Source organism: Nicotiana sylvestris, chromosome 7 (assembly GCF_000393655.2).
Source record: "Nicotiana sylvestris chromosome 7, ASM39365v2, whole genome shotgun sequence".
NCBI classification, from domain to species: Eukaryota; Viridiplantae; Streptophyta; class Magnoliopsida; order Solanales; family Solanaceae; genus Nicotiana; species Nicotiana sylvestris.
Window position 1 is genome coordinate 89,593,441 of NC_091063.1, and position 72,089 is coordinate 89,665,529.

General features: G+C 39.4%; 3 protein-coding genes across 3 annotated transcripts; 2 read left to right on the plus strand and 1 right to left on the minus strand.

Moving 5' to 3' along the window:
• Nucleotides 1-24,941: 24,941 nt before the first annotated feature.
• On the plus strand, nt 24,942-28,526 carry LOC104216659 (F-box protein At-B). Its single transcript, XM_009766772.2, is given in 4 exon segments — nt 24,942-25,315; nt 26,124-26,332; nt 26,911-27,002; nt 27,005-28,526. Coding segments are annotated over 4 exon segments (1,788 nt in total). The 5' UTR covers nt 24,942-25,099; the 3' UTR covers nt 28,276-28,526.
• A 4,664-nt stretch (nt 28,527-33,190) lies between these two features.
• Nucleotides 33,191-39,135, minus strand: LOC104216658 (COP9 signalosome complex subunit 6a-like). Its single transcript, XM_009766771.2, has 9 exons — nt 38,723-39,135; nt 38,025-38,113; nt 35,924-36,017; nt 35,630-35,691; nt 35,451-35,529; nt 35,208-35,300; nt 34,783-34,883; nt 34,458-34,513; nt 33,191-33,589 (listed from the first exon to the last, which is right to left on the minus strand). Exons 1-9 carry the CDS (start codon nt 39,024-39,026, stop codon nt 33,508-33,510), a joined length of 960 nt encoding a protein of 319 aa, XP_009765073.1. The 5' UTR covers nt 39,027-39,135; the 3' UTR covers nt 33,191-33,507.
• A 1,134-nt stretch (nt 39,136-40,269) lies between these two features.
• LOC138873415 (uncharacterized) lies at nt 40,270-48,345 on the plus strand. Its single transcript, XM_070151885.1, has 4 exons — nt 40,270-40,327; nt 40,412-40,773; nt 48,054-48,123; nt 48,305-48,345. The coding sequence occupies exons 1-4, from the start codon at nt 40,270-40,272 to the stop codon at nt 48,343-48,345; spliced, it is 531 nt and encodes a 176-aa protein (XP_070007986.1).
• Nucleotides 48,346-72,089: the final 23,744 nt, after the last annotated feature.

Below are 72,089 nucleotides of genomic sequence, written 5' to 3' on the forward strand. Positions count from 1 at the left end.
TTCCTTTTTTTTTACTTCACTTTTCATTTTATTTAGGAGAATGAATGAAGAGTTTAAAAAGGGACTTCCCTTTTCGGGTCAACTTTTGCTGCAGAACCATTTTGGTTTCTACGTGCCTTGCTTTTATTGCACCTGCTTCTTGCAAGGTTGTTTTGGACTGCACCTATTTTCCTGTTTTCAAATCAAAGAACAATTTGTCAGTTTTGAAATGGTGGTTGGTTTTGTAGCCTTGATTGTTTTGACCACCTCATCTCGACCCAACTCTTTCGATGAAAATCTCTATTGCTCGTTGGCTTTCTGGAAATTGGTTTCTTTTCTAAACCCAGAGATCTTGACTTTCCAAAATTTCACATGATAGTTAGCCCGTGTGGGGCTTTGGCCTTTTCATTTTATTTTTGCCTTTTTGGTAACTTGACTTTGGATTTCTTTCCTTTTCAATAATTTTGACTCTGGAGCATCGGCCAATCATGGCCAGTCGAGATCAACTTGATGTACATGTTGAGGCTGGGTGCTTTTTCTTGAATTTCAACTTTTGTCAAACAAAACCCTGTAAAACCAATCTTGACATCTTTTCTTTGTATTAGTTTCGGAGGAGAATTAGACCGAAAGGGATTCAAAGAAAAGTAAACAACGGACAGGATAATGAATTTAAATGAGAAGTGTCCCTTTCGAGGAAAGGAAAGAAGGACTTATCTGGACTGCATGCAGACTTTTATAGACATGACATGCTTCTTGGACTGGATACCCGATCTGTGCAACCATCCAATCTCTCATAAACCCATCATAACTCATACCTCAAAACCAAGAAACCTTGCCAGGACTATATCAGTGCCGATAGTTGTAAGGAATTCCTTTTCGATCAGTGGCACCCTTTGTGGGTTTTCACCAACTGACCTCTCTCATTTCTCTTCTCACTGTCGCCTTATAGTGCTCTTTGTGAGTTTCCACTAACAAGACTCTCTCATTTCAAAGGGTTTTCATCAATAAGACTCTCCCATTTTATTTCTCTCATTTGATTGTATCAGATCCAAGTAACCAACATCTTCTTATTTTGAACATCTTCATCGATTGATCGGAAGGACTTGAACAGGATTTAGGGTAAAAAGAGTTTGGATTGAATTACAACTTTGGAACCTTTCTGGTGAACCATCGCCAAACTATTATAACTTTTGCCCCAGTTTCAACTTTTGGGGAAATGTGGATTTTTGTTTTGGTGTGACTGAACCCCACAGAGAAGATGCCTACATATCCTTTCGGAATCAAGTCAAATATAGTTCAGGGAAACTTTGTCTTTGATTTATTTATTTTTTATTTTTTATTTTTTTACAAGCATTTTCGGGTTCCAAGAGGGTAATCAAAAAAAGGTAACCAGCTCAAAGGGTTAGCAAAGGGTTAAAGTGTTTGGGTAGAGAGAATGAAAGCCTTCGTCAACCAACCGGAGAATCTTGGTATCGCACAATGGTTAAACGTAATACCTTTTGACCGCGTCTGCATTGATAGCTATTTCAGGGTCATTTCCTTCAATGTCTCCCAAGTACAACGCCCTTTTCGGCAATAATTTTCTTATAATGTATGGACCTTTCCAATTTGGAGTGAACTTTCCTTTTTCTTCCTTGTGATGCAGGAGAATACGTCTCAAAACGAGTTGCCCCACCTCAAAATTCCTAGGCCGCACTTTCTTGTTGTAGGCACGGGTCATTCTTTGTTGATACAACTGCCCGTGGCAAACTGCGGTCATCCGCTTTTCATCAATTAGGGTCAACTATTCTAAACGGGTTTTGACCCACTCATTATCCTCAATCTCAACTTCAACGATGATTCAGAGAGATGGAATTTCAACTTCTGTAGGTATTACAGCTTCAGTGCCATAAACCAATAGATATGGTGTTGCTCCAACTGATGTGCGCACGGTTGTGCGATATCCCAACAATGCAAATGGTAACTTTTCATGTTATTGTCTAGAACATTGAATCATTTTCCTGAGGATCTTCTTGATGTTTTTGTTTGCTGCTTCAACAGCACCATTAGCTTTGGGCCAATAAGGGGTAGAGTTTCAAAATCTTAAATTGTTCGCATACCTCCCTCATCAAATGACTGTTCAAGTTTGCAGAATTGTATGTAATGATAGTTTTAGGAATACCAAAATAAAAAATAATGTTGGAATGCACAAAATCCACCACTTCTTTCTTAGTGACGGCTTTGAGAGTGACTGCTTCGACCCACTTTGTGAAGTAGTCAATGGCAACTAATATTAATCTGTGCCCATTTGAAGCTTTTTGCTCGATTGGCCCAATGACATCCACACCCCAAGCAACGAACGACCACGGTGCTGACATAGGATGTAATTCTGAAGGCGGTGCATGAATCAGGTCACCGTGTACCTGACACTGATGACACTTTCGGACAAAACTGAAGCAATCATTTTCTATAATCATCCAGTAATAACCTGCTCGAAGGATTTTCTTTGTAAGGACGTATCCATTCATATGGGGACCGCACACTCCTACATGTACTTCATTCATGATTCTTCCGGCCTCTTGGGTATCCACACATCTTAGAAGGTTCAGATCTGGAGCCCTTTTGTACAAGACCTCTTCGCTCAAGAAGAAGCCACTGGCAAGCCTTCTAATGGTTCTCTTTTGGTCTCCACTAGTTTGCTCAGGATATTCTTTTGTTTTCAAGAATCTTTTGATATCATGATACTATGGCTGAATATCAGGCTCTATTTCAACTGCGCTACAAGAACCATGTTTTTCATGAATTTGGATTTCCAGTGGGTCAATGTGGATATTGCCTGGATATGGCAGCATCGAGGCCAAATTAGCTAGTGCATCAGCTAACTCATTGTGAAACTGAGGAATGTACTTGAACTCAATAGACTTGAACCGCATGCTAAGATCTTCCACATGGTTCCTGTATGGAACAATCTTGACATCCAGAGTTTCCTATTCACCTTGAGCTTGTCGGATAATCAAGTCTGAATCTCCCATGATTAACAATTCTTCCACATCCTGATCGATCTCCATGTTCATACCCATAATGCAGGCTTCATACTCAACAGTGTTGTTCATGCAGAAAAACTAAAGTCGGGTTGTGGCTGGATAGTGCTAACCAGTGGGAGAAATCAAAATTTCCCCAATCCCGACACCTTTTGCATTCACAGCTCCATCGAAGAACATTTTCCAAGCATTGGTGTCTTCTGGAATTACCTCAACTAATTTACTTCCTTGTTTGGAAAGTAAGTACTCAAAGGATGATATTCATCATCAACAGGATGCTCAGCTAAGTGATCTGCCAAAGCTTGAGCTTTCATCGTTGTGCGGGTGACATAGACTATGTCGAACTTGGTGAGCAGGATTTGCCATTTTGCTAACCTTCCCGTGGGCATCGGCTTTTGTAATATGTACTTCAAAGGATCCAATCTGGTAATGAGGTAGGTGGTGTAGGCCAACAAGTAATGCCTAAGCTTCTGAGCAACCCAAGTTAGGGCACAACAAGTTCTTTCCAACAAAGTGTATTTGGCTTCATAACTAGTGAACGTCTTGCTCAAATAGTATATGGCTTGTTCTTTCTTCCGGTCAGATCGTGCTGCCCGAGAACACATCCAAAAGAATTCTCCAATACTGTAAAGTACAAAAGCAAAGGCCTTCCCGACTCAGGTGGAACCAACACTGGCGGATTCGACAAATATTCTTTGATTTTGTCGAAAGCTTCCTGACACTCATCTGTCCATCTAATTGCCGCATCTTTCTTCAACAACTTAAAGATGGGCTCACACGTGGAAGTCAACTGAGCAATGAATCTATTGATGTAATTCAACCTTCCCAACAGACTCATAACCTCTTTTTTGGTTCTCGGAGGAGGCAAATCCCGAATAGACATTATCTTTGTTGGATCTAGCTCAATTCCCCTCCGACTGACTACAAACCCCAAAAGTTTTCTAGATGGTACTCCAAATGCACACTTGGCTAGATTTAACTTCAAGTCATACTTACGTAGACGCTCAAAGAACTTTCTCAGATCCCGCACATGGTCATCTTGCATCCTTAAATTGATCACATCATCCACATACACCTCAATTTTCTGGTGCATCATATCATGGAAAATGGCAGTCATAGCTCTCATGTAAGTTGCCACGGTGTTCTTCAAACTGAATGGTATGACTTTGTAACAATAAGTACCCCAAGGTGTGGTGAAGGCCGTCTTTTCTGCATCCTCTTCATCCATCAGGACTTGATGATACCCAGCATAACAATCTATGAAAGACCGTATCTCATGTTTGGCACAGTTGTCAACAAGGATGTGGATGTTTGGTAATGGAAAGTTGTCCTTGGGGCTCGCTTTGTTCAAATCCCGATAGTCAACACACACTCGGGTTTTCCCATCTTTATTTGGCACTAGGACCACATTAGCCAACCATGTGGTGTATCAGATCACACCCGCTTTCAACTTCTTGGTGACTTCTTCTTTAATCTTGTCACTGATATCTGTTTTAAACTTTCTCTGCTTTTGTTGAACAGGGGGTAACCGGGGTAAGTTAGCAATTTATGTACCACTAAATCAACACTCAGTCCTAGCATATCATTATAGGACAGGCAAACACGTCTTTGAATTCGAACAAAAGTTATATCAATGCATCCCTAGTTCTTTCATCAGTGTGAATGCTTATCATGGTTTTCTGGACCTCTTCTGAACTACCCAAATTAACTGGCTCAGTTTCATTTAAGTTTGGCTTAGGCTTATTCTCAAATTGTTCCAATTCTCGGTTTATTTCCCTAAAAGCCTCATCTTCATCGTATTCTGGTTCTTGATCATTATTTCACAGTTAAGACAGCATGTTAGGATCTGGGCATGAAGTCCGCAAGCATGTCATGTTATTTAAGTTCACATTATTAGAACTGAAATAAGAAATAAGAAAAATAACAAAATTGGAAAGAATAAAGAAAGAGATTCATAGACGATGAAATATTGATTTCATTTCATTGAATTTGAATATAGAAGGATTTACATTGGAATTTTAAAGACAATAAACTAAAGACATTCGAGTTACACCCTAAAATAACTCGTGATGCATAAAAGATGGCAAGACTGAACTACTGGGATTCTCACCTGACTGGGAACGAAGTAGCCTTCCAATTTTGAAGCTTGGCATTGGGCCCTATATACTGCACCTCAGCAGTGCTCTAGCCTTCACCCGGTTGGACCATGTAAGCCTCATACAACATTTGCCTCATGGCTGCACGTATGTCCTCAATTTCTTCGGCCGTGAAGGCCTTATCTTCTTCTTCTTCTGTGTACTTTGGCTTAACAAATGTGCTGGCGAGATGCAGGACCGGCTGAGGTAGAACCCACCCATCATTATTACGTTCTTTAGCCCATTTCACATAGACTTTTGTAGCTTGGAAACCGACACCAAAGAAGTTCTCACTGGCAGTCAAGGTGATGGGCTCGGTAATGCCTTGCAAAGATGCCTTTTCCCAGGCTTATAGCCATGCATGATCATCTCACTAGAAACCATGATTGATGTGTTGGACAAAAAGGTTTGAGGACACGGGGTTCCTTCCTCACATTGGTTTGCGACCACAATCTCAAAAGCTTGGTAGACTATATGCTCGCTACCTTCTTTAGCCTCCAGACATGGGACTGACGGGTCCCTGTAAATTGATTGCTTATCTTCTTCATGAACCATGATTTCTTGGTCTTTATGCTCAAACTTAACCATCTGGTGGAGAGTAGAAGGTACGGCCCCTGCCGTATGGATCCAAGGCCTTCCTAGGAGAAAATTTTAGGAGGTGTCCATGTCCATGACCTGAAATGTCACTTCAAAATCCACAAGACCGATAGTTAAGATCAAATCAATCTCCCCTATTGTGTCTCTCTTGATGCCATCAAAAGCACATACACAAACATTATTAGTCCTGATTCTCTCAGTCCCAATTTCCATTCTTTGCAAAGTTGAGAGAGGGCAGATATCAACCCTAGATCCGCCATCCAGCATAACTCTTTTCACGTAGTATCCTTCACACTTAATAGTCAAATGAAGAGCTTTATTATAGGCAGCCCCTTCTAGAGGCAAATCATTTTAGCTGAATGAGATCTGGTTAACTTCAAAAAATCATTCCGCCATTCTTTCCAATTGTTCAACAGTGGTCTCGATCGGAACATATGCCTCATTAAGGGTTTTTATCAGCACTTTTTGAAGCTCACTCGAGCTTATGAGTAGAGACAAAAGTGATACCTGGGAAGGAGACTTCTGGAGTTAGTCAATTATATGGTAGTCCACACTTTTCATCTTTCGGAAGAATTCCTCTGCCTCTTTGGCACTGACTGGATTTTTAAGCGAAAAATGCTTCTGTTTGGCATTGTTCACTTCTTCCAGATTGAGGTACTTCCCAGACGGGTTTGTTTCATTCACTTCCCCCATGATTTCTTTTCCCTTGTACGTCACTACCTCTTTGTTGTAGTTCGGGGGGATGGCAGTGGGATCCTTCATGGGCTTTTGTGGTGCGCGGCTGATAACCACAGGCTCAGTCAGCTTGGGTAAAATTATCGGCCCTCGCGCCATATAAAACCCCTTGGGTACGTACATCTTTGGTACCATCAGCGTGACCTTGTTTTGCTCAAACCTTTTTGGGGGACTCAACACAAACTGTTCTTTCATGGGTGCCCTAGGAACATATAGAATGGCATTTTTAGGAGATATTGCCCCGGTCTTGGTTTCCACAACCTTTTATACTCTTTGAGGAATGGGATTGTATTTCTTATCATCCTTAGCTTGATTTGCTGCCGTTTGGGGCTTCTTTTCAACATCGGCGATAGCAATGATAGCTTTCAAAGCTGGGTCAAACTCTTTGTCTTCACAGATTATCCCAATAACCGGCCCATTGTTGTGAGCTAGTAATGGGTTGTTGGTTACATTGGAGACCTCTTCATCCCTTAGCACTACCCATTTTTGTTCTATCAGGTTTTCAACTACCCTTTTTAGTGTCCAACAATCCTCAGTGTCATGCCCTTCTTCCCCTGAATGATAAGCACATCGAGTACCGTGTCGGTAGGAGGGCGACTCTGGATTTTGCCTATTTGGAGGTACAGGCTGCAACAGACCCATTTGGACCAACTTTGGAAAGAGGCTAGAATACGACTCCCCAATGGGTGTGAAGTTGTCCTTTTTGGGTGGCTCACGGGCACGGGCATTATATAGAAAGTTATTCTGTGGGGGACGGGGATTGTCTGGAGCTTGGTGAGGAGGGTTATTTCTGGGAGGTGGAGCTCGATTCTGGTTATACTGTTGTTGTGGCTGAGCATATGGCTGGGTATTCATCACTGCATAGGGCTGAGGAGTCATGGCATATGCCGCATCCTGGTAAGGGTAATAATGTTGCGGGGTGTTTGAGGAGGAACCAAAATAACCTCGAAGTTGATGGGGGTTTCTCAGACCTGAGGCCATTATTGCCACTTCTTCTTTCTTTTTTTGGTTTGCTGCTCCCCCTGACCTGCTCTGGATTGCTTGAGAAGTAGCTCTTATAGCCGACTGGCTCAGGATGCGACCCGTTTTCAAACCATTCTCTACCATTTCCACAATCTTTATGGCTTCTGCAAATGGCTTACCCATAGTGGACATCATGTTTTGGAAGTAATCAGCCTCTTGGGCTTGCAGGAAGAAACTGACCATCTCAGTCTCATCCATTGGGGGTTTTACTCTAGCAGCTTGTTCACGCCACTTGACGGCGTACTCCCGGAAGCTCTCTGAAGACGTTTTCCTGAAATTAGATAAAGCGTTTCTATTCGGCGCTATGTCCACATTGTACTGGAACTACCTAACAAAGTCTCGGGCCAAATCATCCCATATGTGCCAGTGTTAGATGTCTTGGTCCATATACCATTCGGACTCAATTCCAACTAGACTCTCCCCGAAGTAAGCCATTAGGAGCTCTTCTTTTCTGCCCCCCTCCCCTCAACTGATTGCAATACCTCTTCAGGTGAGCTATGAGGTCCCCATGTCCGTCTTACTTTTCAAACTTGGGAGTCTTAAAACCAATGGGCAGATGAACATGCTGGAACATGCACAAGTCAGCATAAGAGACACTTTTCTGACCACTCGGGCCTTGTATGTTCTTGAGACTTTGTTCTATGCTTTTTATTTTTAGAGTGATCTCATCTTGCTCCGGATTATTTACAGTTCTCTCTTGGGCAGTAAACTCATACCGAGGTTGTTAAGGGTAGAAGTTTGTGGTAAAATGAGTCGTGTCTGATGGAAATGGTGGTAGTTGGAATATAAAGGATGGCGGCTCAAAGCTTGGCCTGGGCAATGCTGGTTGTGCCATAGCTGAGGTTGGTGGTATAGTGAATATGTTAGAAGCCACTCCCAAAATCAGTGCCTGGGGGTGAACCCCAGAAGGCATTCCGGCGAAGTGGGCAGACATGGTAGGGTATCCAAGTGGGGTATTTGGGTAATTTATCGGGATGTTGGAGGTTCTACTTGTTCTGGGAATCAGCTCGGGAAAACCAAGTATTGTGCTAGGTAGCTCTCTATCGTTAGACCAAGCGTCCCACATTTCCAACATATGAAGACGCAGTGCCCTGTTCTCTTCAGCAATGGCTGACTCTAACGTCGGAATAATCGACAATGGGCTATCCTCTAGGATGGGAATTGTTGGTAGATGACTCTCTGACGATATTTCAACACTTCCCTTGGATCTTGTAAAGTAAGGGTGCAAAGCCAAGTTACCACAAAACCAACCACCTTAAAAACAAACTTAATCTCAAAGCATACACAACAAACTGATTAGTTTGAGACAATTAACACATAGGGTATCGCACGTTGGGGAATGCAATGCACCTAAACAGTTAAATGTGTTGCAACGGTTACGTGTCTCATCCCGTCTTTTGTTTTATCTCCTAGGTCTTTGCATCTTTCTTTTTTTCGGCATTTTTCATTATTTGCTCTCTTTTCTTGCATTGTTTTCTCTCTTATTCCTGTTTTCTCTCTTTTTTTGGTTTTCTCTCTTTTTCTGATTTTCTCTTTTTCTGGTTTTCTCTTTTTGTCATTTCCTTTCTTATTTGAGTTATCTAAAACCATGACCGGATCTGATGGGGATTGCCTATGTATCACGATGCCGCGTGAATTAGATCATTATGTAGTTCAAGGGATATGCTTTTTTTGAGCCGGGGGTCTCCTGGAAACAGTCTCTCTACCCTCCGGGGTAGGGGTAAGGTCTGCATACATATTACCCTCCCCAGACCCCACTTGTGGGATTATACTGGGTCGTTGTTGTTGTTGTTATTGTTGTTGTAGTTCAAGGGATATATGCGAAATAAAAGAAATAAACAATTTTTGGGTTTTTCAAATTTTCATTAAAACAAAAACTTCTAACTTTTCTCTATTACAAAGACTTGATCATACATACTTAAGAACTTGGATAACTAAAACAGACTCAAAACAAACTCTAAAAGGGAACTGAAATACAGACTCAAAAAGAATAATCAAGAATACATAAGTGCTTCCAAAACTACTCCAGGGGCCTACGGGACATCAGTCGGTCTCGCCACAGGCCTGTGTGCAACATCTCCTTGGAGGCGATCCAGGTCATCCATTATCTGGCGAACAAAGGTCATCACTGTGGCGAAGAAAGTGGATCTAGTCATGTCCTCACACTCATGGCATTTCATGATGATGTAGTTAGCAATTCCTCTAATCCTCTCTCTAATGATGCCTTTTTCTTGGAGCAGGCGCCCAATTTGTTGAGATCTAGCTTCTAAAACTTGGGTGTCATTATGGCTTTGCTCCTGCAATTGTTGCATGTCCTCCTCCAATTGGGCCATTAATGCATAACAATGTTCCCTCTCTGCCTTAAAGTTCTTTGTTTGTTTAGCCATTTCATTCTCGAGGGTAGTTAGCTTTTTCTTCAGGTTTGCGACTTCTCTATCATATTTCCCTTTTAATTGCCAAACAAACTCCGCCCGTCCCTCTGCGGTTTTCGCCAATTGTGCCCGGGATCTTGCCAGACTATCTTTGGATTTTTCCAAATTATTCCCGTACTCATATATTTTCCTCCTAAAACCATTTATGAGTCTTTCATCTATTCGGCTCCTTTCCGGATTCTCAGCAGCTATCTTCATTCTTTGGATCATGGCTCGAAGGGCTTTATTTTCTTGGGCCAGCTTTTTCTTCTCCTTTTCATTAGCACCAGCATGTACACTACTATCAAATTTAAGATCTCTGATTTGCCCCTCCAATTTTTTTATTGTGGTCCATTGTTCTTGTGCCCCATCAGTGAACTGTTAGACGTAGAGCATTTTGGAAGGCCGTTCAGGCTCTTGATGGAGTTGAACCCTTTTACCATACCAAGCCATGTAACTAGGCTCTAACTCACCCTTAGACAAATCTGGTACCCGAGTCTGTGGCTCCAGGAACCTACACTGATGCCAAATTTGGCGAACCTTATCTTCCGGGAATGCAGCTTTTGGACCTAGTTCAATGACTTGTCGACTCAAATCTTCATCATGAGGGATAGTTTGGTACCTGCCTAGCTGGCGCAGAACCCTGTGTGGAGTATACGGTTGAATGCTCTGAAGACCATCAATAGAAGAAAATACACTTCGGTCGATATATAAATGACTTCAGCGATCGAGAGCCAACCGAATGTCCACTCAATTTTGTTGGCAGTCAAATAACTCATATGTGCGAACCATGCCTCCGTACCTTCTGGAAACTCATGACCCTCTACCCGATTTTCATGTTCTTCAATGCAGTTAAGACCAGCCATACAAAGTCATGTACCCCGGACGATGGAAAAGGTGTTCTTCCATCCAAAGTTGTAAAAGCATGTTGCAACCCTCAAAAAAATTTCCCCCCGCTCGACAAACAGTTAAAGCTCGATAAATCTCTGCTAGGATCATCGGTGCAATAGTCCCATTAGCCTTTTTAATCATGAAGTCGGTCATTCCTACGAGCCCCAACTCTATATGTCCATCCTTCCTTGGGCAAATTAAGGTTCCTAAAAATGCCACTACGAAGGACAGTCCCCGACGTGCTTCCCATTTGCCTTTATTCTCTATATGACTTAGACCGGTATTCGGAGCCTCAAAACTGTGGGGATCCCCGTAACGACGCTATAGGAAGTAGAATGTGCAAAATCCCTTAGCCAAATTTCCATCTTTGACTTCCCGATTGATACTTAGAAGGTCTAGAAACTTGTGAGGAGTCACCGCTCTTGGTGCCACTGGGTACCGATTCCTAAGATTCCCACTAAGGCCAGCATAGCCCGCTATTTCCTCAAGTGTAGGGGTTAGCTCAAAATCAGAAAAATGGAACACATTATGCGTCGGGTCCCAAAAAGGAATTAAAGCCTCAATTATATCCAACCTCGGTTTAATCTTTAAAAGACCAACGAGACCGCCCTAAGCTTTTATCGCAACACCTCTGCTGGCTTCCCCTAGGTCATTCCACCACATATAGAGTTCTAGTGGGATTTTCTCTAGAACTTTGAAAGGTTCATTTTCAATAGTGCTCATCTTGCACATTTATTTAAAGTGATCAGTTAAAAGACCATGATTTATTTTGACTCAAAAGAAAATTATCAACTTTTCAAAATTGCAATTCAAAACAAAAACACTTTTGCAAATACGGCCATTCAGCACCTCAGGAAAGAAGATTTTAGGGCTGTGTTTGCTAATTGGCCAAAAGATTTGAAAAAAGACCATAGGTGGCCATTCTTGCAAAAGCAGCCTTCCGATGTCCTTTTGGGACATTTTTGGCTATTTAGACAAAAACGGCATCACCTAACTTTATTTATGACAAAAAACGACAACATTTCAAATTTTTGGGTTATTTTTGCAAAAAATGGGGTTGGACCCGATGAGGGTTGCCTACATATCCCACATCCGGTGAGAATCAAACTTGCGTAGTTCGGGCAATTTTGACGCAACAGAAAAACATGAAATATTTTTTGAAACAATTTTCCTTTTTCTCTTTTTCTTTTTTTTTCAAAATTTCGGCAGAGTTTTGGTATATTTTGGACACCAAATTTTCAAAGATGGGTAGTTATCTCTCTCATACCTCAATTTGATTTTTCCAACTTTTCTCCCTTATTCTAGAAGCCAATCAACATGCAATCTGAAGCAAATAAATGTACAAGTAGCAAGTAAAATGCATTATGATGGTCTTTTTAATTTGGGTACACCTGTCGACGGACTCAACCCCTGTGTTGAGTCCTCAAAGTCAAATGCACGTGATGCAAACAAGCGTTTCTACTAGGGATCAGGCATGAGGTTATGTTATTCTAGGTTTAAAAATATGGGTGTATTGTTCTAGACCTGGCTTACCCGAGCAGACAGCTCGAGCCGAGGGGAGCAGTGTACTGGGAATACAAAAGCTTCACTAGCTTTGCAACTTGTCCGAACCTCGTTCTAAAGTTGGGATATGACTCTAACAGAAAAGAAGTCACACGAAGTACACATGAAATGCACCCCCGAATTTGGGAATTAGATATCATGACTATGCCACGGGAACCGTACCCATAGTCACGATGGTTTATTATAAAACGCGCCTAAAGCAAGCTACGAAAGTTCAAAGCATTAGTTTTGCATTAATGAGAGGGTCATAAGTTATGGATTTTGTTTGTGGATGGTACGCCTCAATTTATTTCAACTACGGATATTCATAATTTATTTAATGATCTAAAGTTTGAGATTGTTCGTGAAAGTCTAAATTTTATGGAATATACTCGTGGAAAAAGCATATGGCAGTGTTCCAGTAGACAATTACAAGTATTCCAATAAGTTCAAACTATGTCTTTCATTCTTTTCTTTATTAGAGATTCAAAACATGATAAAAATTAAAAATGGAAGTCACATATATGAAAGCAGACTGAAACCACTCGCTAAACATATCAAATAATGATATAGTTGTATAAAAATCAATTATCTCCTTAAATCGTTAGGGAATTTCGTGTTAAAACAATAGGCAAACAATTATCAAGGTATTTGAACGTTCTCTTCTTAATTAACTACTTTAATCAGGAGTTAAATCATAGTTAAAATGCCTAATGGACTGTATTTAGTTAAACACGCCTACCAAACCTCCTACAGGTATCTGTGGTCATAAATGGGCTAAACCTGAAGCCCAAAGTATCATGTTTCAATATAATCAATTTCTAGGGGTCCACAAATTGTCAGGGGTTTCAAACTGTTGGACCAGGATGTCCAACTCAAAATTCTAAGCAGAGGATCTGGGCCTCTAAAACGAGCCCAACACTATTAACCATTAAATAATTACAAACCAGAATCAATTAGTAGTTCAAATAGATACAAAAGCAAAGCAGTTTACATCATACATTTATCTAATCATAACATGAATTAAACTGTTCCATTAGCATAGATTTAGCTCTACGCTTCCCTTTTTTGTTCGAATTTACATGACAGGAGTTATCTCCAATGTTGTGATGCTTCATTCTCAAGGCCAATGTTTGATTTACAAGGAGATAGCCACTGGGGTATCCTTGCAAATTACCTTGGTTGTATCAACAAACAACAGTTAACAGCACATTAGTTAAATAACATATTCAAACGTGAATTTTTATTTTTTACAAGTATATCATTGTCCATAGTAAGCATATTTAATTAACATTCAGGCTATTGGCACCAGAAATCTATCATGGGAAGAAATTTTAGGTAAATTCAACAACTGACATGCTAGATTTATGGAATCACATGCAAAAAGAACATAAGCCAAACTCAGATTTCACTTTTCAACTCAAGATAAAGCAGGACAAATGTGAATTCACATACCTAATGGCAGAAAGAACTGAACAAAGTTGAATAAGGTACTGATAGTGAAAGACGAAGCTTAATAACACAGGACCAGCAGACCAAAAAGCTTGAAAAAAACTTTAGAAACTATGTAGCTTAACCAATAGCAGAAACAAAATAGCAGCAAGAACCAGCAGTATATCAGCCTTACACTCGGTCCATTTTCGACTTTAAAAAAAATCCCAGAGAAGTTCTATAAGTTTTTGCTAAAAATATCAGAGGAAAAGAGAGTCAGCTCCTCAGGATAACAGCAGCTAAACTTTTGGAGTGTATTTTAGGGTTTACAATCTGATTTTCTGTATATAAAAGGTACTATATATAAGCACCATAGATACCATCTGCTGAAAGAATTATTCCATCAGCCACAAAAAGCATATTCTAACAAAATTGGATAACTGGTTGTCCTTCATTGGTCTCAGTACTTTGTACTAACCAAATGAGGCCAGCTGCCCCCCTATTCTAGAACATTCCAGCTTGGATTTTATCCAATTTTAGAATTATCTACCCCTTTATGACCCCTTAAGTTTCCTTTTGTTCAATTAAGACCCTAGGAGTTCCTGCTAATTAACAAACTAGGACTAATACCACAAAACCAAAAATCAAAAGAAAATAAGGAATAAACCCTAATTCAATTAAACCTTTAACTAAACCTAAATTCTTTTATCATGAACTGAAATCAGAAATGAGATAGAAAAACAAAAACATTTGAACCTAACACTAACATGAGTCCAGAATTAATCAATAATGTACCATTTTCTAAGAATTAAACCCATCCAACCAACATTATTACACCAGGAAACATAATCAACAAAAGGAAACTAGCATACTGATTTGAAATCAAACAAGCTAAACTAATATTAACAAACCCTAAATGACAAACTGACTCAATTGATGATTTTGATTGAAAATGCCTAAATTTATGAGCCCTAAAACTACTGACTAAACACGTCCAAAGACTAAAACAAGGATGGCTCTTAAAAATATGAAGAACAAACAGATTAACAAACTGAAAATCAAACTAGAAAGAACACTGACTTCGAAAATTAAAAAAAAAAAGAAGGAAAGTGGATAGGTAAATGATACCTTACTATTTGAGGAGTAGAAAGCAAACAAAACAGCTTTTGAGGTCCGACTCCGCCCTGATTGACCAACAAAGGTCTTTTCCTTCAAGGGATCCGGTCTTGCATGGTTTTCGACCAGATCTCCTTGAAAGAAAAGACTCTTGAAAGCCTAATCCTCGAAGGAAAATTCGGGAAAAGGTCTCAAGACTCTAACGCAGACAGAAATCCTTCTTAGACTTGAAATTGCAGAGTTTTGTGGGGTGGTTTAGGGAAATCAATGAACTATCAAGGGCATGGGGAGTGAGGAGACAGTGATGAAGTTTTTGGGTTAACTTGGGTGAACTAGGGTTTTTGGGATTGAAACTCATATATGAAATTCGGGGAATTTGAGGATATTTTTGGGGACATGGTTGATGGATTTAGGAAAAGGAGGGAACATGGGTTATGGAGTGTTAATTTGGGGGTGTTTGGAGCACCGGAAGCGCCGTGAGGCGATTTCCGATGGTGGTTAGCAGCGGAGGCGGTGGGGGTTTTTTAGGAAGCTAAGATTCTCTAGGTTTGGGTGAGGAGAATGAAGGGGGATCGAAATGGGGGGGAAACCGGTTAGGACAGTTTTATATTAAGGGGAAGGTTAGTTCTGAACCGTTGGATCACTAGGATCCAACGGCTGTGATCAGGGACGGGCAAAATGGCGTCGTTTGGTTTAGTGAGAGATTGGACCGGGTAAGGGGTTTTGGGCCTGGGTTTGGGATGTGTTTGGGGCAGATTTGGGGCAAAATATTTGGGCCCAATTCGAGTTTTAAAGACATGTTTTTCCCTTTTTTCCAATTTCCTTTTCTTTTGTTTTCTTTTTTTTTTAAAATTAATAAAAATCCTAAATTGAATTCCTAAATTAATCTAAATTGTAAAAATTAAGCTAATTATCCAACTATAAAATTTATAACAATTAGCTGACCCTAAATTAAAAGAGAAAAACTACTAATCTAAAATTAAAAGCTAAAAATGCAAAAATGAACCATTTTTGTGATTTTCATTTTAGTAAAATAATTAATTAACTAATTAACCCTAAAAATATGGAAACAAAATCTAAATGCAATGCACGGTATTTTTTTGTATTTTTCATAATTTTAATAAAAGTAAACATGCACATAAATGCAAACAATTAACACAAATTCCTACAAAAATCCTATAAAATTGCAAACAATTGGAAAAAATCTATTTCTTTAATTTGTAGGAGTATTTCACATAGGGCAAAAATTACGTGCTCACAGAGAGGATGCTATTGCGATAAGCGCTCAAGCCGGGGGCACCCGAAGGGGCCGAGCCGAGATTGACTCGGGCAGTGGAGCGTACTCGATTAGGATCTCGGAGGAAGACTTTTGGGGACATACATGCGGGAGATATCACTTTGCCTGCCGAGTTCGAGAGGGTGAAGATCCTAGAGAAGAGAGATGCTACCTTGCTTGCTTTCGGAAGTGCGCCAGTAGTGGCTCAGGAGGTGATAAAGATGAAGGCGGAGTCCCCAGAGGGGAAGAGGCCATCGAAGAGGGGTCGCTGAAGGACCCGTAGTTGTCGGGGTACAACCTTTGGTGGAGACATCGAAGATGTAGGCTCGATGGTATATTAGGATTCTATTCGGTTCTCCCTTAGTAAGGGTTTTTTCAAGACTTGTAAACATCCCCCTGGAGGTTATAAGAAGGCTTTTTATTTCATATCCCTTCCTTCCCTTTTGTTTTTCGGAAATACTATGTGATGCACTTTGACTTTTCGACCCAAGGTCCCAGACTTCGGGTTAGACCCTCGGGCTTTGCTATCGTCGGGCGACTTGGATTTATGTATCCGGCCGGCACGACTTTTGATCTTAGCGCTAGTGACAGTGACTCATATGTACTGGGTTGGTTCACCTTTTTAGAGTAAGCAGGCATTTGAGCTCTTATGCTTTTGCTCTCAGGCATTTTTATTAGATTGGGATCAGTCTCCGAGTCAGATCTCGACTCGAGTTCATCTGACCCTCAAGTTGTTAGAATTTCGAGCTGGCCCTTTGGCTCTTACGCGTCGGGTCGGAGTGACCTTATGTGTGGGTTGGCGACTATGGCTCTTACGCCTTGGGCCGATGCAGCCTTTTAGGTAGGCTGGCGACAATGGCTCTTACGCCTTGGGTCGGTGCAGACTTTTAGTGTGGGCTGGCGATAATGGCTCTTACGCCTTGGGCCGATGCGGCCTTTAGTGTGGGCTGGTGACAATGGCTCTTACGCCTTGGGCCGATGTGGCCTTTTAGTGTGGGTTGGCGACAATGGCTCTTACGCCTCGGGCCGATGCGACCTTTTGTATATATGGGTTGGCGACAGTGGCTCTTACGCCTTGCTCTTAGGCATATTTGGTTAACTATTTTGGGTTCAGTCTCTAAATCGGGTTACGACTCTAGCTCATTCGACCCTCAAGTTTTGTATTTGTGCGGGCTAGCGACAATAGCTCTTACACCTCGGGCCGATGCGGCCTTTTGTATATGTGGGCTGGCGATAGTGGATCTTACGCCTTGCTCTTAGGCATATTTGGTTAACTATTTTGGGTTCAATCTCCGAATTGGGTTATGACTTGAGCTCATTCGACCCTCAAGTTTTGTATTTGTGCGGGCCAGCGACAATGGCTCTTACGCTTCGGGTCGATGTGGCCTTTTGTATATGTCGAGGGTAGCATGTTTAACCGGTTCTTTTCGAAGTAGATTCGAAGTAATTTAAGGCTTGTGATTTTGTAGCGACGATCTGGCGTCCCCGGGTTACGTTAGTTCACCTGGTACAGCCTTATGACTGGAGTCATTTGTGCTTGGCCAAAGCCTTTAAGTCCCGAATGAAGTAGTTTTGGCATCTATATCGAGGGTATGCCTTTTTAGGGGTCTTACAAGTTCGATATATAGCCGAGACTTTAAGATCGGGTTTATGCCTTTAGTAAGGTCTTACAAAATTTCACATGCCTTTGAGGTCTTACAGTTTTTTGATACTTGGTACAAGTATCATTCGTGCCTTGCTTGAGGTCTTACAGTTTTTGGATACTTGGTATAAGTATCGTTCATGCCTTGCGTGAGGTCTTACAGATTTTTTAATGCCCTTGAGGTCTTACAGTTTTGTATACTTGGTACAAGTATGGTTTATGCCTTCCTTGAGGTCTTACAGATATTGTTGTTGCCTTTTGTAGGTCTTACTAGACCGAGGCTGCCCGCATGTGGCCTTACGACCTCGGGTTTTGATAAGTCGATGGAGGTGGCACTTGATGGCAGTCCCTGAGTCATTGAGGGTTTCTTGACTCGGGAGCCATTACTTGTAAACTTGGTATTGCCTCATTAAAGGTTTACGATTTTGGCGATTCCAACCCTGAGGTTATGCGATTTTTGAGATTTCGGCGTCAGTCTCCGAGTGTTTGGGACACCTTCGGTTTTGGAGATGTTTTATGATCTTGATGTTGCCTCGTTGAGGGCTTATGAGTTTGGAGTTTTGAACCGGGGGTCGTTCAGGTGTCGAATTGTTGATGCGAGTCTCCGAGATTTCAGGACATTTTTTATAGAGAAGTCCTCTTTGCTAAAACGTTGAGTTTCTTTTGAAGCGTGAAATGATTTGATGAAAAGTGTTCTTCGATTACTTGGCGCAAGTATACATGTTTTTGTCGTTAGAAGCTTGGTTGTTCTATATGGGCACGGTTCGTTCGACCATTTGGCCCGGCACATTACTTTTCCAATCGAAGTCCCATTATGGGTGTCTTGTCTTTCCTGAGTAGGTGACCTTTCCGGGGGAGGCCCCCCAGTATTCGAGGTAGATTGTAAAGAAATCTCGAATACTTGTTGAGTCTCCTTAGGTGTCGTATGGCCGTTGCCTCATTAAAAATCTTGCTGGTAAAACCCTTCTAAGGATAAAATCCGGTCGAAGGAAAAGAGTGCAATGCGTGCTCGAGGATGTTCTTGGAATTTTCAATGCCCTAGAAATAATATCGTTTTAGCATTGATATCTTCAAGTTGCTTGGAAGTTGTTTGCCTTCCATGGTACCGATCTTGTAAGACCTTTTGCCGACTACTCCGAGGACGTGGTACGGCCCTTCCCGATTTTGGCCTAGCTTCCCCTCATTAGGGTTTCGAGAGTTAAGGGTGACCTTCCTTAGAATCAAGTCCCTGACTCTGAAATATTGGAGGTTTGTTCTCCTGTTATAATATCTTTCGATCCTTTGCTTTTGGGCGGCCATCCGGACCAGTGAGGCTTCTCATTTTTCATCTAGTAGTTCGAAGTCCGTTGTCATGGCCTCGTTGTTCGAGCTTTCAGTAGTGTGTTGGAATCTGGCGCTCGGCTCCCCGACCTCTACTGGTATCAAAGCCTCGGCGTCGTATACTAGAGAGAAAGGTGTTTCCCCTGTGCTTGATTTTGAAGTTGTCCGGTATGCCCACAACACTTTGGGCAACATTTCTCTCCACTTTCCATTGGCGCTTTCTAGCTTCTTTTTCAAGTTTTGGATGATGGTTTTATTTGTGGACTCGGCCTGGCCGTTTGCACACGGGTGGTAAGGCGTCGATAGGATTCTCTTGATTTTGTGATCCTCGAGGAACTGTGCTACCCTACTCCCGATGAACTGCCTCCCATTATCGTATGTTATCTCGGAAGGAATCCCGAATCGACACATAATATGTTCCCAGATGAAGTTGATGACTTCTTTCTCTCTTACCTTTTCGAAGACCTGTGCTTCCACCTATTTTGAGAAATATTCAGTCATAAATAAAATAAATTTAGCTTTACCTGATACCTTCGACAGGGGCTCGACGATGTCCATCCCCCATTTCATGAATGGCCACGGTGATAAGACAGAATGTAGTTATTCACCGGGTTATTGAATCATAGAGGCAAACCTCTGGCATTTATCGCATTTCCGGACGAATTCTTTAGTATTTTTTTCCATGTTGTCCCAGTAGTAGCCTGCCCTAATTATTTTTCAGACCAAGGAGTCGGCGCTAGAGTGATTTCCGCAAGTACCCTCGTGAATTTCTCGGAGCACGTAATCTGTATCTCCCGACCCCAGACATACCGCTAGGAGTCCATAAAAAGTTCTTCTATATAGAGTCTTGTTTTTGTCGAGCAAGAACAGGGCTGCTTTGGTTCGTAGGGCCCTCGATTCCTTTGGATCCGCGGGCAATTTCCCGTCTTTCAGATAATCAAATTATTTATTTCTCCAGTCCCATGTTAAGCTGATGGAATTAATCTCTGCGTGACCTTCCTCGATCACTGATTTAGATAGTTGAATAACAGCCTTGGGGAGTAGGTCATCTTCTTCAAAAAACGATTCCAGGTTTGCGAGGGCATCGGCCTTACTATTCTGCTCTCGAGGTACATGGACCAAATTCCATTCTTTGAAGCGATGTAATGCGAATTGGATCTTGTCCAAATACCTATGCATCCTGTCTTCTCAGACCTCGTAGCTCCCATTCACTTGGTTTACTACCAGGAGTGAATCGCATTTTGCTTCGATGGTCTCGGCTCCCAGGCTTTTGGCCAGTTCTAAACCTGCAATCATAGCCTCGTACTCGGCTTCATTGTTAGTTAATTTTGCAGTTTTTATAGATTGCCTAATCAAACCGCCCGTAGCTTTAGGACTATATCGAGTCCGGAACCTCTCATGTTTGTGGCGCCGTCAGTGAATAGGGTCCGTACTCCGAAAGACGTGCCTAATTTCAATAAAAGTTCCTTTTCTACCTCGGGCACGAGGGAGGGAGAGAAATCATCCATGAAGTCCGCCAGAATCTGGGACTTGATGGCCATTCGAGGTTGATACTCGATATCATACCCCCCCCCCCGACTTCGATGACCCATTTGGCCAATCGACCTGATAGTTTGGGTTTGTGCAATATGCTCCGGATGGGGTATGTCGTTAGAATGCAAATATGGTGGCATTGAAAATAGGGTTTCAACTTTCGCGATGCGCTTATTAACGCAAGAGCTAATTTTTTAAGGTACAGATACCTAGTTTCGGCATCCCTTAGGGTTCGTCTTATATAATAAACAGGGAATTGTGTACCTTGATCTTCTCGAACTAGTACATCGCTTACCGCTATCTCGGATACGACCAAGTATAGATATAGTGTTTCATCCTCCTTTGGCGTGTGGAGCAGAGGTGGGCTAGTCAAATATTGCTTCAGCTCTTCCAAGGCGCGCTGGCATTCTGGAGTCCATTCGAAGTTGTTTTTCCTTTTGAGTAAGGAGAAGAAGTGATAGCTCCTGTCGGATGACCTTGATATGAATCTGCCTAGAGCCGATATTCATCCAGTTAGCCGTTGCACGACCTTTACAATATTTACCACTGTGATTTCTTCGATGGCCTTGATTTTATCGGGGTTAATCTTGATCCTCGTGTTTGATACCATGAAGCTTAAGAATTTGTCTGAACGTACTCCGAAGGAACATTTCTCGGGGTTGAATTCATGTTGTAACTTCTGAGGATGTCGAATGTTTCCTGCAAATGAGTTAAATGGTCCTCTGCGTGCAGGGACTTAACTAGCATGTCGTCAATATAAACTTCCATGGATTTACCTATTTGACTCTCAAACATTTTATTAACTAGACGCTGGTAGGTAGCCCATGCGTTTTTTAGTCCGAAAGGCATTACATTGTAACAGTAGGTACCATACTTTGTGATGAACGAGGTCTTCTCCCTATCTTCGGGGTTCATCTGAATTTGATTGTACCCCAAATAGGCATCGAGAAAGATGAGGGTCTCGTGGCCGGCCATAGCATCGATCAGACGATCGATGTTAGGCAATGGGAACGAATCCTTAGGACACGCCTTATTTAAGTCTTTATAATCTATGCACATTCTTAGCTTATTTCCTTTTTGGGTATCACTACAACGTTGGCCAACCATTCGTGGTACTTTACCTCTCTAATGGATCCTATTTTAAGGAGTTTTGTTACCTCATCCTTGATGAATGCGTGTTTTATCTCGGACTGGGGTCTTCTTTTTTGCTTCACCGATTTAAATATGGGGTCGACACTCAGTTAGTGGGAGGTTATTTCTGGCGGAATACCTGTCATATCTAAGTGGGACCATGCGAAATAGTCGATATTTTCGATAAGAAATTGAATGATTTTTTTCCTGAGTTTGGGGGTTAATCCCGTTCCCAAGTATACCTTACGATCGGGGAGGTATTCGATCAAAACAGCTTTCTCCAGATCTTCAATTGTCTATTTCATTGCATTCGACTCTTCGGGGGCAACAAAAGTTCGAGGAGCGAGAAAATATTCTTCGTCATCCTCGGGGATCTGTATGCTCCCAAACACATCCGATGTCGGGAGTATGGGGGTCGACTATTCCTAGTAAACCGCGAACGTTTCTTTCGCTGCATGTTGTTCTCCATATATGGTCGTTATGTCATCCTTTGTCGGAAATTTAATCATCTGGTGTAGGGTTGACGGTATTTCCCTCATGTTGTGTATCCACGGCCTGCCAAGCAATACATTATACCTTATGTCGCCATTAATGACTTGAAACTTTGTGTTCTGAACTGTGCCAGACGTATCGATTGGGAGGGTGATTTCTCCTTTTGTTACTTCGCTGGTCATGTTAAAGCCGTGGAGGACCCGGGAGGTGGGTATGATCTAGTCAAGTAACCCAAGCTGTTCTACTACCCCTGACCTGATTACGTTGGCCGAGCTACCTGGATCCACGAGCACACGTTTAAATTGAACGTTGTTTAAAAGAAATGAGATTACCAGTGCGTCATTGTCTGGTTCTGTCAAGGTCTCGAGATCCTCTTCGCTGAACGCGAGGGTGTCTTCGGCCACACGGTCTCGGATCGGCACTTCTATTGCGGCGGATATTTTTGTCCGCTTGATCATGGGCCCTTGGGGAATTTCGATCCCTCCAACAATCATATGAACGACATGCCGAGGGATCTCTTTTTGTGTCCAGGTTGGAACAGCCACACCATTCTCTCCCTGGTTCTCCAGGTAGTTGTTTTCATCTCTATTTACTGAGTTAGGCATTTCAACTTGAAATTTGAAGATCTTGGACAAGAACAAGTGTGAAAGATAACTTGTGTTATGCGACGAAACCAACAAGAAAATAATCACTCTTATTTTTAGCCCCACAGTGGGCGCCAAACTATTTACCGTGAAAATGATAATGACAATTAAATTTGATTTGGGACTCTAAAAATGCGTAATCTATTTTTATGCTAGTTGTTAAGCAGTTGATGTTGTGTACGTGAGACTTAGAAACGAAATGAGAGTTAAGGATAGGGTGATAATCAAACTGATAAGTTAATTATCTGTGCCTCGAGCTTGTCAATTCGGGGGCCTCGAGGTTGATTCCTAAGCTCGGCTGGAAGCTATCGGGTAGTCGAAGTGTGGCTAAAAGTTATAATAAAATTAACGGAGGCTCTTTATGGTCAGTAACAAGCAATAAATGAAGAACAATGATGAAGATAATAAATGAAAGCAATAATATCAAGAGAGTATGTTAGAGAGCAAAAAGAATATTCTTGTATATTTCGTGTGGAGCAACTGAAGCAACAGTGGTTTACAAAATGGCAAGGATCTCTTTTATATAGGAGGCGAATCCCAACACAGTATAAAATACATTTATTATAAAGAAAAGGGGATGGGACAGCTAGCTGATGTCATGATGCGGGCTCAGACTAGCCTCAGACTAGCCTGACAGACTTTATCGGCTATGTCTGCACCTCTTGGGAATTCCCCTCTTTTCCAATATAGTCGTTGGTCTACATTGCCCCGAGGCCGACCCTCGATGACCCTCGAAGGCGAAACTCGACCCCAATCTCGAGCCTTGGGAAGTATGTTCGCGGGACATCATAAGGACGAGGAAATTGGTCCCTCCGATTTCAGCGTGTACAAACAGAGACTTGAAAAATAATCACACAAAAACTAGAAGTGTAAATAAAATGATTCAAGTTAGAGTTTAAAAAAGTAGCAAGTAACTGCAAAATTAATTGCTACTAGTTTCATTCATAATTGTTTTAACCAAATTCATAAAAAGACAACATAAAACTATATGATTAAATAATAGGAGAAATTTTTCGGTTTCTCTAATTTTATGAGGCCTAATGCGAATGCTTTGGTGGCCTTAGGGTTAAGCTAACCCTGATAGAAAGAGTAACGTATATTGAGTAATTCTAATAGAATGAGTATTAAGTGTTAATAATTATAATGAACGGATTAACATAAATTAGAGCAAAGCTAAAAAAAAAGTAAACAAAGGAAGATTAAATAAATGAGAATTCTGGTGCTTTATGTATGTATTGTTCGTAGGGAACTGTAATTAAAACCTGAATTTTTTAATTTAATAATGATAGATTATTGAATTAAAATGAGATGAAAACTAAAAATATTAAGAATTTAAATTTCCAAAATAAAGTATGATCATATTAGTCTCAATCTATTTCTTTAATATACATGCGCTATTTAGTTCACGGACAATTACAATACGTTCTTTTCTGTAATCTTATAGTTGCTTTTTTAGTCTTCTTTTGCATTTGGACTTCACCCATATGATGATTTATTCATGAGATTAGCTTCGGACTGATTACCCCCTTCTTCAATGCAAATAATATCATGAACTTACCCATTAAACATTTGGGGTTATAAATATGAAAGGCATGGGAGTTATTAAAATTATTAAAAATATAGATTATGAAGATAAAGAGGTGTGAGTTATGAAGATTAAAATTTTAAAATAAGATAAATGGAGAAAATTATGAAAAACCCAAAAAAGAAAAAAAGAAAAATATGTTTCTTAGCTTGAGAGGTACCACCTCATTTTTCTATTGCCCTTTTATATACACATTAATCCAGACATGAAATTTCGCAATAAGACAAGACAATGTTTGGGTGATTAAGAAAAAAAATCTCTAAAAAACTAGAAGAACATTTATATATATGTGTGTGTATTAACAATGTGCGTATTAAACTATTTAATGATAAAATATCCTTTCATCTACCAAGATCTATTATTTGGAGAAATCTCTTATTCTTTATTATGATTTTAAAAAATCTAAGAATTCATAGTACTATATATCATTTGTGTTGTGTGTTTCTTTTTGCAACATATCTGAATTTACACTGCAAATAATTCAAAAGTGTATACCTCTTGGACCAAAAAAAAAGTGTATACCTCCTACTCTTAACTCAATTTCTATAATAATGGTAGGATATTGAGCTGAAAGAAAAAGCAAGGGTTTGATATTCATGGCTGCAACTGACAGTGATAACAAGCGACACCATACTGGAGAAGGAAGAGGTGGTGATTGTGAGGCGTCAATGGAAAAACTTCCACACCACATAATAACTCATGTATTGCACAAACTGGATTTGGAATCTCTTTGCACCGCTGCTTGCGTCTCTCGAACTTTCCATTCCGCCGTCACACACCTTCTTTCTTCTCTTTCCGCTCTCGATCTTTCTGTAAGTCAATTTTCTTTAATGCCCTAATTTTATTACTAGATACAATGAGAAATAAAGAAATCGTTGTATCTCGAGTTCATTTCTTAAGTTTTGTTCCTTAATTATCTAAAGCTTTGTTTAGATTTATTTATATACTTGTTCAGATTATTACGAAATGAAATGATTGGGAATAGGGTGGATTGGATTCCCAGGACTTAATATGCTTGACTCCGTTTAGTTTAGGATTTGATTGCATTGATTGTCTTGAGATTGTTTTGGCACCGAGAATTATTCAGAGTTCATTGCTGGTTGATTTAGGTTGACCTAATTATGTATGCTTTACTAACAAACACTGCGGAGGCATTTCCGTGGCTTCACTTTGCTATGTGGGCATTGCAAGTGTAGCCGATCCAGCCACTCACTGTAAAAATAGTCTTGTGAATCACACCAAAGGTGTGGCCTAGTGGTCAATAAAGTGCGACGAGAACCATGAGTTATCAGGTTCAAATCCCAACAGAGGGAAAAACACTAGGTGGTTTCTTCCTATTTGTCACAACCCTTGGTTGGCAGAGTTAAACGGTACCTCTGCTGGTGGAGATAATAGGTACCTGGTGGAATAGTTGATATGCGCGCAAGCTAGTTCAGACACTATTGTCATCAAAAGATAGTCTGATGAATCCTCTTATTATCAAATAGAGCAGCGTGGATGCGGAGAATGTATATAGATTGGGATTGAGACGTAGTTGACTGTGTGTTGACTGTCTTTAGTCTGTTAATGTCATTTCTACTTCTGGGATGAACTTTTAACAAGAGTATCTCTTATTTACAGGGATTTTCTCTTGATGAAGAGTCTTTAAAACATGTTGTGCGTAGGGTCCAAGGAGCCAAGAGTTTAACGATCGATTGCCTCCAGGTGGAGAATGATTCCTCCATTATCAATATACTCCATGAACATATCGTAGATTTGAGTTTGCTCAAATGTTCCTCTCTGTCTTATGACATTCTTCGTGCAATTGGAGAAAGGTGCCCCAACTTAAGGTATTCTCTTCTGTCAAACTTCATTTCTTGCTACTTTGAACAATTGACATGCATTGCCCATTGTTATTAGACACATCATTGGTTCTGGTATGAGCTTTACAAGTGGCAATCATTTAATCGGGGCTTAGAAGGCATCAATATCCTCTTCTACATGGAAATGTTAGATTTTCAAATGCTATTATCCTGGAATTCCGTCTGCATAAATGAATTTTATTTAGTTGTAGTAGTTCACTTGAGCCATTACATTTCAACTTCCAGAAGCAGATTTGCTAACTTAAATAACTTGTGGCGTACAAGTGTATTTGTGAACCAATTCATTTATCTGCTAATTTTTTATTTAAAATATTTTTCATTGACCTTCCACGATCATTCTTAGGCTGTCTGGTATAGAAAACTGAACTTTGAGCTTTTGAAGTTGGCATTTATTAACTCCATTCTGTATCATTACCTTCAAAAGATGGAACTGTCAAGATAATTGGAAGTCCATTGTGCTTACACCAACAAAATGTTGCTTGTGTACTATGTGACTTCTCCTTGGTTTTGTTTTCCAATGTAAGTCCTTTTTCTTTCTGAAACAGGTTCTTCCTTATAGAATTTGCTGGGCATGTATTACCAGAACTTTTCAAAACAAAGCTTATAGAAATGCTCCAAAAGATTTCCATGTTGGAGGTAAAGTATTCTCATGCATAACAATTTTTCCTCCCTTATTCAAATTGTCCCATGATGCCTGTTCAAACTTATTACTCTTAGAACTAAGAGATCTGCTCAGAGGTGTCCCTTGGTTCAGATTGCAAAGCTTATCTCTTGTCTTGGACATTATATCAGATAACCTTTTCATCACAGTTGTGAATTCCCTTCCGCTTTTGGTAGAGCTTGATCTTGAAGATAGACCTCTCACTGAGCCATCGATGCGGTTGGACTTGACCAACACTGGACTACAAAGTCTGGAGGTTTGCCAGCATCTAGTTACCCTCTCAATTGCTCGAAGTAGAATATATTATCCCACTTCATTTAAGAGAGTGAACAATTTGGGCATGTTCCTTCTTTCTGAAGCTTGTCGAGGACTGGAATCAGTGAAACTTGGTGGGTTCACAAAGGTTACTGAAGCTGGCTTTTCATCAATTTTGCACTCATGCCAGAATCTGAAGAAATTTGAAGTGCTGAATTCATCTCTATTGTCAGACTTGGCGTTCCATGATATGAGGGGAGTTGCAAGGTCCCTACTTGAATTAAGGTTGTTATCGTGCAGGCTTCTAACCAGTGAAGCTATGGAGGAATTATCCTCATTTAGTAACTTGGAGGTACTTGACACAAGTGGGTGCAGAAGCATTTCTGACCCCTGTCTCAGCTACATATCAGGTCTTACTACACTCAGGACACTAAACTTAGCAGAAGCTGATATTACTGACAGTGGTCTTGCTATTCTTGGTAGAGGAGACTTACCCATTGCACAGTTGTGCATCAGAGGCTGCAAGAGAGTAACTGACAGGGGAATCGGGTTTTTATTTCATGGAGAGCGGAAAATCTGCAAAACATTATCATCATTGGACGTTGGTCAAATGCCCGGAATATCTGATGCAGCCATTTTTACCATTTCATCTGCTGCCAAAGCATTAACTGATTTATGTCTAAGGTACTGCTTCCATGTGACTGATGCTGCAATGAAGATGTTGGTGGATAGACCAAACCACAAGAGTTGTCTACTGCAAAGACTTGATCTTTATAACTGTCGAAGTCTGTCTGATGATTTGATAATGCTACTTCTGGATAAGTCTCCGTTCCGTGGTTTGCGCTGGCTTGGCGTTGGATCTACTCTCTTAGTCAATAAAAGAGGCAATTTCTCCACAATATGCAATGGGCGACCCTGGCTGGTCGTGTGTTTTGATGGTTGTGAATTGGGGTGCCACGACGGTTGGCAATTTCACAAATCAAATGGCTACTGAATTATGCATTAGTGAACAGGAGACCTTTCTGAAAGAAGAAACTGTATAAATCAAGATAGATTTCATCTTTGCTTTCTCAAGGGCTGACACCACCTAGCTTTTCTTTACATTGTTTTAACACCTCAATTAGGCACCGCCTATAGTTGGGTAGCACAAGTTGGCCGAGTTTTGTTCTCTACTTTGTGCTTCAGTTTTTCTAAAATACAGCTTCACTTGATGCACGTTGCATATAGCCTACAAGGCTGCAACCACACTTTTGCGTCTGTACTTGTGCTTGAGCTAGACTTGGTTATGCTTATTTTAGCCTTGCTAGTCTTAGGGTATACCAATCATTATTAAAAATTTAAACCACACAAACACATTATTAAAAATGTGCTTGAGTTATAAAAAATTAAAGATATTAAAAGAATCAGAAAAGTAGGGATCATGATTTTCTTGTTCATTGAGCCTAAAATATTAGTTCTTTCTTCAACTCTTAAATATATTAGGAAACTAATATAATAACTTTTTAATGTAAAATCTATTTTTTAATGCTAAAAAGTCTATTTTTTTTTTTGGTTTCCCACCCGGTGTCCGGTACTCACATTGGAGCCTGACTATATCCGGATTTGCGCCGCGTAGGGGCCCATTCGCGGGGAAGCGCTCCCTACCAAGGATTTTTTCATACCCAGGGCTCGAACTCGAGACCTCTGGTTAAGGGAAGAGCACTCTCATCTAGGGCTGCTCGGTGGGTCGGGCCTGAACCGGACCGGACCGGGCCCGCGGTCCTAACGGGCCTGGTGGGCCGGTCCTGGTGGTCCTCCTGAGCCCGTCACGGGCCGGTCTTCAAGTTTGAGCCCACGAGCCCGGGACCGTCAGGCGGGCCTGGGCCGGTCCTGGCGGGCCCAACGGCTATTTTTTTTTTTTTTAGAAAAAATTAAAATTCTCCAACGGCCATATTTAAAATCTAGCCGTTTGGGCTGAAAATATGACCGTTTTTAAGTTTAAAAAATGGTCATTTGGCCCCCAAACTTTATTTTAACCCCAAACTTTATATAATTACATTTTTTCCCATTTCTCAACTATAAATACCCCCTCATTCTTTCATTTTTATTCACCAATTCATCAATATCTCTCAATCTCTCTACTATAATTACTTAATTTATTGTTGAAATTTCGTGAAAAATTGTGAAGTTGTTGAATTGAAATTTTCAAGTGTTCAACGATTTTCAATTTTCAAGAAGTTGTTCGGCAATCCGGTAAACTCGTTTCAACTCTTACGTTTTTAGAATATATTTTTGTGTGGTTTAGTTTGCATAATTATAATTAATATGGCATTTACTTTGAAAAAAATATTTGGTAAAGGAAAAGATAAAACCGGTGAAAGTAGTGGCCAACCAACTACCCTTCCCCCGGCTCCCCGACCTAGAAAAGATAAGCAAGTTGAAAGTAGTCGCCAACCTAGACGTCCTCCTCCTTCCGTAATTCTTGATAGTGATCACCCTTGTTTTCAATTTACCGATAGTGAATTTTATCATAATGTTGCACCAGGTGATAGATTAGATGATGAAATTATGAATGCTCTTTATCCTAATGAAACCATCTTAGAAAATAATGAGGAAAATGAGGATGATGATGAAACCCAAGCACCGGATTTAGATGATACACCTACTAGTCCTCTTAATAACCCAACTGATGCACCGGTCGACCCACCTGTAGAAACTCCTACTTTTAATAGAGAACCTGCTAAACGCCTAGAAACATCATTAGTTTGGAATTTTTTTACTCAAGTAAGAGAACAAAATAAGGCTAAGTGTAAAACTTGTGGGAAATTAATGGTGCATAAATATACTGGAGACCGTAGCGGCACGGGTAGTTTGACTAGGCACATAAAAACACACCCTAGAGATAAGGCTAGATTTTTTCAAATGAAAGCGCAACTAGAGGGGACAAGTGTAGATTCTGCGGTTAACCCTAGTACAGGTTCAAATCTAGTTCAACCAGGAATTAACACTGTCACCGGAGGTATTTTATATTACGATCCAAATAGAGATCGTGAAGAATTAGCAAAGATGATTACTGTTATGTGCTTACCTTATACTTTTGCATCTAATCCTAATTGGGTTCATTATATTAGAAGAGTTTTTAATCCTACTTATAAAGGTTGGCCTCGCGCAACAGTTAAGAGTGATATTTATAAATTCAAACATGAATATGAACAATATTTGCGGTATTTATTTACTCATATACCTAATCGGATTTCTATTACTACTGATATTGGTAGAAGTGGTAATGATTGTGATTATCTAACTGTTACAAGTCATTGGATAGATGAGGAATGGATAATGCAAAAACGCATAATTGCATATAGAATAATTAATTCGCGTCACACAGGTAAGTTTATAGCTAACACTGTTGCAGATATTTGTAGATATTTTTGCTTTAGCGATAAAATAATGGCAATTTCAATGGATAATGCTTCTAGTAACACCAGTGCTATAGGCATGCTTACAACAACACTAAATCCTGCATTTACTAATATTTTCCATGTTAGATGTATTTGTCATATTTATCATTTAATTGTCGGTGATGGTATGCGAATATTAAACATAGAAATTGAAAAGGTTAGAATGGCTCTTAATTGGCTTTTTTATTCAAACCGTAGAAGTAGACTTAGAGGGTATTTTAAAAAATGTGATGAATATGGCCTTAGAGAAAGAAAGGTTCCTAAACCTTGCCCGACTAGATGGAATTATATGTACGAAAATTTAGTAGTAGCATATGAATATAGAAACCCAATTAATGCAACGTTTAATTCTCGAGTAGGTGGTGAGGATAATGATGAAATGCTTACCACTCAAAAGAAAGACTATAGGCATCGAACAAATTTCAAAATAATAAAACATAGGTAAAAGACAATTGAAAATTTTGATGCAAAAGGAGAAAAGGAATGTGTCTGGCCTTGGACGAAATAATTATTCGTATGACGTGACCACATCAGCTACATTGAAAAAAGGCTTTTAAACTCAAGGAACTCAACAATTCCATACATAAGAATATAAAATCTTATTGTGAAGAAAAATGACAACTATTTCATGCAAAAATCAAAGCCACAAGTTTATTTGAAGTAATTAGTGTATCTTTACGTTTCATTCATCGAGTCCCTAAAAAAGGAATCTGTACATAAGTAATTGTATGTTGTAGTTTCTACGAATGAATTACTTTTGAAATAAATCACCATATCCTCGCTGCAGGAAACACGTGTATATCCACAACACACATAAAAGAAATTATAATTATTGAAGAAACTCATAACTTGGCAGAGAAAATAGGGAGACACAAGTTTTGAACATAAGGTTATTTTTCTTAGGTTCTGTACATGAAAAAGAGTTGCAGTATTAGTATGTGTGTTTTTCTCCTAGGTTTAGTATAGCTCTAATATTTGTACAACTTGAACCATTACAAACTTGATTTTGACCTACGACAAGAAATCCTTTACCTTCCAGTCTAAACCACGTGAATCAGGTGGTTTGAGGGTGGATTCTCTCTAACTTTACGTCAATAATTTAAATAAAAAATTATTTATATAAGAATTTTTTAAATGTATTTTAAAGTCCTATATAGTACTATTTACAACAACAACAACAACAACAACAATCCAGTAAAATCTCGCTAATGAGGTCTGGGAAGAGTAATGTGTACGCAGACCTTACCTCTACCCTGAAAGAGTAGAGAGGCTGTTTCAGGAAGACCCTCGGCTCAAGAAAAAAAAAGGGCAAAAGGAGACAATATTAGTATCACCACATAAATCATAGGAAAAATAGGAACAACATGAAATCTAGAAGAAAGATGCAAAGCAAAAGCAATAGCTAGTAAATAGATACTGCACTGGAAAGCAAAATAGTAAGACACAACATTGTCACTAGCTATCTTAGACCCAAAACCCTACCAGACTAGTCCCACAATGGTACGAAGTAAGGCAAGACTCAACTACCTCCTAACCTACAACCCTAATACTCGACATCCACATCTCCCTATCAAGTTTCATGTCCTCAAAAATCTAAAGTCTCATCATATTTTGCCTGATCACCTCTCCTAAATAGATCCTGCACTGGAAAGCAAAATAGTAAGACACAACATTGTCACTAGCTATCTTAGACCCAAACCCTACCAGACTAGTCCCACAATGGTACGAAGTAAGGCAAGACTCAACTACCTCCTAACCTACAACCCTAATACTCGACTTCCACATCTCCCTATCAAGTTTCATGTCCTCAAAAATCTAAACCCTACCAAACTAGTCCCACAATGGTACGAAGTAAGGCAAGACTCAACTACCTCCTAACCTACAAACCTAATACTCGACCTCCACATCTCCCTATCAAGTTTCATGTCCTCAAAAATCTAAAGTCTCATCATATTCTGCCCGATCACCTCTCCCCAATATTAGTATTATTTACATAGTTCAAATAAGAAAAGGGTTAATAATCAAAATTTTAGTTGATTTCAAGATCTAAATATTGAAATAAAATTAAATGATTCTTTTATCTAGTGTGAAATATATTTTTAAAGAATAAAAAAGGTGAACAACATTTCACTACGAGGCTTCGTACTTTTAATATAGTGCTCCATAGATTTGCATCATTGATCGCAATGAGTTTCATCTACAACAGAAAAAGAAATGGGTTCTTTGTCATCACCGACCACTAAAAAAAGATGGAATGATTAACAGATTAAAGCAGTGTATTTTTTGCATTTCAAGTAAACTTGTAAGATTTAAGAACTCATACTCCATAAGATAAGGCAACTTTATAATAATGTTTGTATAAATCAAACAGAAATTTATTTCAACAGAAAAGGAAAAATTGACCACTTGAAAGTAATTTTAATGAAGATTAACTTGGTATTAATAGGGTTTTGGTTGTGGGAAAGGAAGAACACATGAACAGAATCTCAAATTAAATTAGTACTTGTATAACATTAGTGCTATCGGGCAACAACAGGCCCAAGCATACTGATTAAAAGCTTTTGAAGCCAAAAAATCCTCTACCACTTTCTCCCACGTATATGTAAATGGTGCCACAAGAATCAAGTTATAATATAAGGGCAACTAAGAATGAAGAAAAGCAAACTCACTACTTTGATCCCTAAACTCGCAAAACATGTGATCCCTAAACGCGCAACACATGTAGCTACTGCTACAGAGGAAACTCGATAAGAGCAAAAAGGCAATCTTGGCAATATAAAAACTTTTCAAATAAAAGCAGTTCGCCCACCCCTCCTGCTATGCCTATCATATGCAGTGTTGAATTTGTCAACAAGCTCGTTCATTGTGCTGCAACCACCAAAGAAAATAAAAAAAAAATTAGATACTTTAAATATGGCTCATGGACTTTCAGTAAATCAGAGATGTTAAAATCTGTGGTAATAACTTGTTAGAATTTCTTTACCAGCTTGCATTATTCCAGACTTATTGACCTATTTTAATACTAGATAAATTGCAGATGACGTTTTACTAATAAACAGTCTGCACATGATTGAAGAGCTTACTTGAGAGATGAAGCTGCCGACTGACCTCATCAATTTAGTAGTCTTCACAAAAATCCTAAATTATGAACATAAACTATCCGAAGAGGAGGAAAGCTCATAGGTGTATCTGCATTGCATCACTCACTGCTTCTTACCTCTCCGTTATCCAGCAACCACAATTAACTACCTCTGATGAATTATTTTTTTTTTAATAATCATGGTGTCCGGACCAGCTTTATGCGCACCTCACCTAATTCTATGAGATACCTGCTACCGCTCACCAGATAAATCGGGCAACTCGCTTGGATAGATAGGAAGAAATCACCTAGTATTTTTGCCTTCGCCAGGATTTGAACTTGAGATCTCATGGTTAATTTTATTATTTTCTTTTAATCAGGTAAAGATAACTACTACCTCTGATGAATTCTATTGTTGTTTGTTGCTATTGTCATTGTCATTGTCATTATCTATTAATATTAATATTATCAATATTATTATTATTATTAATAAAAATTAATCCACTTTAGTCCTAAAAACTACATTACATTGGAAAATATTTCTAGAATGAAAATGAGAAAGGAGAAAAGAGGGATGAAATAGTTAATATAAAAAGCTAGTTGAGCTACTTTCAGCAATCGTAAGAGAACTTATCATAGAAGCCTCAAATATGATACCTTGAGCAGTTGGTGAACATGGCGAGATAACTAACTAATAATGTGTCATTATACTCCTGCACCAAAAGAAAGAACAAAATATAATGATTGAATCAGAAAGCAATCAAACTACAGTGGGTGCACTACTACAACAAATATAAGAACTCCAATAAGCAATCCGCAGTCAATACTCAAACTAGTAATAACTATTTTAAGATCATGAAGGTCTTAACAGGGAACCAATAAGAAGATACTTGGTAAATCTAGAGAGGGTACGGCGGTACGCACACAAACACACACATGTATATATCTGCAACTCCACTGAATAAGCTCGAGAAACACTCACCATCAAGAAATCATCTTTAAATTTCTCCGAGTTGATAGCTGGTAATCTTCTTAAGAGACTAGACACCTGCCTCAGAAGTGAATTCTCACAAGGGATATCACCTGCATCCACAGCAACTACAACATCAACATCCTTGATACTGCCCTATGAAATAAAATCATCTCCTATTTCATGCAGATATTTGAAGAAACTCATGAAGCTAACATCTGCGCAGCAGAAATGTCAAGGAAAAAAACAATCTCCTTTGTTCATACAATTTCTAAGGCTATTAAGCATCTGCGCTCACCCTGTCCTTCTATGGAAAACTTAACATGTATTCAGGTTGTATAATAAAATTTTATCAGGATTAGGCAAGTCACTCAGTTGAAGCACTTCCTTCACAGTCAATTTAGATGTAACTTCAGGTCCCAACAAGTTCTACATACCTTTTTGCATAGCAAGCAGATAGTGATGTAGCACTTTGATTCTGCTATTCAGCATCTTAATGGCACTATGTATGCCAGTGAGGTGGGCAGCCACTGCAAAAACCGAGCTCATGAGTCCTAGACAAGCTCTGCTAGTAAAATAGCTGGGGAAAGTGAAGAAGATAAAATAGCAAACGCTTCTAGTTTTCATAAGCACTTCTGTAAGCTTGGAATTGCAAATACACAGAAGTTAAAGGTGCTCACGCTGAGTAGCAGCAGAACCTCCATCAGATGGTTTAAGATGAGCAACATGATCCACAGAAATCCTTTCAGCTTCAACAGTCTAGTAAGCAATGAGATATTTTTAAAGTAAAAAAAGAATTTAGTTAGGGGTTCCGTTGAACTTGTTGACAAGATGACAACAGAAATTGATGTGAATATACCTCTATGTGGTAGCTTGCTTGGACAAAAATAAGCTGCGGGATGCCATCAATGACATGCAACTCTTGGTACCAACAAACAGTTCCAAAACAAAAACATTAGGAAACCAAAAGAACCCAATCCACAAACTTGTAAAAACTTTGAGGTGAAAAATTAAAAAGGCTGCAGCTAAATGCTGTTAATGAATATATTCTACTCTAGCAGGGTGTCACAAGACAAACTTCTGCCAATAAAAGTTGGCACATTGATTTCAGATATTTGTCATAAAGCAATGCCCATATTGACTATATACGTACCACTTTCATAGATAGTGACTGGCAGGTCCTTTTGTGCATGATTGATGGAAGGATTGAGAAGCACGTACACAGGACTTTCATTGATATCCATCAACTGATACAAAGGAATAGATAATCAGGTTACTTATTACCAAATACATGATATTCTCATTATGGATGGACAATAACCAAGGAAACAAAGGAGATCTATTAGAAAGATAATAAGCAAATTTACCATCTCCAAATAAAGTAATACTTGAAGCATGGACTTGCCATGGCATACCCCTACCCGCCCCCAAGAAAGAAATTACCTCCACATATAAAAAGGAGACTTTACAACAGCCCTAGTCCAATAAAAATGATTGAGACCATGAAACATCGACATCTTTTTCCGTTTCTCTTTTATGGCAGCAAGTATAAATGAGGCAAGAACTTCAGCTATCCCAGAATAACAGGTAGATGCCAATGCTTAGAAGGATTTCAATTAGGACATGGGGGTTTTCCAAGAGCAAATACGACTAGACAGAAATAAGGAAAGCTCCCAACAAAACTCAAACATTCAGTCAACTTATGGCACTTATCTTTTAGGCAAGAACCATACACATCATACAACTAGCTCTTTTGACATGCCATCAGAGAGCATGCAATTTGCCTCAGTTTGTTATGACCAAGTCTAGCTTATCCACTTGGCATGAAGCAGTTCATAAAAGCCAAATAAGTGCTGCTTCAGAGTTTTGATGGACTAATACCACCAGTCACAACTTAAAACTTTTTGTGTTTTTACAATTATACTTTGGATTTGAAAAAAAAAGGGAGCCAAATCAGCTGATAGAACTCTTCAGTCAAGTCTCCAGAATTCTAGTTATCCTAATCATTCTTCCTTGACTAGTTTAACCTTCATCCTGCTGTTTATAACACACTAAACTAACTGGATTCTATGGTGAATGTTAGTTACCAAGAGAATCACCAATGAAAGGCACCAGGAGTGTAAAGTATATGAGCAAATTTAAAAAATGTAACTCTAATGTTCAAAGATATATGAAAAAATGACAATTAACAATTCCTTAAAAAAATACTATATGAACAAAGGATTCCCCGTAGTCCTGAAGTGAGTATAATGCTGAGGCATCTTGTATGAACTGATCCTGTTGTGATAGTTTTGCAGTACTAAACAATCCTAAGGGGTCGTTTGGTAGGGTGTATAAGAATAGTGCGGAATAATGTGCATTAGTAATGCATGAATTAGTAATGCAAGCATTAGTTATGCAAATATTATTTCTTATCTATTGTTTGGTGTAGTGTATTAAAATTATAATGCATTGCATAATTTTTAAAAAAAAATAGTTGCTTACAAAAATACCCTCCATATTCTCTAGCTTTAAGGGACATTAAGGACAATTTTGTCTTTAACCATGCTAATGCATGCATTAAAGCCTTGGTATTACTAATGCCATGGTTTTGTATGCATTACTTATGCATAGGATAATGTCATGTATGATGTATAACTAATACAAGTATTAGTTATACACAAGTTGAAAAAGGTACCAAACAAGGTATTAGTAATGCATAGAGCTAATGCTTGCATTATTTTTTCTAATACCTCCAACCAAACAACCCCTAAGTTTATAGACACGGACGTCAGCACCCCTTCTTCACTGTGATACTAAGACCATTTCCACAAGAACAGACAGAGGAATATGACTCAACAATATTTCTAGTCATTTATGTATACATTGTATATATATACACACACATGCTTGTTAAGGTACACAATTCTCCATCTTCAATATACCTTTTGTTTCACCTCTACCCTAACACAAGTGAATTGAAAATGCAGTCATTTGTTTACTTGAAATACACAATTTTTACTACTAAAACATTATTAACCTCCTGAATAGCATCATTCTATAGAATCTACAGTCATCTTCTCCCTTTTCTCATATACACATCCTCTCTGCCGCACACGGAAAAAGTTGTAATACTAGTTAGCCTTCCCTCCCACCCTCTCTCTCACTTAAGTCTTAACGAGCAAAAAGAACAGAAAGCATAAATAAATTCTAAAACCAACAAAAAATTCAATAGGATGCTTAAAGACAATTTTTCGGAGATGAAAAGAACTCACAGCTTTGTGAATCTGCATATCAGATTCTTGTGCATCACTCCCCGTTGAATACCATCCCAGTACATAAAAGTTAGGGAAAACTTTCTTATCTGCACAAAATTCCCAACATTAGTACTATGACATACAAGCTTAAGTTATATATACCATGTAAATAAAAATTTCACTATCAGGTCATTTAAATACCAACTACAGGCAATTGTCTATCTTAAGTATAAGTTGATAATTTCCTATCTTAAGTAAAAGTTGATAATTATCTATCTTAAGCATGGCATGATACCTCACAAGATAAGACAATTAACCTGCAACAACAAGTTAACCTACTACAATGATTTACAAAAATGAGTTTAAGTTCTATGCACTGACAGCGTAAAAATATTTACACAATCAAATTACTTAAAAGTGACTGCAGGTAAATTTTATAAATAGCATCATAGATAACCTACAATAAATGGTCAGTAACTTGCTATTACAGGTTAAATTGCATTGATTGTGTAACAATTCATTATAATGTTAGTGCATATGACTTACATCCAAAAAAAGTTATATAGACAGAGTATATAAGTTAAGATCATATAAATTTCAATCCCAAACTAATTCCAGTTGCTATATGGATCATTTATATGCTATATCAATCTAATACTAAACAATTTGCCTTTTAAATATGAATTTTTAAGGGAGAAAGAAGAAATCAAACTGACAGAGCTCTTGCTTCTTTTCGAGGAAAGCGCGGTCGAGGGAGTGAGTAGAGGGATCATAAAGAAGTTCGAAGCTGTTGAAGATCTCGACAGTACGGCCACTCTGTACGCCGATGACGCAACCAAAAACCCTAGGCGGCGCGGAAGCGGAAGGGGAATCGGCACCAGAACCGGAACCGTTGGAGCAGGAGTGCGAAGAAGGGGGAGGTTGGGACTGTGACTTGACACGTGTGTAGTGATCCGATATGTTGAGCATCACTAACGGATGGAACTTAAATGTCAAGCCGCTGCTTGACGATGAAGCCATTCTCGCCGTTCCTCTTCTCGAAGTTTCTCTCTGGTCCGCCGGAGAATTGATTTTGGAGAAGAGAAGAAAAGGGTAAATTTCAGTTTCTGCCTTGGGCTCTAATTCTATTTTTTTTTTTTTCTTATGTGCCTTTAAATAAGTTACTTAATAAAAAAAAGGATATGGAGAAAAACGTAATAAAATGATTTCCGAAATTAAGGTTTTGTTTTTATTTTTAAACGAATTAGGAGAAGGTACTACTTTAATAAAATTAAAAGGATCTAAAGAATTGTAGTCAAAAGAAAAAAAAATTGTTGAATCTTCTTATAATTTCATCTATTTAGAACATAAAAAATATACCTCTTTTCATTTCAATTTAGTGTCGGGTAAAAATTTTGAAACAACTCAATCTTCTTTTCTTCTGAGGTACTTCCTAGCTAATTTTATCTTGTATCTCTCATGTAAATTTAAAGATAGAAACTATATTTTGGGACAAAAATTACCACATTTCTATCTCAATTTATGTAATGCATTTTTTATTTTAATCTATCCTAAAAAAATAATACTCTTTATCTAAGAAATAATTTTATTTTATTTTTAATGGGTTGATCTATAATTATTCAAATATTTATGGCTTGTTGTTTACCATAAATTTCAAAATTCTTTATTTCTTTATTATATTTCAAAGCCATTAAAACAATATCACATAAATTAAGCGGGTATCTTCATATAAACTCTAGATATATACATTATAATTTCAATAGTTGTAAATTATCTCTAGATTTATTGTAAGAAGTTGTCAAATTAATTCTTGAATTCGATTTGAGACAAGTGGAACAATTAACCAATATTGCCACATTATAATCACATAACAAGAATTTTACACTACATGACCAAAAAAGGACATCTAGTTATTAGTTTTAAAGAAAATTTTAACTAATTATCCATATAATAATATTTTTTAAAAAATACTTAACAACTTAGGAAGAATGCACTAATTTTAGACCCATATTTTAATCTCTCTCTGCCATCTAATTCTAATTCTTTTCTTTCGTAATTCCTCCTCAGGAGATACGACAGAAGGTTGTGTGAGGACTGCAAGGTTATCCCAAGTGAAACTCTCGCAATGCAGCATATGCTTTTGGTGATGGACATTTGTATTATGATAAGGAGGAAGAAAAGGTCAGTATGAGGACGCCCGAGGATTAGGTGGGGCGCCTTAACTCAGAATAAAGCTCAAGAGTTGGAAGGAAGGTTATCGGCAATGGGAGCTTGGAGAAGTAGTGGGGATGCAAACACTATATGGTCGACGATGGCGGACTGTATAAGGAAGGCGGCAAGAGTGGTGTTAGGGATATCTACGGGCCGCACTGGTGGCCACAAAGGAGACTAGTGGTGGAATGCAGTTGTCCAAGGTAAAGTGGAAGCAAAGAAGGCGGCTTACCTGCGGTTAGTAGGGAGCACTGGCGAGGAGGAGAAGAGAGCAAACAGTGAGAAGTATAAGGTAGTTAGGAAGGAGGCGAAGATGGCAACAACGGAGGCTAAGACGACAGCTTTTGCTCGTCTGTATGAGGAGCTAAGGAACAAAGGCGGGGAGAAGAAGTTATTCCGACTCGCTAAGGTAAGAGAGAAGATAGCTCGGGATCTGGACCAAGTGAGGTGCATAAAAGATGATGACGGCAAAGTTTTGATGGGAGATGACCAGATTAAGAGGGGGTGGCAGACATACTTTCATAAACTTCTAAGTGAAGAAGGGGATCAGGATATTGTACTAGGGGAATTGAGGAATGCCGACAGTCCCCATGAATTAAGTAATTGTAGGGACATTGAGACCGATGAGGTCATGGAGGCAATGCGTAAGATGAGAAGGGGCAGAGCTACCAGGCCGGACGAAATTCCGGTTGAACTTTGGAGGTGTGTGGGTAGAGCAGGCTTGGAATGGCTTACTGGATTGTTTAATGTTATATTCAAGACTAATAGGATGCCTGAAGAGTGGAGGTGGAGTACAATGGTTCCGCTGTATAAGAACAAAGGTGATGTCCAGAGTTGTAACAACTATAGGGGTATCAAATTATTGAGTCATACCATGAAAGTTTGGGAGAGAGTGGTAGAAATGAGAGTATAAAGGACAGTGTCTATTTTAGATAACCATTTCGGGTTCATGACGGGGCGATCTACCACAGAAGCTATCCACCTTATTAGGAGGATGGTGGAACAATACAAGGATAGGAAGAAGGATCTCCACATAGTGTTTATTGATCTGGAGAAAGCGTACGACAGGGTTCATAGGGAGGTCTTATGGAGCTGCTTAGAGGATAAAAGAGTCCTGGTTTCCTACATTAGGGTAATTAAAGACATGTATGTTGGAGCTAAGACTCGGGTTAGGACAGTAGGAGGCGACTCCGAGCATTTTCCAGTTGCTACAGGGTTGCACCAAGGGTTTGCGCTCAGCCCATTCCTATTTGCCCTGGTGATGGATGCACTAACTCATCATATTCAAGGGGAGGTGCTATGGTGCATGCTATTTGCTGATGACATTACTCTAATTGACGAGACATGAGGCGGCATCAACGAGAGGCTAGAAGTTTGGAGACACGCTCTTGAGTCTAAAGGTTTCAAGTTGAGCAGGACGAAGACAGAATACCTCGAGTGCAAATTTGGGATCGAGCCGACGGAAGCAGCAGTGGAAGTGAGGCTTGACTCTTAGGTCATTCCCAAGAGGGGTAGTTTCAAGTACCTTGGATTGATTATTCAGGGGATCGGGGAGATCTGTGAGGATGTCACACACAGTATAGGGGTGGGGTGGATGAAGTGGAGGTTAGTGTCGGAAGTCCTGTGTGACAAGAAAGTGTCATCGTTACTAAAAGGTAAGTTTTATAGAGCAGTGGTTAGGCCTGCCATGTTGTATGGGACTGAGTGTTGGCCGGTTAAGAACTCAAACATCCAAAAGATGAAAGTAGCAGAGATGAGGATGTTAAGGTGGATGTGCAGGCATACAAGGATGGATAAGATTAGGAATGAAGATATTCGAGAGAAGGTGGGCGTGGCCCCCATGGAGGACAAGATGCGGGAAGCAAGACTCAGATGGTTCGGGCACATTCATAGGAGGAGCATGATCACTACCGACTCGACACTACGCTATGGTAGGAAGAGCGGGTCGCAATAGCTTTTACCCGAATAGAGGTCCGGGATCGAATTTCCACAGGGACCTAGTAGTGGAGTTGTATTTTCTGTCTAGCCTAGAGTTGCGGTTGTGCTTCTAATGTCACTTCAAACATTTTTCGAGTTTTAATATTTATAACTACTATTATAAAACTAAGGATTAAAGCTAAATTATGCTAAGAGGATATTGCTAAGTTGTAATTAATGGGAAGAAGGGCACTAGGGTCGTAGCATCACCTAGGTGGATAATTGACGGGTAGATGTTACTAAGGACAGATTGACATATTTGGGGATTATGCTATAACCGTTGCACAATTGCACCCACTCTCACACCTCTCGGTAGAGAAAGTGATTTTGCCTAGTTGACTCTCTCGAGACCAATTGGGTAGGCCAATGAGACCAAGCAACTAGGATTCAAGTAGGGTGATTACTCTCTAGAGATTTAACCCGTTAATTGGGACTACCATTTCTCATGGTTCCATCCCAATTCCTTGTTGGGTCAATTTTGGGGTCATAGACTCTCTTTCTCAAGATGAGTTAAACCCACTAAGCTTGAATCAGTGTTTGCAACCACCAATTCTTGAATAAAAACATAAAATCAACCCAAATAGCAAACACTCAATATCAACCTAACCCAAGATGGCAACACCCATCAATTACCCACACTAGGGTTGAGTCACAACCCTAGCTAATGGGTTTAGCTACTCATGCTAAATACAGAAATTGAAGAAATAGATGAAAAACTAAAAATAATAATTGATTACTAGAAGAAACTACAATAATCTATTGTTAATGTAAAGCAAAATATGCCAAAAAATGGCTACAACACCGAGCGCAGCTATCGTCTGAAGTTCTCCGATAAAATAGAGCCCTAAAAATTAGTAAAATGTTCTATTTATACTAGGCTGGAAAAACTTGAAAAAACTACCCCTACGGGGTCAGTGCGGGTCGCACAAAATGGACCGCGGCCGCACTGGCTCTTGGACTTCAACTGTTTGATAACGTGAATTGGGGGACGCGGACCGCGTGGAAGGGTACCGCGGCCGCGATGGCAACTAGCGTGGTCCGCGCAGGTGTGACCGCGGACCGCGTGACCAAAAGTGCACTTCTCTGAACCTCTGCTCCGCGGACCGCGTAAATGGCACCGCGGCCGTGAAGCCTGAACGCGGACCGCATAAATGGTACCGCGGCCGCGTAACTCTTAGCCTGATTGTTCCCTTCTCTTAACTTTGTAGTGCGGTCGCGGTTGCTTTTGCGCGGTCCGCACTAGGCCCATTTTTCCTCCATTCACTTGGTCTTGATACTGGAGCAGGTTTCACTCCTTTTTGAGCCGATATTTGACCTTTTGTCAATTTTTCGCTCAAACTTGCAATCAAGCACAATTTGTGAGCATTTTGGGACTATTTTGTAGCAATTTATAATCACAACATAGGTAAGTAGGGGGATAAAACACGTTAAAATCCCGACTTATCAACTCCCCCAAACTTAAACCTTTGCTTGTCCTCAAACAAACAAAATAAGATCCACCCCTTAACGAAAAATCCAATTAATTCCAGCTATCCTAAAGTAACCTCAACAAGAAGCTTGATTGGGACTAACAATTGCCCTTAATACGAATGCATCATTAATACATTTAAACTTTGAAAACTATGGATCAAGTTTGACACAAGAGCATCAAGAGTTGACACATTTCATCAAAGAACTTCTCTCAATTACTTTGGTCATTATGGAACCCAAACTCTCATATCCTCAACTCTCCCTAAGCGAACCTCACCTTTTAAGTATTGACACACAAATCGAGGTTAATGGAATTTCACTCATCTCTCTCAAGAAGAAGGTCACAAGTCCGGCTCTAAGTACCATATGCTTGCCCCTTATGTAAGTATCCATTAATGTAGGCTCCCTTCAACTCAAGATCAAATAGGGCTTTTGTGGAGTCATTGTGAAGGCTTTTGGGTAAGGGTAGGCCATATTTTTATTTAAGTGGGTTCAATCTTCCCTTAAGCACTTCTTTTGATTCATTTTGGCACAACTCTCTTGACTCTTTTAAGTATTTCACTTTTTTACAAGGGGTTAGAGAGACACTTTGTCACTCTTTCTTATGCAATTCAAAACATTTCTCCTTTTTCTACTTTTCCACACCTTTTTCACTTTTTGTTTTCCTTGAATCCTTTTTTATTCTTATTCACATTGGACTTTCTTTTTGTCTTTTTCTTTTCTTGCTTTTTCATTGCCTTCCTTTTCTTTTTCTTTTGTACCTTTTTACCACTTTCCTTTCTTGTCTCTCCCCCCAAACTTAGACATTTGTCATTACTCAAAGGAAGATTTGGGTGCCAAGAGAGGGTAATCATTTAGAACGGGTATAGGCTTGTAGCATTGGTTCTTGAAAGAAAAAGGTTTAAGGCTCAAAAGGGTTAACTAGGGATCATCTCATTGGTAGGCTATGGAATTGTTCAACTTAACATTTGGATAAAGGAGAGCCTATAATCATTTCTCAAGTCAAATTTCACCTAGAATTTCGCCTCAACAAACATTCAGGGCAAGTTCTAGACCATTGGCTCGGGACTTGGACTCACATTTCGATTCTTCACCACACACGCTAGGGGATTGCTAAAGACATCGAGTCGAGGGCCCATCGGTGTTGGAGTTGAAACCACTTCCTCCACACTTCAGGTATGAATTCTTGGGTTCAAATTCTACTTTACCTGTTATTCTTTCTTCTTGCCTTACTAACATGCAGGTTGAGGCCACCTTGGCAGTTCTTCAAAAACGAAAAAGGGCAATCAGATGGGCTCTAGCTGATATTCGGGGTATAAGCCCCGCCTTTTGCATGCATAAAATCATATTGGAGGAGGATGCGAGGCCTTAACTTGAGCATCAAAGAAGACTAAATGAGGCTATGCAAAAAGTAGTAAAGAAAGAGGTTATCAAGTGGCTAGATGCTGGGTGGTTTGTCCTATTTCTGACAGTTCGTGGACTTCTCTGGTGCAGTGTATGCCGAAGAAGGGTGGTATGACCGTGGTGACCAATGACAACAATGAGCTCATTCCCACTAGAACGGTCACCGGGTGGAGAGTTTGTATGGATTACCGGAAGCTGAACAACCGACTCGACACTACGCTATGGTAGGAAGAGCGGGTCGCAATAGCTTTTACCCGAATAGAGGTCCGAGATCGAATTTCCACAGGGAGCTAATAGTGGAGTTGTATTTTCTATCTAGCCTAGAGTTGCGGTTGTGCTTCTAATGTCATTTCAAACATTTTTTGAGTTTTTATATTTATAACTATTATTGTAAAACTAAGGATTAAAGCTAAATTATGCTAAGAGAATATTGCTAAGTTGTAATTATTGGGAAGAAGGGCACTAGGGTCGTAGCATCACCTAGGTGGCTAATTGACGGGTAGATGTTACTAAGGATAGATTAACATATTTGGGGATTATGCTATAACCATTGCACAATTGCACCCACTCTCACACCTCTCGGTAGAGAGAGTGATTTTGCCAATTGACACTCTCGAGACCAATTGGGTAGGCCAATGAGACCAAGCAACTAGAGTTCAAGTAGGGTGATTACTCTCTCGAGATTTAACCCGTTAATTGGGACTACCATTTCTCATGGTTCCATCCCAATTTCTTGTTGGGTCAATTTTGGGGTCATAGACTCTCTTTCTCAAGAAGAGTTAAACCCACTAAGCTTGAATCAGTGTTTGCAACCACCAATTCTTGAATAAAAATATAAAATCAACCTAAATAGCAAACACCCAATATCAACCGAACCCTAGATGGAAACACCCATCAATTACCCACACTAGAGTTGAGCCACAACCGTAGCTAATGGGTTTAGCTACTCATGCTAAATATAGAAATTGAAGAAATAGATGAAGAACTAAACACAATAATTGATTACTAGAAGAAACTATAATAATCTATTGTTAATGTAAAGCAAAATATGCCAAAAAATGGCTACAACACCGAGCGCAGCTATCGTCTGAAGTTCTCCGATAAAAGAGAGCCCTAAAAATTAGTAAAATATTCTATTTATACTAGGCTAGAAAAACTGGACAAAACTACCCCTACGAGGTCAGTGCGGGTCGCACAAAATGGACTGTGGCCGCACTAGCTCTTGGACTTCAACTGTTTGATAACTTGAATTGGGGGACGCGGACCGCGTAGAAGGGTACCGCGGCCGCAATGGCAACTGCCGTGGTCCGCGCAGGTGTGACCGCGGACCGGGTGACCAAAAGTGCACTTCTCTGAACCTCTGCTCCGCGGAAAACGTAAATGGCACCACGACCGCGAAGCCTGAACGCGGACCGCGTATATGGTACTGCGGCCGCGTAGTTGTTGGCCTGATTGTTCCCTTCTCTGAACTTTCTAGTGCGGTCGCGGTTGCTTTTGCGCGGTCCGCACTAGGCCCATTTTTCCTCCATTCACTTGGTCTTGATACTGGAGCAGGTTTCACTCCTTTTTGAGCCGATATTTGACCTTTTGTCAATTTTTCACTCAAACCTGCAATCAAGCACAATTTGTGAGCATTTTGGGACTATTTTGTAGCAATTTATAATCACAACATAGGTAAGTAGGGGGATAAAACACGTTAAAATCCCGACTTATCAACTCCCCAAATTTAAACCTTTGCTTGTCCTCAAGCAAACAAAATAAGATCCACCCCTTAACGAAAAATCCAATTAATTCCAGCTATCCTAAAGTAACCTCAACAAGAAGCTTGATTGGGACTAACAATTGCCCTTAATACGAATGCATCATTAACACATTTAAACTTTGAAAACTATGGATCAAGTGTGACACAAGAGCATAAAGAGTTGATACATTTCCTCAAAGAACTTCTCTCAATTACTTTGGTCATTGTGGAACCCAAACTCCTACATCCTCAACTCTCCCTAAGCGAACCTCACCTTTTAAGTATTGACACACAAACCGAGGTTAATGGAATTTCACTCATCTCTCTCAAGAAGAAGGTCATAAGTCCGGCTCTAAGTACCATATGCTTGCCCCTTATGTAAGTATCCATTAATGTAGACTCCCTTCAACTCAAGATCAAATAGGGCTTTTGTGGAGTCATTGTGAAGGCTTTAGTGTAAGGGTAGGACATATTTTTATTCAAGTGGGTTCAATCTTCCCTTAAACACTTCTTTTGATTCATTTTGGCACAACTCTCTTGACTCTTTTGAGTATTTCACTTTTTTACAAGGGGTTAGAGAGACACATTGTCACTCTTTCTTATGCAATTCAAAACATTTCTCCTTTTTCTACTTTTCCACACCTTTTTCACTTTTTGTTTTCCTTGAATCCCTTTTTATTCTTATTCATATTGGACTTTCTTTTTGTCTTTTTCTTTTCTTGCTTTTTCATTGCCTTCTTTTTCTTTTGCTTTTGTACCTTTTTACCACTTTGCTTCCTTTCTTGTCTCTCCCCCCAAACTTAGACATTTGTCATTACTCAAAGGAAGATTTGGGTGCCAAGAGAGGGTAATCATTTAGAACGGGTATAGGCTTGTAGCATTGGTTCTTGAAAGAAAAAGGTTTAAGGCTCAAAAGGGTTAACTAGGGATCATCTCATTGGTAGGCTATGGAATTGTTCAAGTTAACATTTGGATCAAGGAGAACCTATAATCACTTCTCAAGTCAAATTTCACCTAGAATTTCGCCTCAACAAACATTCAGGGCAAGTTCTAGACCATTGGCTCGGGACTTGGACTCACATTTCGATTCTTCACCACACACGCTAGGGGATTGCTAAAGACATCGAGTCGAGGAGCCACCGGTGTTGGAGTTGAAGCCACTTCCTCCACACCTCAGGTATGAATTCTTGGGTTCAAATTCTACTTTACCTGTTATTCTTTCTTCTTGCCTTACTAACATGCAGGTTGAGGCCACCTTGGCGGTTCTTCAAAAGCGAAAAAGGGCAATCAGATGGGCTCTAGCTGATATTCGGGGTATAAGCCCCGCCTTTTGCATGCATAAAATCATATTGGAGGAGGATGCGAGGCCTTAACTTGAGCATCAAAGAAGACTAAATGAGGCTATGCAAGAAGTAGTAAAGAAAGAGGTTATCAAGTGGCTAGATGCTGGGTGGTTTATCCTATTTCTGACAGTTTGTGTACTTCTCCGGTGCAGTGTATGCCGAAGAAGGGTGGTATGACCGTGGTGACCAATGACAACAATGAGCTCATTCCCACTAGAACGGTCACCGGGTGGAGAGTTTGTATGGATTACCGGAAGCTGAACAACCGACTCGACACTACGCTATGGTAGGAAGAGCGGGTCGCAACAGCTTTTACCCGAATAGAGGTCCGGGATCGAATTTCCACAGTGAGCTAATAGTGGAGTTGTATTTTCTATCTAGCCTAGAGTTGCCGTTGTGCTTCTAATGTCACTTCAAACATTTTTTGAGTTTTTATATTTATAACTATTATTGTAAAACTAAGGATTAAAGCTAAATTATGCTAAAAGAATATTGCTAAGTTGTAATTATTAGGAAGAAGGGCACTAGGGTCGTAGCATCACCTAGGTGGCTAATTGACGGGTAGATGTTACTAAGGACAGATTAACATATTTGGGGATTATACTATAACCATTGCACAATTGTACCCACTCTCACACCTCTCGGTAGAGAGAGTGATTTTGCCCAATTGACTCTCTCGAGACCAATTGGGTAGGCCAATGAGACCAAATAACTAGGGTTCAAGTAGGGTGATTACTCTCTCGAGATTTAACCCGTTAATTAGGACTACCATTTCTCATGGTTCCATCCCAATTCCTTGTTGGGTCAATTTTGGGGTCATAGACTCTCTTTCTCAAGAAGAGTTAAACCCACTAAGCTTGAATCAGTGTTTGCAACCACCAATTCTTGAATAAAAACATAAAATCAACCTAAATAGCAAACACTCAATATCAACCTAACCCTAGATGGCAACACCCATCAATTACCCACACTAGGGTTGAGCCACAACCGTAGCTAATGGGTTTAGCTACTCATGCCATACAGAAATTGAAGAAATAGATGAAGAACTAAACATATAATTGATTACTAGAAGAAACTACAATAATCTATTGTTAATTCAAAGCAAAATATGCCAAAAAATGGCTACAACACCGAGCGCAGCTATCGTCTGAAGTTCTCCGATAAAAGAGAGCCCTAAAAATAGTAAAATATTCTATTTATACTAGGCTGGAAAAATTGGACAAAAATACCCTTACGGGGTCAGTGCGGGCCGCACAAAACGGACCGCGACCGCGCTGGCTCTTGGACTTCAACTGTTTGATAACTTGAACTGGGGGACACGGACCGCGTGGAAGGGTACCACGACCGCGATAGCAACTGGCGCGGTCCGCGCAGGCATGACCGTGGACCGCTTGACCAAAAGTGCATTTCTCTGAACCTCTGCTCCGCAGACCGCGTAAATGGTACCGCGACCGCGAAGCCTTAACGCGGACCGCGTAAATGGTACCGCGTCTGTGTAGCTCTTAGCCTGATTTTTCCCTTCTCTGAACTTCCTAGTGCGGCTGCAGTTGCTTTTGCGCGGTCCGCACTAGGCCCGTTTTTCCTCTATTCACTTGGTCTTGATTCTGGAGCAGGTTTCACTCCTTTTTGAGCCGATATTTGACCTTTTGTCAATTTGTCGCTCAAACCTGCAGTCAGGCACAATTTTTGAGCATTTTGGGACTATTTTGTAGCAATTTATAATCACGGCATAGGTAAGTAGGGGGATAAAACACGTTAAAATTCTGACTTATCAGAGCACTGATGCACCGGTGAGGAGGTGTGAGCGACTGGATATGGTGGGCACGAGGCGAGGTAGATGATGACCTAAGAAGTATTGGGAAGAGGTGATCCGACAGGACATGGCGCGACTTAGGATTACTGAGGACATGACCTTTGACATGGAAATGTGGAGGTCGAGCATTAAGGTTGTAAGTTAGGGGAAAATTGTGAATATTTCTACAACATGATAGAGTGAGACTAGCCAGTTAGGAGTTAGTGGAGGATGCTACTGGTTGTCTACTGATGCAAGGCTTTATCTGCTGGTTTTTATTATACTATTCATCTATTTCTATTTCGTATTCTGTATTTCGTCTCTCTTATATTGTTGTTATTTTATTATGAGTCTATTGATGGTACGAATATATCGTCTCTTGTTGCTTTCTTGAGCCGAGGGTCTCCTAGAAACAACTTCTCTACTCCTTGGGGTAGGGGTAAGGTCTGCATACATATTACCCTCCACAGACCCCACTTGTAGGATTATACTAGGCCGTTGTTATTGTTGTATCTTTCTACAACCTTCAATCCATCCACCGGCGCATCCCCAACTTCGACCACCGAACTCTCGCGATCATAATCCTCTTCAAAAATTGCCGGAGTTGATTTCTCCTCCTTCTCATCCCCCTCTTCCTCTTTCGTCTTCTGTTTTTTCTCTTTTGATGCACTTGGTGTCTAAAACGTAGTGATTTCTATTTTTGGATTTCTTCTTTTCCTCCTTGGTAGGAGGAGAGTTGTTATGAACTGTAAGCAAAGTAAACACTGTTGTATTGATTCAAATAGAAATACCAGTACAATAAGGTTAAGGGACAGTTGCTGCTACAAAAATAAAGAAATAAGAGATAGGGATAGACTAAAAGAAACAAAGAGAGGAAACAGAGCCACAGGCCATAGAGGGAGAAGGAGTTTCTTAACAACTTTTAGCCTGCCTTTCCACTACTTGTACTATTCTATATATACTAGATAATGGTCCCTAATACTAATACTATGATGCCTTGCACACCAAGTCCTTAGCCAGCACTCCAAACGTAATCAACTAACTTTTGGGTTGGTTTCCTTGTTCTCTTACTTCTTCTTGGCAGATCTTCTAGCCCAGTTTCCAATTCGTCTTGCAGCCCACTTTTCACATTGAGCCCATCAGTATTATTGGTTATAACAATACCCCCATCTCCATATTGAACCTTGTCCTCAAGGTTCGAATTTATCTGTTGCATGTCATCTTGAAGTTGTAATGGTGTAACTTGATTTTCAAGGGTGCCAACACACTTGCACAACATAGAAACATGAAACACATGATGTATTCTTGCTTCATCAGGCAATTCTAACTTGTAAGACACCAGGCCCACTCGCTTCAGTAACTTGAAAGGTCCGAAATAACGTCGCCCCAATTTATGGTGTCGTTGAAGTCGCACGGAATGTTGTCGATACGGCTTCAACTTCACATATACCCAATCACCCACCACGAACAAAAAATGATCACGCTTTCTATCAGCATACTCTTTCATTTTCTGTTGAGCCTTGGCAAGTTTGTGCTTTAAAAGTTCCATCACTTCATCTTGCTGCAACAAAAATTTTTCTAACAGATCATTGGAGCTGCTTCCCAAGGCATAACGTACCAAAGTAGGGGGCTCACGACCATACAGAACCTGAAAAGGAGTCATGCCCGCCGATGTCTGATAAGCCGTATTATACCAATATTCTGCCCAAGGCAAAAGGGAAACCATTCATGGGGACTGTCAGCCACAAAGCAGCGTAAATATTGTTCGACACACTTATTTAACACTTCAGATTATCCATCGGTCTAAGGGTGATACGCCGAACTCATTGACAATATGGTACCCTGCAACCTATGAATCTCCTTCCAAAATGAATTCATGAACCTGGGATCACGATCAGTGATAATGATTTTTGGATGGCCATGAAGCCGAACAATTTCAGAAACAAAATCCATGACCACAGTTTAAGCACTGAAGGTGGAAAGAAGCGCAATAAAGTGAGCATATTTTGATAATCTATCCACAATAGTCATAATGGTGGCCTTCCCTTTAGAGCTCGGCAAACAAGTGATAAAATCCATAGTGATCTCTTCAAACACCAGATCAGGGATTGGTAATGGCTGTAACAGCCTAGCAGGTTGCTTCAATTGATCTTTCATTTGTTGTCAAACTTGACACGAAGCCACAAAGGCCTGAACATTTTTTCACATTCCCTTCCAAAAGAAATTGGAGGAAAGGCGGTGGAAAGTGCGTGCGACCCCCGCATGATCACCAACCAAGGAAGAATGAAATTCATCAAGCAACTGCAAACGAAGGGTAGAATCAGAAGGTATCACCAAATGCCCTCGAAAGAGTAACAGTCCATTACGAAAAAAATAGTCAGTTGCTCCATTTGTGGAATTTTGCAACAGCTGTTGTACCGCTAAAAGCTCAGGATAAGACTGATTTTCATGCTGCAATTCAGTGACAATATCAAGTTTGCGACCCGAAATAGCTAGGAATGAGGCTTCAGGAGTCCGTGACAAAGCATCCGCAACCAAGTTATTTTTCCCGAGTTTGTACAGTATCTTGAAATCATACCCTACCAACTTGCTTAACCATTGCTATTGCTCTGGAGTTTGAATCACTTGATTTGTCAAATTTTTTAAAGACTATTGATCGGTATAAATTGTGAATCGCCTTCCTAGGAGATACTGCCTCCATTTGCTGACCGCTTGAGTTATGGAAAACATCTCCCTATGATAGGTGGATGCTTTGCACATACGAGGACATAATTTGTGACTGTAGTAAGCTATTGGGTGTCCCTTTTGAGAAAGAACATCTCCAACGCCCGTACCAGACGCATCTGTTTCGAGATGAAATTCCAGTGAAAAATCTGGAAGGGCAAGGACCGGAGTAGATCCTAAAGGCTGCTTGAGTGTCTCAAAAGCAACTTGTTCCTATTCGTTCCATTGGAATGGTTCCTTACGAAGCAAATCTGTCAAAGGTCCAGCAATGGTGGCATACTGACGAACAAATCTCCGGTAATAGCCTGCAAGACCCAAAAAACTACGAAGCTCTTTCACATTTCGAGGGCTAGGCCATTGCAAGATGGCCTGAATTTTTGTGGGATTTATTGCCAAGCCATTTGCTGAAATCACATGCCCTAAATAATCAATCTGATCTTGCCCAAACAAGCACTTCGACTCTTTTGCCACCAACTGATGGTCTCTCACTAGTTGGAGAACCAAAGACAAGTGCTCCAAGTGTAAGTCCTAAGATCCACTGTAAACTAGAATATCGTCGAAAAATTCCAAAACGAATCATCGAAGATGTGGCCTAAACACCGCATTCATGGTGTCCTGAAAAGTTGACGGAGCATTGGATAACCCGAAGGGCATGACTAAGAACTCGTAATGGCCCTCATGAGTTCGAAATGCCGTTTTTGGTACATCTTCGGGTCGGACACGAATTTGGTGATAGCATGATAATACATCTAACTTTGAGAAATATCTTGTGCCATGAAGCTCATCAAACAACTCATCAATGGTCGGTATAGGGAAACGATCCTTTACAGTGATAGCATTTAGGGCGCGATAATCCATACGGAATCTCCATGTGTTGTCCTTTTTGCGCACTAACAATACTAGAGAAGAGAAGGGACTAGTGTTAGGGTGAATCACTCCTTCCTTCAACATCTTAGAGACAAGTTGTTCCATCACTTGCTTGAAAATAGGGATATCTGTACGATTTAACATTCATTGGACCTGCTTGAGGCTGCAAGTGAATTGCATGATCTTGCGGTCTGGATGGAGGCAAACCTTGCGGTTTACAAAAAATATATTTAAAAGTATGGAGTAGAGATGACAATTCCGTAGGATAATTTGGAGTTATAGGTGTCGTATCAGCTACTAACTCAAGCCGATAATAACATGCTATGCCATCCACTTCTACCAAACGTCGAATACTCTGTAATTGGACTGGCTGCACATCAATGGGTGGTTCCCCATTCCATCTGTAATGATTGCCACCAAGGGTAAATTCAAAGTTACGCTCATGATAGTCGGTAACCACCGGACCTAATGTTGCTAACCAAGATACACCTAAAACAACTTCCGCACCATGTAAATCCAAGACATAAAGGTCCAAAGTCAAACTACATTCCTGGACCAACAACTTCACATTTCGTACTACTCCCGCACAAGGAAGCCTTTGGCCACTGCCAACTACCACTGAAAATCGAGGTGTGGCTTCCACCTTTAGATTAAAAAACTTAGCAGCACAGGGTTGAATAAAGTTATCTGTGCTTCCCCCATCTACGGGAACATGGACATGAGAACCATTAATTTCACCTTTAAAATGCAGGGTAGTGGAGGAATTCCCACCTGCCAATGCATGATATGAAATCGCAGAGTGTTACTGGACCTCGAGGCATTGTAATTCCTCAGCTAAAACTTCATCTATAACAAAGGGATCTGGAGGAATGTTAGGATCCAAAGGACCCTCTTCTAATAGAAGAAGCTGAGGTAATGTTTTACATTTGTGACCCAGTGAATATCGTTCATCGCATAGCAAAGCCCTTTTTCACGTCGTTGTTGCCTTTCCGCCGGCGAGAGGCATTTCATAGGAAGCTTAGTGTTTGGGGATTTGGACGTGGAGTGAAAGGGAACAAGGGTTGTCGATGGTGGGGTAGGCAAAATGGGTTGAGATTTAGTGTATGATGGCTTAGAATAAGTGGGCCCTTTTTCACAATTAATCTGTTGTTCATGGGTATGGTCCAAGGAAATTGTTTGGTCTAAGGTGGTAGGGTTATGGGCCACTACTGAGGACTGGATATCAGGGCGAAGCCTAGAAAGAAATGTCTGTATCAACCAGTGATCGGAAACACTTACCGTTTCGTTTGATAGGGCCCCAAACCGAGCTTGATAATCAGCAACGGTGGTGGATTGTTGCAGCTTTGCTAAACGACCTTCAGGACCCAGAACTTGCCGCTTCTTAAAATGAATGACCACTTTTGCGGCAAAATGGTCCCAGTCAACCAATTGTTTGTTACGATGCAGCCATCTGAACCACTCAAGGGCCTCGCTGTCGAGATAAAAGGAAGCTACAGTGAGCTTCTCATTCTCATCAATGGAGCAAAAATTAAAAATAGCACTCAACCTGGAAGACCCAAGCCTCTGGGTTATCTCCATTAAAATGACTTATCTCAATCGAAGCACGTTTGTGGCGGAGAAGAGGCGACGCACCACTTGCAGTAGATGAAGGAGCGATGGCACCCGACGCCGGAAACTGAGAAGGAACACCAACTGTTGGCCTAAGATGAGCAGTAAGGTTGCCATCTGAGACACCATTTCCTACATAAAATGCTGATTCGATTCCACAACCGAACAAAAAGCTGCCATGTCCGATGATGGAATGGAGCTACGGCCAGGATTGGACTGTGAAGGGTCAGCCATGGAATGTTTTGGATCACCCATGGAAAAAAAACAATGAAAGCACCAAAATGATATGAACTGTTAGCAAAGCAAACACTGTTGTATTGATTCAAATAGAAATACCAGTATAATAAGGTAAAGAGACAGTTGCTGCTACAAAAATAAAGAAATAAGAGATAGGGATAGACAGAAAGAAACAAAGAGAGGAAACAGAGCCACATACCATAGAGGGAGAGGGGGTTTCTTAACAACTTTTAGCCTGCCTTTTCACTACTTGTACTATTCTATATATACTAGATAATGGTCCCTAATACTAATACTATGATGCCTTGCACACCAAGTCCTTAGCCAACACTCCAAACGTAATCAACCAACTTCTGGGTTGGTTTCCTTATTCTCTTACTTCTTCTTGGCAGATCTTCTAGCCCAGTTGCCAATTCCTCTTGCAGCCCACTTTCCACATTGAGCCCATCAGTATTATTGGCTATAATAAGAGTTAACGACGATAGTATTTTTATCGGCGAAATAGGTCTGTCCAAATCTTAAAGTGAATTTCTTTTCTTCTTTCTTTTTTGTATGGAAGTAGTCTTTTATTTTGTATGGTTATGGTGATATATGTGGTAGTTTATGATCGTCTTGTGATGGTGATTTAAAGGTGAAAAAAAATATGTGTGTGGGTATCTTACTGTATATCTAATATATATTTTATGTATATTTGGTGTGTCTCGGGTGTATGTTATTGTATATCCATTGCTGTACGTACAATGGCAAACACATGACATACAAGCACATAAAATGATAAACAAGTGTGTATATCATTGTAGATTTTGTTTATGTCTTGTATATAAAAATATATAGCAATGTGTGTCATGAGAATTTCAAGTGTATACATTGACACACATCTGACATACCATGGCATATAATGTTATATAAGTGTATATGGAGGGAAAAAATTATGAAAGCCATAGAAGAGAACTCTGGCGTCTAGTAATTAAAAAAAATAATGGACATAGTCATCTGAATTTTTCAGCAAAGCTCAATTTTAAGGAGGAATAGTGGTGGTTGGTAGTAGAGCAATGAAGGAACAGCAAGAGGGGCCAGTGGGATGGAGACAGCAGTAGCTGGTTTGTGTGAAAGGGAGGACAAATTTTCTAAATTTGTGGGACTCGTTGGAGGCCGTATATGTTTTATAAAAAAACTATTTGCTACATTTTGAAAATTCAATAACATTATTAGTTATGATAAATATGAGCTTATTTTAGTATAGCTTTGTAAAAGACCCAATCATAAGCTATGTAAAAGCAATGTTGGGCTCGGTACAATAAGGTTGTTTAGTTTAGCTTGGTCTCTTAGGAATATTTACATAATTAATGGGGATGTTTAGCAAATACCCACGCAGCCCATCACTTTTTTTCCCTACCCATTTTTATAAGAGAAAATTACCCTCTATAACCCCTCAAAATTTTAATAGCCCATGTGATTGCCCATTGACATAAAATGGATGTCCGACCCAAATATATTACATCTAATAGCCCGAAATATTTATTTTATAAATTTTTTGTATAGTGACAGTCTATTTATATATTTTTTGTATAGTGACAGTCTATTTATATATTTTTTGTATAGTGACAGTCTATTTTATATACCTTTTTGTATAGCGACAATCTATTTAGTATATATTTCGTTTAGTAACAGTCTATTTAGTATATTTTTGTATAGTAACAGTCTATTTCGTATATTTTGTATGTGACAGTTTATTTAGTATATTTTTTGTATAGTGACAGTCTATTTTTGTATGTGACAATCTATTTTGTATGTATATATATATATATATATATATATATATTGTAATATACCAATATTCAAAAGAAATACTCTCCATTCTAATACATATCTAAAATGCCTTTTAAATATTGGTGAAGACTGTGCACATTCTGGAGGGGGACTGAATGAAGATACTTGGAATGAAGGAAGATATAGGTAGACAAAATTTAAGAATTTGGAGAAGCCGACGTCTGCTGCTAATTCCGACCCAACTGGACAGAATAGCCAATTTTTGTCAAGAACGAAATTATTTTCTGGTGCGTCATCGGTAGGTTCTCCAACTATATTCCAGAGTAAGGTTGTAGCAACTTCCATCAAGATCAATGAAGTTGAAAAAATGTGGCATTACAAGGATCCTTCTGGTAAAATACAAGGACCATTTTCTATGGTCCAGTTGCGTAAATGGAGCAATACAAGATACGACGGTCGTCGGGTGAAGGCGGTCCCCTCGGGAGTGGATCACGACGAAGGGCGTTGATTGATGGTTCATTACGGAGGCGGCGCTTGCGACGACATCGTTCGGCAGCGGCTACTTCAGCTGAGGAAAATGCGTATGATCGCTGAGGGAGAAGGAAGTTAGGATTTTGAGTGGCAGTGGTCTTGGGCTAGCCTTTTAATTAGTTTTGGGCTGTTAATTATATGGGATTATCTTGTAGCTATTAGGTGATATAAGTTTGGCTGTAGTGGCTATAAATGAACTTTGCTCTTTTTATAACACCCAAAAGTCAAACTAAGCTACTAAATCAAACCAATTCAAGCGAAGTCAATCCAAATCAAGAGAAGCGAAGCCAAATCAAACTAATAGGCCAAATGGGTAAAAAAAGTGGGTGGTGGGTAGGTTGGGTAGTTAGTTTTAATTAGATAGGTATATATTGTAACTAGTTTTCAAATGGGTAGAAGGATAACTATTTTAAATTCAATGGGTATTTTGCATAAATTGCTCATAATTAATAGCCAGTCGAATTCATTACTTGTTCTTGATGGTGTATATTAATATTTTTTAATTATAATTGATATATATATATATATATATATATATATATATTCAATAATTATATATATATTATTGTTATATAACAATAATATATATTCAATAATTATTGTTAATTTAAGCGATTAGATGGACGGCTATTTAAATTAATTGTTTGAACCCTTATCTATGCAATTTGGATTGGGCTCTTTTGTCAAATTTAACAACACGTTAACCTTAGGAGTGAGCCTAAGGACGCTAGTTGGGGTACACGTAACAAAGGAAAATGGGTTTTTGTGCTTGAAGTCATTCTACATGAATGGTGCTAAAGTGGGATGTGTAGTAAAAGTGATCTTGAATTTCCTTGTAATACAAAATAAGTAAGCTAGCAGGTACTACTGGGGTAAATAGATGGGTCAAGTCGAATATGGGTAGGTCGAAAATGGATAATATCAAAAGGATAAATATTCGACTCGACTCATATTTAATACAGATCCATAGCTTCTTGAACATAATCACTTTAAGGAAAATTCATAATCTCCCAAACTTGAGGAACCTCCCAATTTGAGTCGTTACAAATTTAAAAGTCAAACTCATTGGTTATCCATTTTTAAGTAGATAATATGAATCTTATCCATATTTGATCTATTTTTAAAAGGTTAATTATTCAACCTATTTATAGTGGATAATATAGATGAATAACTATTTTTTATCCATTTTTCCACCACGAGGTAGGACAAACGATATGGTACCTCCTCCATAGTTTATTATTAGTTTAAGGTTTTGGGTTCGAGGCTTGAGAATAAAAATGTCACGACCCAAAATCCCAAACATGGGGTTGTAATGACACCTAACATCATCTTGCTAGGCAAGCCAACACTAGCACAATAATTAAAACAGTTTAACAGTTAAAGGCATATTAATAATGATAAAGGGTGAAATCACATAAAACGTATCATAGGTCTACAACAATCAATGTCTAAGACTATCCCTAGTATTTGGTGTCACAAGTACATGAGCCACTAGTAATGTTAAATACAAGTCTGTAATAGAAGATACAATGTTATCTGGTATAATAAATAGTAGATAAAAATAGGAATGGGACTCTAGGGTCGTCGAACGCTAAACAACACTACCTCAAGTCTCGTGAGAAATGCTCCGAACAATCACCTCTAAACATTGATGGGATCGACACCGGTTCTACACAAGAAGTACATAAATGTAATATGAGTAAAACCGACACTATGTATTTAATAAGTATCGAGCCTAACCTCGACTAAGTAGTGACGAGGCTATAACAAGACACGCATTATAAACATGTACTAGTAATAAGAAAAAGCAGTACCAATATGGAGAAGCGATTACCTACACAACAAATGGAATAAGAAATTTGATGACAGAGGGCCCCATAATAATATTACATCATAACTTTATAACACAACTCGACAACAGAGCATAACAATAAAGAATAAGTACAAGACATCCTTTATGTTGCGGCACACAACCTGATCCGAATATCAATGACAACACCATTGTGGTTTGCAACCCGATCACAATATCAATAACAATACTATTGCGATGCACAATCCTATCCTAATATCAATAGCAATACTATTGCGGCATACAACCCGATCCCAATATCAATAGCAATACAGTTGCGGCGCGCAACTTAATTTTAATATCAATGCATTTGAAAATGTCTAATAACAACCAAATATGGCGAATCTCATACATAACATATAAGAGAGCTAACAACACATAACTCACCAAGGAAACATGAGCACGAACAAAGAAGATCAAACAATTCAATGTTTATAAATTCGCCTCATAATTGCAAGAGTTTGATATTGACATCCAAGATAGAAAAGGTAGTGAAAACCAAGTGGCGGACCACTTGTCTCGTTTGGAGGAGGAGGGGAGGGCGCATGATGGATTTGAAATCAATGACTCCTTCCCCGAAGAGCAACTCTTGGCAATTTCAATTAAAGAGGTGCCATGGTTCGCGAATCTAGCAAATTTTCTTGTGTGTGGAATCATTCCGGATGAGTTCTCTTCAAGCCAAAGGAAGAAGCTCAAATGGGATTGTCAAGATTATTAGTGAGATGAACCATACCTTTTTCGGATTTGTACGGATGGGGTGATTAGAAGATATGTATCCGAACAAGAGCAAGGTAAAATTCTTGGGGTTTGTCATTCTTCACCATATGGTGGTCATCGTGGTGGAGTGAGAATAGAAACCAAAGTGCTTAGTTGTGGTGTCTATTGGCCCACTATTTATAAGGATGCAAGTGAGTTAGTGAAAATATGTGATGAATATCAACGGGCCGATGGAATCTCAAAGAAAAATAAAATGCCGCTCACAACCATTTAGGAGATTGATATTTTTGATGTATGGGGTATTGACTTCATGGACCCTTTTGTGAGTTCTTGTGGAAATACTTGCAGTTTGGTCATGGTAGATTATGTGTCCAAATGGGTTGAGGCGGTTGCTTTGCCCAACAATGAGGCGATAAGTGCGGTGGATTTATTGAAGATGAATATTTTTACAAGGTTTGGTACTCCGCTTGCAATTATAAGCGATTGGGGATCACATTTTTACAACAAGGCTTTTGACACTTTACATAGCAAGTATGGTGTTACTCACAAAGTCATGACTCCTTATCGCCCACAAGCTAGTGGGAAAGTGGAAGTCTCCAACCGGGAGATAAAGGGTATCTTGTCCAAAACGGTGAATGCTAATCGGATGGATTGGTCCAAGAAACTTGATGATGTATTGTGGGCTTATCGGATCGCTTACAAAATACCTATCGGAATGTCGTTATACCGGTTAGTGTTCGGGAAAGCTTGTTATCTTCCGGTAGATCTAGAACATAAGGCCATGTGGACTCTAAAGAAGTTGAATCTTGATTGGGATGTAGCCGCTAACCTGAGGGTTGCACACTTGAATGAATTGGATAAATTCTGGTACCATGCTTATGCAGGTTCATTCTTATACAAAGAAAAGATGAAATATCTTCATGAAAAATATATTTGGAACAAAGAGTTCAAGGTGGGCGATCTTGTATTGTTGTTTAACTCAAGGTTGAGGATGTTTTCTGGGAAGCTAAAATCCAAATGGAGTGGTTCTTCTGAAATTGTGGGTGTTACATTTTGGTGCATTAGATATGAAGAACAAAACAATAAAGTATTTCGAGTCAATGGTCATCGGGGTGAAGCACTACCTCAGAAAGTTTGGAGATAGCCATGTGGTGGCGGTTATTCATTTCACTTGAGGGTATTCTGCATCGTGCCGCAATGTTAAATCAGGCGCTTCTTAAGAGTTAGCCCATGTTCTTTACCTTTTTCTTTTGTAGTTAGGTGTTATTTGTATTCTAACTTAATTTGAAATATGCTACAAGGATGAGTGTGACTTATAGAAATTATGAATGAAAATATGGCTAAGTATTAAAAAATTGTGCGGACCGCACATTTCTATGAGCCATAGCAGAAGAGCATTGCGGTCACACATTTCTCTTGCAGATTGCACATTTGACACGTCAAAAATACCAATTCTTTGAAGTTTAAGCTTGTCAGTGCGGAGGTCGATCTGCGACCGCTCGTGAAATCTGCGGCCGCACCTAAAAATGTACGGACCGCAGATGAAGTTCCGAGAAGAGGCTCCTAGGTGAAAGAGTGCAGACCGCACATGGAAATGTGCAGCCGCACTTGTCCTTCTTCCCCTTATCAAATAGTTGGTATAAATAGAGGAACATGTTTCATTTTACACTTTTCCCTCTTTGAACAAAACACTGTGGTCTGTTGAATTTTCTTGGAGATTTCTAACTGTCCTTACACACCACCACCTTCATTATTCACTCATTACACTCATTCTATCTGGTATGCTTCAATTTTATGTTAAATTTCTTTGTGTTAGTATTCACTTATGGATGCGAGCAACACGAAGAAGAAAGCCCAGCCTTCTATTACCATATGCCAATCTGATAAGCTACCAGTGGTAGCTTCTAAGGCAGCTGATCTTCCATCCACTGATACTGAGCCTTCTACCAGTGTCACTGCTATGCCTCCACCATCATCTTCAGCCACAACCACATCCCCTAGAGTTGCTCTAAAGTAGGTACCCATGCCTACTACGTTACTATCTGCACTGCGAGTCTCCCAGCTATTGGCGAGACTCAACAACTGGATGCAGACAATTACTTCTAAGTTGTCTGACCTATCTAGTACTGTTGCAATACTGCCCACCTCGCAGGCACCACAGGCTCCTTTTGACATTGATGAGACATTGAAGAAGATTTTGGAGAACCAGAAAATGATCATGGATTCCTTGGTACAATACGGGTCAGTAAGTGAGGAGTTGGGAAAGGAAGTAGGAAGATGAGGAAGTCCTAGGTAAGCAAAAAATCAGTGGACAAGCTCCGGAGGGTGGTGATTAGATTTGCTACAGCCGGAGACCTTCCCTTTGATATATTGCTTGAGCCGCACCAGTCTACCCCAGATCCTTCAGCCCCGTTTGCACCGGTAGCACTAGCTGGCCAGTCTGACGAGGCATACCTTGTTGTCGACACTATTGAGACAGTGTGTGAGATGTTCACCAACCTAGCCACACCAAGACTTGAGGATGATGAGATTTAGTTGGTTGATCGTGAGAGAGATGACATTGCTAGGGACACTGAGATATCCAAGGATCCATATGGAGATTTCTTCACCCTCTCCTCTTTTACTCTTATTTTACTAAGCATGGGGACAATGCTTACTTTTATTCAGGAGGGGGAATGGGTGGAGTTTATTTGATACAGCAGTACACTTTAATACATTTGGTCTGTAATAATTTGATGATATTCTTTCTTTTCTTATTTGTATTTCTCTATCTTCTCTCTCTCTCTCTCTCTCTCGTTATGTATATTTATTCTATCTTTAGTAGTGTTTGCTCATTAGCTTCTTTATCTTAGTTTTGCTTATTATCTCCTTTATCTTTTCCATATTAGTTCTTGTTTTGTCACGTAGCTTCTTTTTATGCTTTAGCAGATAATAAGTTTTTGGTTTTCTTAACGCCACGGTTCTTTCCAAAGGTAGCTGTTGTGTGAACCGGGTGACTCGTCCCAATGATGGATGACTTGACAACCTTCTTAAGGGAATGAGTTCATTTTTGTGTTTAGGAAATAATAGTAGTAGTAATGAATAAAAATACCTAATCAAGTCATGCTCGAAGAGTCAACCATGCTTTAATTGGTACCAACATACTTAACTACGTGCTTATGGCTAGAAACAAGGTTTTTGAAAGAAATAGCTCTAGTTAGTGACTTTGTAACTCTTGAGTTAACTTTGGCAATCATCGTGTGGTTTAATTAGACCATAGTGATCTTTAAACTTGAATTTCATTATTGTAGGCTCTCGACTCTATCCTCTTTTACAACCTAGTTGCGTGAGGGGTGATATGAATTGTTGCTAGTCCAAGTATCCGTGTGAAAAGTCTAGAATTTGCCCCAAATGTGTTTCAAAGAGAAATATTAAGTTTTGCTTGGTTTTAGAAGTGATTGTAGGCTTTTCTTGGCCCGTTTGAGCTTTCTATTTCCAACCAATACCGTTATCCCTAGTCAACCCCTTTGAGCCTCTAGCCTTTCTCATTTGATAACCATGTTATAAGTCTTTACCTATTTTGTTGTGACCCTCTCTTGGAACCCCGACTTTCCTTAACACTCTTGTGAAACAAATGACTTAAAATATAATTTTGGGGGAGAGATGAGGAATTTTAAAAAGGTATCAAGGCACAAAAAGAGAAAATAAATGATCTCTATGAAAGAGAAAGCAAGAAAAAAAAAGAACAAAAAGAAAAATCCAAAACATGAATAAGTGGAAGGGTTGATGGATTCAAAAAAGAGGTAATGGTACCTAACATGAGTAATCAAAAAGGAAGAAAAAGAATGAAATGAACAAGAAAGAGTGATGTTAAGTCTCTATAGTCCCCAATGGAAAGAAAGTGCCTCTAAGAATTGTTAATTGCGAGCCAAGAAATGAAAGTGTGGAGTGCTTAAGGAAAGGTATAACCACTTACCCATATGGTATCCTACCAATCCAAAAGCCTTCATTACATCCCGAAAGAAATTCTACTTGATTGCAAACCGAATGAGCTTACATTAGTGGTGATCTACATGAGGGGCAAACCTATGGTACTTGAAGTCGTACTTGTGACATTCTCTTGTGAGAGATGAGTGAGCCATTCATGAATCCTAAGATTGGGTGCTAATTTTTTAAGTGAGCTTGGCAAATGGAAAGTAGAGGAGGAAGAGTTTAGAGTCCACCATGACCTACATGATAGAACAAGAGTCCTTTATGAGTAAAGTCAATTCTTGAAGCTCAAATGTCACATTAGAGACATATGTGCATGAATATTTGACTTATCACCTTGTAGATAATGCATGAGTAGTGTTGGTAATTGTTGGTCCCAACTGATGTGTGAATGGTTCACCTTTGACTCGCTGAAATGACTCTTAACTATTGGAGGTGAGAACTAATTAATTTGCTTGAGGATAAGCAAAGACCTAAGTTTAGGGGAGTTGATAAGTGGGGGCTTTGACTACTTATTAGCACCTTTTTGCTTTTGTTTTTGTCTGAAAGTATTAATTTATGTTCTCGAAACTAACGATATTGTGAAAATTGCAGGAATATTGGAAGTATGGTCTCCCATGATAAAATCCGACTCAAAAAGGAGTGTTCCGAATCATAAGGAAATAAAAGGCCAGAAGCAAAGAAGTGCAGTCCGCAGAATTCCATTTGCAGTCGCAGACCAAGTAAAAGCACCCAATAAAACTTTGTCCAATGTGCGGACTGCACATGAATTGTGTACCCACAGAACAAGGTTTGCACTGACAAATAATTTAAAGTTCAGAGAGTGTGCAAAAGATCAAGACCTGAAGCCCTGCTGAAATGCGGACTGCACAAAAATTGTGTGGTCGCTGAAGATGCTTAGCACCCGCAATCTAGAAATGTGCGGCTGTAGAATCCGAGCTCCTGCCAGCTGAAGAAATCTACAGACAACACATGGAATTGTGCGGCCGCAGAACCTCCCGAGGGACATTTTTGTCGGCGAATTTTAGGCCACTATAAATCGATGAGTTTCACATTTTTAGGTCAAGTTTCGAAGTTTGAGATATTGTAGCCGTTACATTTTGCCATTTTAGGGTATTTGTGATTATTTTAGTGTTTAAACATTATATTTTATCATTTTAATCTTTGATTATGAGTTTAATTAGCATTCCTTCTTTATTTTCTTCAACTCCACTTTGAGTAGCTAGATTCTTACTAGGGTTGTGACCCAACCCTAATGTGCAAACCTTATGGGTATTTAATTTACTAATTATTTATAATTGGGTGTTGATTATTTATCCCAGCTCATGCTTCAATTTTAGAATTAATGGTTGCAAACAATGATTCATGTCTTTTTGACTTAGTCTCTACTTGAAAAAGAGGGACCTAGTCTAGGATAACTTGGCTAACAAGGCATTGTGCTAATTGAGAGTTTGATTAGCCTAATTAAAGGGTTCAAACTAGAGACAGTAAGAACCCGACTTGGGCTCATATCAACTATTTTGTTTGATACCTATTTGGACTTAAGAAATCCAAATTGGGCAAAATCACTCTTTGACCGAGAGGTATTGAGTGAGTAATATAGAGTTGAGAGCTATAATACACTCTAATCAAAAAAACAAGTATTAACGTATTTAACCCATTAGGCGTACACCTAGGTTGTGGCCACATACATAGGCTTTTTAACTAATTGGAAAAACACCAAAAACGATCGTTCATTTCTAGTTTCTTTTACTTATCTTAAAATTGTTAGAGTAGAAGTAGAAATCAAAACCCTTTGTGGAAGTGAAAATTTAGTTAACGTATACTCCTAACACCCCTAGTAACTCCCTGTGGAAATCGAACCCGACTCTTATTGGGTACTATTCTTCCAACGACCTTTTCCACTCACTGTTGAGTATGGATTGGACGTGGATCAGTGCTACTCATGCTCCTCCCTACTATGGGAGTAAACCAGAGTATCATTAATAAAGACAATCGCAGAGGAATCCAAATAAGGCTTGAATACCCGGTTCATCAAATCTACAAGGCTGTTGGAGCATTAGTCAAGCCAAATGACATTATCTCGTAATGACAATAACTAGTCCTAAAAGCTGTCTTAGGAACATCTGATGCCCTAATCTGATGGTAGCCAGATCTTATATCAATCTTGGAAAATACCTTGGCACCCTGAATCTAGTCAAATAAATCATCAATCCTCGGTAATAGATATTTGTTCTTGATGATAACCTTGTTCAATTGTCGATAGTCAATACACATCCTCATCGATCAGTCCTTCTTCTTAACAAACAATACTGGCACACCCTAAGGTAAAACACTCGGTCTAATGAATCACTTGTCAAGAAAATCTTGTAACTGATCCTTCAATTCCTTCAACTCGACTGGAGCCCTATTGTACGGTAGAATATAAATGGGTTGAGTGCCCAACACCAAATTAATACAAAATTCAATATCCCTGTTGGGTTCCATACCCAGCAAATCTGCAGGAACACCTCAAGAAACTCCCTCACAACCGGTACCGAATCTATATGAGGAACATTCACATTAAAATCTGAAATATAATCCAAATACGCTAGACACCACTTCTTAACCAGGCACTAGGCCTTCAAATACTAAACCACGTGGCTAGTGGAATGACCGAGGGTCCCTTTTCGCTCTAATCTAGGCAAACCCGACATAACCAATGTCACAATCTTAGCATGTCAATCCAATATAGCATGATACGAGGACAATTAATCTATACCAAGAATGACCTCAAAATCAACCATATTCAGGAACAAAAGATCAACTTTAATACTAAAACCATTAATAGTAATAATACAAGACTTGTACACCAGATCAATTATTATGGAATCTCTAACCGGTCTAGACATCAAAACAGTAACATCAAGAGATCACGAGGCATACTCAAATGCAAAGTAAAATATAAAGACACATAAGAATATGTAGAACCCATATCAAACAACATAAAAACATCTCTATGACAAATTGAGATAATACCTATAATAATTGCATTAGTCGACTCCGCCTGGGGCCTACCCTAAAATGCATAACAATGAGGCTGAGCCCCACCAACCTATCCTCCACTTGTAGGACAAGATCTCATTGACTGGCCTCCACCTTGGGCAACCCGACCCCCACCTCTAGCTGGCTAAGTGGGTGGTGAAACAACTGGTGCTAGAATCATGGCATGAGCATCCTGATATGGCATGCAACCAAGCTATCTAGGAAAATACCTCTTGATATAATCCGCATCTCCGCAATCAAAACAACCACGTAAAATATAAAGGCACATAATAATATGTAGAACCCATATCAAACAACATAAAAACATCTCTATGATAAATTGAGATAATACCTATAATAATTGCATTAGTCGACTCCGCCTCGGGCCTGCCCTAAAATGCATAACAATGAGGCTGAGCCCCACCAACCTATCCTCCACTTGTAGGATAAGATCTCACTGACTGGCCTCCACCTCGGGCAACCTGACCCCCGCCTCTAGCTGGCTAACTGGGTGGTGAAACAAATGGTGTTAGAATCATGGCACGAGCACCCTGATATGGCATGCAACCAAGCTATCTAGGACAATACCTCCTGATATGATCCGCATCTCCGCACTCAAAACAACCCCTCAACTGGCGCGGCTGTTGAATCCGAGACTGACACTCATGACCTGAATTAACATTGTAATAACTCTAAATCGGTGATGCACTAATAGGAGCTGAAGGTGCACTAAATACTAGCTGCTCAGAATGAGATCCATAAGCACTATGATTGATTGATGTACCCCATGTGACATGCAATATTGACTATACTGGCCTGATAGAATGGCCTCTACCAAAGGAACCCCTACCTCCTGATGTCATATGTAAGATCCTGTATAAACCTATGTACCTTCTCTTAGTAAAGATCAGGATAGCTGCATGCCAAGACAAATCAACAAATCTAGTTTCATACTAAGTAACGGCCATGCTACCCTACTAAAGGAGCTCTAACTAACTACACAAATCTTCTCTTTGAGTGAAAGGAATAAACTTCTTCAAGAACAACTACGAAGACTGAGACCATATGAGAGGAGGTGATCCCGTTATCCTACTCAGCTTGTAAACTTGCCACCATCTCTTGGCGGAACCATACATCTGAAAGATGGTGAAATCAAATCCATTGGACTCTACTAATTTCAAGTTGTGCAAAATCTTATGGCAATGGTCCAAGAAGTCTTGGGGATTATCTGAAGGAACACCGTTAAAGTGAGGGGGAAATAACTTCGTGAACCTGTCCAACCACTTCAGCTCATTAGCTGACATCGTAGGATCGTCCCAGGGTTGTGTAGCAATAATAGGCTGAACCATCCCAACTGATAGAACTCCTAGGGCCTGATAATCATAAGCCATCTGCTATGGGGTATGAGTAGCGGGAGTCCGAGCTCCTCTCTCATCCTGAAAAATGGCTGGTGCCAAAGGAAACACACCGTCGTGAGCCATACTCTCCATGAAGCTAATCATGTAGACTAAGGCGTCATGAAGCATTGGGGTGGTAATGAACCCCACTCCCCAAGACCTGAGCCGGTTCTACTAGCTCGGTTTGAGCTGGAACCTCATCATCCTGCTCTATCTGAGACTCGACTTTGGGTGCCGCTATGCGTGCTCTAGGCTATGATCTTCCTTTACCTCTTCCCTAGCCTCGACCTCTACCACTAATAGTGGCTGTAATATGGGGCTCTGGCTCCTGATTAGCTGCAAATGAAGTACATGCCCTCACTATCTGTGAGTGAATAATAGAAAAAAGATTCAATCTTAATGATAAAAAAAGTCGCACCATAAAGAAAGAAAGAAAGTAAAGTTTCCTAAAGCCTTATAACATCTAGAAGATAAGTACAACGTCACCGTACCAATCTTTAAGAATCTACTAAGCTTGCTCATGACTCGTGTGACCTGTGCAACTTAGGGCTTAAAACCAACTTGTCACGATCTAAAATCCGAATCATGGGGTCGTGAAGGCACCTAACATCCTCTTTCTAGGAAATCCAACACTAGCATAATGATTAAAGCAGTTTAACAACTAATGACATATTAATAATGATAAAGACTAAAATTGCATAAAACATATCATAGGTCTACAACCATCATTGTCTAGAACTATCCCAGTATATGGTGTCACAAATACATGAGCCACTAATAATGCTAAATACAAGTCTGCAATGGAAGATACAATACTGTCTTGTACAATAAATATTAGATAAAGTTAGGAAGGGGACTCCAGAGTCTACAAACGCCAAGCAACAATACCTCAAGTCTCCTAGGAAAGAGTCCAAGCAATCACCTCTGAATGCTGCTGGGACTGACACCGGATTCTGCACAAGAAGTATAAAAGTGCAGTATGAGTACAACTGACCACATGTACTTAGTTAGTATCGAATCTAACCTCAACGAGGTAGTGACAATGTTATGGCAAAACACTTATCATAAACATGTACGAGTAATAAGTAGAAAAGTAATAACAATATAGAGAAAGAGTAACTACACAATGAATGAAATAATAAAGTGGACGACAGAGGGTACCACAATAACATCACATCATAACTTCATAACACAACACGTTAGCGAAGCATAATTACCAAAAACAACTACAAGATATCATTTTCGTTGTGGTGCGCAACATGATCCTAATATCAATAATACTATTATTGTGACGGCAACCCAATCTCAATATAAATAAATATACCATTGCGGCATCTAACCTTTTCCTAATATCAATAATAGTACTGTTACAACGCGTAACTTGATCCCAATATTTATAACAATACCACTGCGATGTGCAACCTGATTCGAATATTAATAATAACACCATTGCAACGTAGAACCTAATCCAAATTCATTAAAAATGTCCGATAAAAATCAAATACGAGAATCTCATAACATAACATAAAAGAGAGCTAAAATTGCATAATTTACCAAGGAAATACGAGCACGACAAAGAAGATCAAACAATTCAATGTTCATGAACTAGACTGCCAATATATATATCAACAAAGACTTCAACAAGTCATATATACGAGAATAATCTATAGATCACACAATCTGATATAACATAGTAGAGTGAAATAAAAAAATAAGTAAATGCAATAAGACAAGTAAAATCATGATACATGTAAAAATATCTATCGAATAATTGTAAGAGCATGTAATAAGTAAAGACGTTTGATAAAAAAAGTCATGAAATAAGCTAGAAAATGTAACAAAATAAGGACATGAAACAAGTGAAGGTATATATCAAGTAAAAACATGTATCAAGTAAGATCACATAACACGTAATAAGTAGAGACATGGTATAATTAAAGACATGCAATAAAGTGGTACATCCCGCATGCTTCTACCCGTGACAACACATATATACTGGTCACCTTGCATATATATCGTCCCCAAACATAGATCACGTAGCAAATAGACCAATCATATCCTAATTCCCTCAAATCAAGGTTAACCATGATACTTACCTCTTTCTGAAATAAAATCAACAATCCAACATGACTTTTCCTTTAGCAAAAACCTCCAAACTACCAAAATCTAGTCAAATATTATTCAAATAAGTTAAAATAAATTCTAGAAACTACCCTAGCACAAAAAAGGTTCAATCTTTTACATAATTGAAAAAGTCAACAAAAAGCTAACCCGGACTCACGTGGTTGAAATCCGAAATTAAGACCAACTTCTGATTATCCATTCACCCCCGAGTCCAAATATGTGATATATTTTGAAATCCGAACTCAATTCGAGGTCTAAATCTTAATTTTACAAAATCCTTAATTTCTACCCAAAGACGCAATTTCTACTTTATAAAATCTTAGATTTGATAGTGAAAATTCATAAAAAAGTAATGAGAATTTAATAAAAATAAGTTAAAATTAATAACATATGAAGTTGGAAAGAATTTGCTCTCCATCCCCCTATATGGAGTCCAGGTAGAATGAGCTACGTCCGAAAATCTCTATTTTTACCTAGTTGTAGATATTGCAATTGCAAACAAGTGTTTGCAATTGCGATGTTCACAAAAGAGAACTACTAATCGCAAATGCGAACAATGTCTGAGCCTCTCATATGTCGAAAATGCGACAAAACCTTCATATTTGCGAAGGTCTAGCCCTCGCAAAAGAGAACAAAGCTTCGCAAAGCGAAGTTGTTCCCCAGTTGTCCATTAACGCAATTGCGATACAACTCTCGCAATTGCGAAGCCCGACCATTCGCAAAAGCGAAGCTGCTCAGTCCCTTCCCAACTTCACAACCAAACATGCATATAAGTCTAAAATCATCATACAAAGCTATTGAAATCGTCAAAACACCGATCTAAGGTCGTTTACCAAAGATATTTACCGTGGTCAGCTCTAGTAATTTGTAAGTTCAAAAATCAAGTTTCATTAAAAAAAACTCACATTTATACAATTAGAAAATTAACACGGACCATGCATGCAAATCATAAATCATCGAATTGCGCTACAAAGGATCTCAAATCATAAAAACAATGGGAGTTAGGACTCAAAACGACCTATCAGGTAGTTAGATAAAAAATCTTATTAGGGAGTGCATCCCCTTTAATAGGCCATATGCTATATAAATTGGGATATTAACAGAAATGACCCATCAAGAAGCTAGTCTTAGCAGAATGTCTACAAAATTTACAATATTAAAGAAATAGCCCTCAGACCAACATATATTTATTGCACTTAAACATTTCTCTATCAATTGGCAGAGTTTAAGCTATATTTACTTTACCTATGTGTTAAGCAGTTCATCGATGTCTACTCGATTGGCATGATTTTGCTCTTCAGATATTTATCTACCGGATTGGTAGAGTT

Coding starts and splice junctions, on each gene's coding strand:
- LOC104216658 (XM_009766771.2), bottom strand. CDS start 39,026: ATGGCTTCATCGTCAAGCAGCGGCTTGACATTTAAGTTCCATCCGTTA. Junction 38,114..38,722: donor CGAAAAGAAGCAAGAGCTCT/GTCAGTTTGATT, acceptor AATTTTGTGCAG/ATAAGAAAGTTTTCCCTAAC. Junction 33,590..34,457: donor ATGTTCACCAACTGCTCAAG/GTATCATATTTG, acceptor TGGTGGTTGCAG/CACAATGAACGAGCTTGTTG.
- LOC138873415 (XM_070151885.1), top strand. CDS start 40,270: ATGGGAGCTTGGAGAAGTAGTGGGGATGCAAACACTATATGGTCGACG. Junction 40,328..40,411: donor ATGGTCGACGATGGCGGACT/GTATAAGGAAGG, acceptor GGTGGAATGCAG/TTGTCCAAGGTAAAGTGGAA. Junction 48,124..48,304: donor GGCTCTAGCTGATATTCGGG/GTATAAGCCCCG, acceptor TCTCCGGTGCAG/TGTATGCCGAAGAAGGGTGG.